This window comes from Hyperolius riggenbachi, chromosome 10 (assembly GCF_040937935.1).
Source record: "Hyperolius riggenbachi isolate aHypRig1 chromosome 10, aHypRig1.pri, whole genome shotgun sequence".
NCBI lineage: Eukaryota > Metazoa > Chordata > Amphibia > Anura > Hyperoliidae > Hyperolius > Hyperolius riggenbachi.
Genome location: NC_090655.1, coordinates 260,005,796 through 260,077,884, shown reverse-complemented (window position 1 = coordinate 260,077,884; position 72,089 = coordinate 260,005,796). Strand labels below are relative to the sequence as shown.

The 72,089-nt window shown below is 45.3% G+C and overlaps 1 protein-coding gene across 3 annotated transcripts; it reads right to left on the bottom strand.

The window, feature by feature from the left end:
• Positions 1-20,743: 20,743 nt before the first annotated feature.
• LOC137535360 (zinc finger protein 850-like) lies at positions 20,744-71,105 on the bottom strand. Of its 3 annotated transcripts, none has more exons than XM_068257189.1 (3): positions 70,049-71,105; positions 60,640-60,644; positions 20,744-22,789 (listed from the first exon to the last, which is right to left on the bottom strand). In XM_068257189.1, the coding sequence occupies exons 1-3, from the start codon at positions 71,019-71,021 to the stop codon at positions 21,191-21,193; spliced, it is 2,577 nt and encodes an 858-aa protein (XP_068113290.1). In that variant the 5' UTR covers positions 71,022-71,105; the 3' UTR covers positions 20,744-21,190. The 3 variants fall into 3 exon arrangements, with proteins under 3 accessions (XP_068113290.1, XP_068113288.1, XP_068113289.1); XM_068257187.1 differs by lacking the exons at positions 60,640-60,644; positions 70,049-71,105 and adding exons at positions 35,675-36,181; positions 42,991-43,015 and having other exon boundaries at positions 20,744-23,235; XM_068257188.1 differs by lacking the exons at positions 60,640-60,644; positions 70,049-71,105 and adding an exon at positions 35,675-35,798 and having other exon boundaries at positions 20,744-23,230.
• Between the last annotated feature and the right edge of the window lie 984 nt (positions 71,106-72,089).

Sequence of the window (72,089 nt, the reverse complement as noted above, 5' to 3'; positions counted from 1 at the left end):
GGCTCGCAGGGTAAATGTAAACACACGGGGAAGATCTGCCGGGGACCGCCGGCACCTGATAGGCTGAAGCCTATCTGAGGCGGCGCAGGACGGAATTCCGTCCTGCGCCGCTCACAGTGGGAGAGAGAGGGAGGGAAGGGGAAGGAGGCCAGGAAGCGCTGCGGACGGGGGCTTTGAAGAGCCCCCCCCCCCCCGCAAGCGCAAGCAGCCGGCGGCGATCAGACCCCCCCAGCAGGACATCCCCCTAGTGGGGAAAAAAGGGGGGAAGTCTGATCGCCCTGGCTGCTAGCTGATCGGTGCTGCGGGCTGGAGAGCCCACGCAGCACCGATCAGCAAAAAAAACCCTGGCACAGAAGTGGTTAAATAGTCGACTATGTCCTGACAATCTTGGGGGTTTATTACACGCACCTTCTGAACACTGTACTATGGTCCAGGGCCGCACAAAATCATGACAGCACGTCCTCGAACAGGCCTGCCGGGTGGCCTGGCTCTGGCTCTGCCTGTTTTGCCCATATTAGGGGGGATGAAGTGAAAGGTGTGCACTGACTTGACTAATACAATGTGCAGTCACACAGGTGAGTGACCAGGTATGCAGTGACTGGTATCAATACAATGTGCAGTGGACACACACACACACACACACACACACACCGCTGGTATTAACAATGCGTGGGTGCACTGAACACAACAGGTAGGTATATGCAGTGATGGGTATTACAAGTGTACACCTGTCACACACACACACAGGTACCCACACACACACAGGTACCGCCGTGAACAGGTACAGTGACTGGTGGTATTAACAATGCGTGCGCTCATGTAGGTAGGTGGGTGCACTGAACATAACAGGTAGGCATATGCAGTGATGGGTATTACAAGTGTGCACCTGTCACACACACACACACACTGGTACCTCTGTGAACAGGTACAGTGACTGGTGGTATTAACAATGCATGCGCTCACGTAGGTAGGTGGGTGCACTGAACAAAACAGGTAGGTATATGCAGGTAGGTATATGCAGTGATGAGTATTACAAGTGTGCACCTTTCACACACACACAGGTACTGCCGTGAACAGGTACAGTGACTGGTGGTATTAACAATGCCTGCGCTCACATAGGTAGGTGGGTGCACTAAACACAACAGGTAGGTATATGCAGGTAGGTATATGCAGTGATGGGTACTACAAGTGTGCACCTCTCACACACACACAGGTACAGCCGTGAACAGGTACAGTGACAGGTGGTATTAACAATGCGTGCTACTGCTCCCACATAGGTAGGTAGGCACACTGAACAGTGAACAGATGCACACACAGGTAGTCACTGAGTGTGCTAGGCCTGGCAGTGGCACAGTAGCAATTGCACCAAAGGCCAACTGCGACTGACTGACAAGGCTGAGTGGGCCACACACACCAAAAAAAAAAAAAAAAGAGATAACAAGAACAAGATTATCTCTCAAAAGAGCTGTTGAGGGGTGCTTCTTTCGCAATAAGAATCAGCAAGGAGCAATCTAACAAGCCTACAAGAGCCTAAGCTTTCCCTATGAGAGTATGCTGCAGCAGCTGTCCCTTCTCTAATTACTGCAGGCACACGAGTGAGTCCAGTGCCTGATGCTGCCTGCCTTTTATAAGGAGGGAGTCGGTCCAGGAGGTAGTGTAGCCTGATTGGCTACAATGTGCCTGCTGACTGTGATGTAAAGGGTCAAAGTTGACTCTAATGATGCACTATGGGAGGCGAATCGAACCGCCATAATGTTGGAGATCGCGGGCGAATGCAAACCACCGAAGTTCGCCGGGAGCTGTTCGCCGGCAGACCGTTCGGGCCATCTCTATTCCCTTGTGGCCAGAGTCACATGGGCGATCAGCTGGATTTACCTACGTGGTGAGTCGCTGGATCCGGAGTGCTGGGGTGCTGAAGTCTGGTGTGCCTGGGGGCTGCACAAGAGCACACTGACAGGGGGGAGCAGGGGGAGACCAAAAGAGGGTAGTTGCATACCTCCCAACTTCTTGAGATAAAAAAGAGTGACACTTATGCTGCACCTCTGCCACACCCCCAACCACACCCCTAGTCACGCATACCATAAAGATTTCATAAGAAAATTTTTCAAAATTCTAAATTCAAACCAAACTGGTCCTTTCTATCCTGGTTCATTTCACTTCACATTAACATTTTAAAATATGAAATAAATCAGTTTAAGGAATGGGAATAAAGTCAATGAAACACATTTTTCAACTGAGTAATACATTTATTCACATAGATCTGTAAATCAGTCCTGAAAGAGGGACAAATTAGGATGAAAGAGGGACAGGGTAGCCAAAAGAGGGACAGTTGGAAGCCACGTAGTTGGGTAGGGTGAATTGGGGGGGAAAGGGGTGGGGACAGTGTCCTCTAACTAACATCAATGGGGTCAACTTGCTCCAGCTTGTGTGAAGCAGTACACTAATTACACTACCTGATTGATGTATATATACACGCAAGGTGTTTTGCAGCACTTTATGCCTCCAATTTAGCAATGCAATGTGATTTGTGCCCTTAAAACCCTGCTGTGCCTCAAATGCGTAATTTTCCCCGGGACTTTTGGTGTGTATCCCACTCCGCCATGCCCCCCTAAAGGTGTTAGGCCCCTTGAAACATCCTTTCCATCACTTTTGTGGCCATAATTAGTGTTTGTATTTTTGAAAGTTGGCCTGCCCATTGAAGTCTATTGCGGTTTGCAATAAAATGGTAGGTTTGAGCCATCTCTACTCTCTTTTTCTCATGCTTTTGTCAGTTTTCAGTTTTTCTACCTTGGTACCATATTGTTTTTTGTTGATTATTTGAACATATTTAAGGTTTGTAATAAGAGACGTAATTGCTAATATAATATGTAAGGAATCATCAAAAATAGATATGTTGTGTGTACATATTGTTTGTATGCGTTGATTTGTATAAGATGTCATCATCCTTTTTCTATTTCTTTGTATTGAACTATATTAAGTTTGAATATTTTGAAGATCATATGAACTATATTAAGTTTGAATATTTTGAAGATCATATTCCTCTTTTTTTTTGGTCACCTTGAATATAATGATATGTATAATTGTTATTATATTTTGCCGGTTGAATGTTGAAAAAATGTCATGGTACAAACAAGCTATTCTGCTATCCTGTATTCCGACATCCAGAAAAAAATCGAGCATCCATACACAATGTAATAATTTCTATAAAGCCGCACAGAAATTGTCCATAAGATGGCAGCACAATACCACAGTGGCCAGTAACCTGCCGATGATCCAAGATTCCGCTTCTGCTATTGCCCATCAGGGCAGCGTGATGGGATGCGTTGTGGGCGCAATGCTTGCTTTACACGCTACAGCCTGCCTGGTGCGACGAAAACGTCGCACCGCTTAACTTTTTTTGAACATTTGCACTTCACATTTTTTTTTTTTTTCACATCTGCGATTTCTCCTCCGACACGCCTCTCCCAAGCCCATTGGCTGTCCCATACTCACATGCCTACCTCTCTGCTAGCCCCCACCTCCTCCTCACTTCATGGCCGCCCGGCCGGCCGGGGAAACTCATCATGCTACACGGCCGGGGATCGCAGAGGCACCAGTACAGAGGCGCCTAGTGCCGCCACCCCACTATACTGATCACTTCTGCTGGGTCATCCTGCTACTGTATCCCCATCACATCTAGGCTTCCTCTCTTGGAAAACATGACCAGCCCTGACTCACCATTTACTGACTCCTATTCAGGGACGGTACCGGGACGAGGCAGACTGGCTGCAGCCTCTCAGCGCTTACCCTAGAGGGCGTATTCCTCTGCACTCTCCCTGACGCACCATTCCTCTGCCCTCTCCCTCCTGCTCTATCATCTTCCCGGTCACCTCAGCCTTCTCCTCCTCTTTAGCAAACAGCGCCCCGCCTGCTCGAAGCTCTTACAGACAAGCTGTGGCACGGCTGTGTGTACAGCGGGTTGCTAGGCAACAGCAGCAACATGACCTCTACTGTGACGAAACACTCTCTCTATGACGTAGCTGGACTCTGTGCCTGGGGAGGGACAGGCCCCCCTGCTGACATTCAATTCAGACAGCAGTCAATGCCCATCTCTGCTCATTCATGACTGGACAGGCAGACCACCCAGCTCTTATCAGCTGCTGGAGGCCTGAGGTGTTATCCGCAGATTGGATGACCTTGACAGAGTCGGCAGATGAGGTAGAGCTGTTTGCGTACAGGAAGAAAAGGATCTTCTGTGTGGCATCTGTGTTGGTGGATCTTATGCTAGGCATCGATTCCGGCGCATTCCCGCTCGTCCGCGCAGATCGATCCCCACTCATCCCCGCCGGCGCTCCTTATCACCCGCTCGATTCCCCGCTATTGTCCGCCGGCAGGGATCGAGCGGGGAATCTATCTGGCAGGTCATCGGACCTGTCGGATATTATCAATGGAGCCATCAGCTGCTTGATTGATATGGACTGGAAATGCAGTGTATGCCCAGCATTACATTGTAGGAGTAGCTGCCGAGTCTAACTAGCTGTGTCCGCTGTCTTGCATCTCCATGACGACGCTTTCACCCTCCTCAGTATGAGCTGGGGGTGGTAGGCTGTCTAATGACAGCTTGTCTCTGCCTCGCTCCACCCTCTCTATCATTAGTTACAGACTACCCAGCAAGCTCATGGTGAACCAGAACTGATTGGAGTGTCTAAGAGGCTACAAAGGACCAAAAAGCCCTTTTACTAAAATGCTATGCAGAAAAATAGATCGCAAATACCTTCTGTTTTAAGAAGGCAAACTTTTGTTTCCCCTCTCTATTATGTTTATCATGACAGTTTGGACCTACCCATTGCCAACACAAGCTCCAGTGAGGTGTCTCCCTCATAGCCGGGTGTGGCAGATCTTTGAGCCTCCTCTGAGGATCTTGTGTGTTGGGCAGACCCTGACAGGGTGATTACACCATGTATGCCTGCAGGTGAGGAGGGCGAGATGCAGACATGAGGTTCCCCATCAGGTCCGCCACAGGCACCGCCCGGTGGGAGTGCTCATTGGTGAGCACTTAGGTAAAGGGATATATAAGGGTGTTATTTGCACTGTGAGGTTGGCTGATGCAGTTTGAGAAATGTCTTTACAGCAATCTGTTACTGCAGCTGCTTCTATTATGCAATAAAAAAGCTTGAAGACAACCTTTTGCTTTAAAGGACTACTGTAGGGGGCTAGGGAGAAAAAGAGTTGAACTTACCTGTGGCTTCTAATGATCCCCCTCAGATGTCCTGTGCCCACGCAGCCACTCACCGATGCTCCAGGACCCGCCTCCGGTTCACTTCTGGAATTACCAACTTTGAAGTCGGAAAACCACTGCGCCTGCGCGGCCATGTGCTCGCTCCCGCTGATATCACCAGGAGTTTACTGCACAGGTGCAGACTATACTGGGCCTGCACAATACACTCTTCGAGATGTCAGCAGGAGCGAGGGCACGGCTGCTCAGGTGCAGTGGTTTTCCGACTTTAAAGTCAATAATTCCAGAAGTGAACCGGATGTGGGGCCCGGAGCATCGGTGAGTGGATAGTATGCGGGCACAGGATGTCTGCGGGGCACCATTAGAAGCCACAGGTAAGTTCAACTCTTTTCCGCTATGGGCCCCTACAGTACTCCTTTAAAGTGGACTCAGTGGACTCTCTGGGACACAGGGGTTGAGGTCGTGGCACACCGCTATACTTCTTATGGTGTTCCTCTGTTCTCTGCCAGTGTTCAGTAACAGAGCTCTGTGTAATGCACTGCTGAGTAATAACAGATTATTACACTTCCATGTATTGTGCATGAGAGACATACAGATGGGCAGCTTGCAGCTTGATGAGGATGACATGAATGCCCCCCCAAACATGTGACACTAACAGCGGAAACATTCCACCAATGCAGCAGCACCTGAGATTGTGGCGGTTGTGTTGGCAGCCAGTGTCTGGGGTAACTGAAGCAGCATGAATTGGCATCTGTCCAGGAACCAGTGGAGGGAGGCTGGTAGCTGTTAGTGACCCACCTTCTCATTAATTTTAAGAAAATTAGAGTGACATTATCTGCAGACAATGGTGATTGATTGCCTGTGACCACACCCCCAGCAGCACTGACGGGTCCACAGACAGATCACTGGATGCCGGGCAAGAAAGAACTTGAAAAGCATGCTGTGTCAATTGTGGGCAGATGTCAGGACCATTCACCCAAAACTGCTTAGGGTCACCGCTGCCCAGACATGCATCATCACCACCACCAACAATGTAGCCTAGATTATGTGCCAATGTTTTATTGTTGGTGGATATGGCCCAGTGATTTAGATCAAGGTAGATTTATCCAGACATCCATAAGATCCCCTGCCTGGTCCATTAGAGGGAGATGTGTGGCCTGGTGCTGGTAGTAGAGAAGGAAGTGGTGGGTGTGGCCTGGTGCTGATAGTAGAGAAGTTGGTGGTGGGTGTGGCCTGGTGCTGGTAGTAGAGGAGGTGGTAGGTGTGGCCTGGTGCTGGTAGAGCTGGTAGTACAGGAGGTGGTGGGAGTGGTCTGGTGCTGGTCAAGTTGGAAGTAGAGGAGGAGTCTGCCTGACATCCCTGTGTAGATTGTGGTGGGGAAACTTTCACACAGACGGTCGGTCACAGAGTATTCTGGTCAGGTGAGGCTGTTTAACACCAAAAGTGCTTTTCTACAATCTTCTGATCACTAGCCTTTTCAAATCTGCTTTGTTAACCCTTTGGAGACCGGATCCCCAGTGTGGCTAGCTGGGCATGGTGTCCCTCTTGTAGCCAGGTGACGCCCTGTAGCCAGCAGCTTTTATTCACCTCAAAGGCTCCAGCGCTCAGCAGATGTGGACATCTCCGCTCTCACCGGCATCCCCGCTCGTACTGCAGCTCAGTACAAAGTCGTGGCTTGATGACATTTAACACAGAACGACCGGGGATGCTGGCGAGAGCAGAGGGGAGCGACGATCGGCGGGGGAACATCAGGAAGGTGAGTGGATCCTCTTCTTCCCCCCCCCCAAACCCCACAGCTCTAACAGTGGTCACTATGATCCGCAGGCAATCATAGTGATCAGGAACCAATCGCGATGGCTCCTGATCACTGAGGGGAGATGTCAGCTGTCATATGAATACTTAATCTCCATTCTCGGGTGAGCATGATCGCATCGGGAGCGGAAATAGCGGGCGCCGCAAATCCTACGCCGCATCAGGCTTAGACAGCCACAAGTGCAGCGTAGGATTTAAATACAGCGGTCCCCAAAGGGTTAATGCAATCATATGGCTATCTCACACTGGAGTGATTCGTTTTTATAATAATTGCAAAAATGATGCATGTTGCTTTTTTGCATCAATTGTGATTCTATAAAAAAAACTATAAAACAGGAATCAAAAGTGCTGTGAAAATAGCTTTTAAAATTGCTTCCTAAGGGCTGGTTCAGACGGACGCTTGCAGAGCGTTTACTGCCAGCGTTCGGGGCTTGGCGTTAAACGCTCCCATTCAAGTGAATGGGAGCGTTTGTACCAAGCCTTCACGCGCGTTTACACGAACGCGGCGTTCAGGTCCCGATTTTCACTGGTGTTCAAGGAGCCCCTGGAAGCTACATGTTGCTTCCAGGGGCGGTTAACCGCGACGGGTAATGTCCCCCTAGGGTAAGAAAAAACGCGAACGCAATGCGAATGCTGCTGAAAGCCCGAACGCATTGCCGCCGCGACGCCAACGAACGCGACGCCTCCAAACGTCCGTCTGAACCAGCCCTAAAAATAGTTATAAAATCACTCCAAAGAAATGCAAAGCAAGCTCTGGTTTTCCTTTGAGCTGTGTTCCATATAAACTGGGATATTTTCCCTGTGTGATCGTAATTGAGAAGACCAGCCAATAGCCTTCCTGCTTTTTGATACTCTGAATAAGGGTCTCTGCACAGCTAGCACTCACTACAGTGATCCCATACCACAAGCCCTGCACTCACTATAGCTAATAACCTCCATACCACAAGCCCTGCACTCTCTATAACTAATAAGCCCCATACCACAAGCCCCGCACTCACTATAGCCGATACACTCCCATACCACAAGCCCTGCACTCACTATAGCCGATACACTCCCATCCCACAAGCCCTGCACTCACTATAGCTGATACACTCCCATACCACAAGCCCTGCACTCACTATAGCTGATACACTCCTATACCACAAGCCCTGCACTCACTATAGCTGATACACTACCATACCACAAGCCCTGCACTCACTATAGCTGATACACTACTATACCACAAGCCCTGCACTCACTATAGCTGATACACTCCCCATACCACAAGCCCTGCACTCACTATAGCTGATACACTCCATACCGCAAGCCCTGCACTCATTATAGCTGATACACTCCCATACACCAAGCCCTGCACTCACTATAGCTGATACACTCCCCATACCGCAAGCCCTGCACTCACTATAGCTGATACACTCCCATGCCACAAGCCCTGCACTCACTATAGCTGATACACTCCCATACCACAAGCCCTGCACTCACTATCGCTGATACACTCCCATACCACATGCCCTGCACTCACTATAGCCGATACACTCCCATACCACAAGCCCTGCACTCACTATCGCTGATACACTCCCATACCACATGCCCTGCACTCACTATAGCTGATACACTCCCCATACCACAAGCCTTACACTCACTATAGCTGATACACCCCATACCACAAGCCCTGCACTCACTATAGCTGATACACTCCCCATACCACAAGCCCTGCACTCACTATCGCTAATAACACCCACACCACAAGCCCTGGACTCACTATAGCTGATACACTCCCATACTACAAGCCCAGCACTCACTATAGCTGATACACCCCATACCACAAGCCCTACACTCACTATAGCTGATACACTCCCATACCACAAGCCCTACACTCACTATAGCTGATACACCCTCATACCACAAGCCCTGCACTCACTATAGCTGATATACTACCACACCACAAGCCCTACACTCACTATAGCTGATATACTCCCATACCACAAGCCCTGCACTCACTATAGCCTATACACTCCCATACCACAAGCCCTGCACTCACTATAGCTGATACACTCCCATACCACAAGCCCTGCACTCACTATAGATGATACACTCCTATACCACAAGCCCTGCACTCACTATAGCTGATACACTCCCATACCACAAGCCCTGCACTCACTATAGCTAATAACCCCCATACCACAAGCCCTGGACTCACTATCGCTGATACACTCCCATACCACAAGCCCTGCACTCACTATAGCTGATACACTCCCCATACCACAATCCCTGCACTCACTATCGCTAATAACACCCACACCACAATTCCTGGACTCGCTATAGCTGATACACTCCCATACTACAAGCCCAGCACTCACTATAGCTGAAACACTCCCATACCACAAGCCCTGCACTCACTATAGCTGATACACTTCCATACCACAAGCCTTGCACTCACTATAGCTGATACACTCCATACCGCAAGCCCTGCACTCATTATAGCTGATACACTCCCATACACCAAGCCCTGCACTCACTATAGCTGATATACTCCCCATACCGCAAGCCCTGCACTCACTATAGCTGATACACTCCCATGGCACAAGCCCTGCACTCACTATAGCTGATACACTCCCATGCCACAAGCCCTGCACTCACTATAGCTGATACACTCCCATACCAAAAGCCCTGCACTCACTATAGCTGATATACTCCCATACCACAAGCCCTGCACTCACTATAGCTGATACACTCCATACCACAAGCCCTGCACTCACTATAGCTGATACACTCCCCATACCACAAGCCCTGCACTCACTATCGCTAATAACACCCACACCACAAGCCCTGGACTCACTATAGCTGATACACTCCCATACTACAAGCCCAGCACTCACTATAGCTGATACACCCCATACCACAAGCCCTACACCCTCACTATAGCTGATACACTCCCATACCACAAGCCCTACACTCACTATAGCTGATACACCCCCATACCACAAGCCCTGCACTCACTATAGCTGATACACTCCCACACCACAAGCCCTACACTCACTATAGCTGATACACTCCCACACCACAAGCCCTACACTCACTATAGCTGATACACTCCCATACCACAAGCCCTGCACTCACTATAGCCTATACACTCCCATACCACAAGCCCTGCACTCACTATAGCTGATACACTCCCATACCACAAGCCCTGCACTCACTATAGATGATACACTCCTATACCACAAGCCCTGCACTCACTATCGCTGATACACTCCCCATACCACAAGCCCTGCACTCACTATCGCTAATAACACCCACACCACAATTCCTGGACTCACTATAGCTGATACACTCCCATACTACAAGCCCAGCACTCACTATAGCTGATACACTCCCATACCACAAGCCCTGCACTCACTATAGCTGATACACTCCCATACCACAAGCCCTGCACTCACTATAGCTGATACACTCCCATACCACAAGCCCTGCACTCACTATAGCTCAGTGATGGCTAACCTTGGCACTCCAGCTGTGGTGGAACTACAAGTCCCATGAGGCATTGCAATGCTCGGACAGCTCTAAGCATACATCGGGGAGTCAGAGGCATGTTGGGATTTGTAGTTTTGTCACAGCTGGAGTGCCCAGGTTAGCCATCACTGCTATAGCTGATACACTCCCATACCACAAGCACTGCACTCACTATAGCTGATACACTCCCATACCACAAGCCCTGCACTCACTATAGCTGATACACCCCATACCACAAGCCCTGCACTCACTATAGCTGATACACTCCCATACCACAAGCCCTGCACTCACTATAGCTGATACACTCCCATACCACAAGCCCTGCACTCACTATAGCTGATACACCCCCATACCACAAGCCCTGCACTCACTATAGCTGATACACTCCCATACCACAAGACCTGCACTCACTATAGATGATACACTCCCATACCACAAGCCCTGCTCTTACTATAGCTGATACACCCCCATACCACAAGCCCCGCACTCACTATAGCTGACACACCCCCATACCACAAGCCCTGCATTCACTATAGCTGATACACCCCCATACCACAAGCCCTGCACTCACTATAGCTGATACACTCCCATACCACAAGCCCTGCACTCACTGTAGCTGATCCACCCCATACCACAAGTCCTGCACTCACTATAGTTGATACATCTCCCATATCACAAGCCCTGCACTCACTTTAGCTGATACACTCCCATACTACAAGCCCTGCACTCACTATGGCTGATACACTCCCCATACCACAAGCCCTGCACTCACTATAGCTGATACACTCCCATACCACAAGCCCTGCACTCACTATAGCTGATACACCCCCATACCACAAGTCCTGCACTCACTATAGCTGATACACCCCCATACCACAAGTCCTGCACTCACTATAGCTGATACACTCCCATACTACAAGCCCTGCACTCACTATAGCTGATACACTCCCATACCACAAGCCCTGCACTCACTATAGCTGATACACTCCCATACTACAAGCCCTGCACTCACTATAGCTGATACACTCCCATACCACAAGCCCTGCACTCACTATGGCTGATACACTCCCTTACCACAAGCCCTGCACTCACTATAGCTGATACACTCCCATACCACAAGCCCTGCACTCACTATAGCTGATACACCCCCATACCACAAGCCCCGCACTCACTATAGCTGATACACTCCCATACCACAAGCCCCGCACTCACTATAGCTGATACACCCCCATACCACAAGCCCCGCACTCACTATAGCTGATACACTCCCATACCACAAGCCCAGCACTCACTATAGCTGATACACTCCCATACCCCAAGCCTTGCACTCACTATAGCTGATACACCCCCATACCACAAGCCCTGCACTCACTATAGCTGATACACTCCCATACCACAAGCCCTGCACTCACTATAGCTGATACACCCCCATATCACAAGCCCTGCACTCACTATAGCTGATACACTCCCATACCACAAGCCCTGCACTCACTATGGCTGATACACTCCCTTACCACAAGCCCTGCACTCACTATAGCTGATACACTCCCATACCACAAACCCTGCACTCACTATAGCTGATACACCCCCATACCACAAGCCCCGCACTCACTATAGCTGATACACTCCCATACCACAAGCCCCGCACTCACTATAGCTGATACACCCCCATACCACAAGCCCCGCACTCACTATAGCTGATACACCTCCATACCACAAGATCCGCACTCACTATAGCTGATACACTCCCATACCACAAGCCCTGCACTCACTATAGCTGATACACTCCCATACCACAAGCCCTGCACTCACTATAGCTCAGTGATGGCTAACCTTGGCACTCCAGCTGTGGTGGAACTACATGTCCCATGAGGCATTGCAATGCTCGGACAGCTCTAAGCATACATCGGGGAGTCAGAGGCATGATGGGATTTGTAGTTTTGTCACAGCTGGAGTGCCCAGGTTAGCCATCACTGCTATAGCTGATACACTCCCATACCACAAGCCCTGCACTCACTATAGCTGATACACTCCCATACCACAAGCCCTGCACTCACTATAGCTGATACACCCCATACCACAAGCCCTGCACTCACTATAGCTGATACACTCCCATACCACAAGCCCTGCACTCACTATAGCTGATACACTCCCATACCACAAGCCCTGCACTCACTATAGCTGATACACCCCCATACCACAAGCCCTGCACTCACTATAGCTGATACACTCCCATACCACAAGACCTGCACTCACTATAGATGATACACTCCCATACCACAAGCCCTGCTCTTACTATAGCTGATACACCCCCATACCACAAGCCCCGCACTCACTATAGCTGACACACCCCCATACCACAAGCCCTGCATTCACTATAGCTGATACACCCCCATACCACAAGCCCTGCACTCACTATAGCTGATACACTCCCATACCACAAGCCCTGCACTCACTGTAGCTAATCCACCCCATACCACAAGTCCTGCACTCACTATAGTTGATACACTCCCATACCACAAGCCCTGCACTCACTATAGCTGATACACTCCCATACTACAAGCCCTGCACTCACTATAGCTGATACACTCCCATACCACAAGCCCTGCACTCACTATAGCTGATACACTCCCATACCACAAGCCCTGCACTCACTATAGCTGATACACCCCCATACCACAAGTCCTGCACTCACTATAGCTGATACACTTCCATACTACAAGCCCTGCACTCACTATAGCTGATACACTCCCATACCACAAGCCCTGCACTCACTATGGCTGATACACTCCCTTACCACAAGCCCTGCACTCACTATAGCTGATACACTCCCATACCACAAGCCCTGCACTCACTATAGCTGATACACCCCCATACCACAAGCCCCGCACTCACTATAGCTGATACACTCCCATACCACAAGCCCCGCACTCACTATAGCTGATACACCCCCATATCACAAGCCCCGCACTCACTATAGCTGATACACTCCCATACCACAAGCCCCGCACTCACTATAGCTGATACACTCCCATGCCCCAAGCCTTGCACTCACTATAGCTGATACACCCCCATACCACAAGCCCTGCACTCACTATAGCTGATACACTCCCATACTACAAGCCCTGCACTCACTATAGCTGATACACTCCCTTACCACAAGCCCTGCACTCACTATAGCTGATACACTCCCATACCACAAACCCCGCACTCACTATAGCTGATACACCCCCATACCACATGCCCCGCACTCACTATAGCTGATACACTCCCATACCACAAGCCCCGCACTCACTATAGCTGATACACCCCCATACCACAAGCCCCGCACTCACTATAGCTGATACACCCCCATACCACAAGCCCTGCACTCACTATAGCTTATACACCCCATACCACAAGCCCTGCACTCACTATAGCTGATACACCCCCATACCACAAGCCCCGCACTCACTATAGCTGATACACTCCCATACCACAAGCCCTGCGCTCATTATAGCTTATACACTCCTATACCACAAGCCCTGCACTCACTATAGCTGATACACTCCCATACCACAAGCCCTGCACTCTCTATAGCTGATACACTCCCTTACCACAAGCCCTGCACTCACTATAGCTGATACACTCCCATACCACAAGCCCCGCACTCACTATAGCTGATACACTCCCATACCACAAGCCCTGCGCTCATTATAGCTTATACACTCCTATACCACAAGCCCTGCACTCACTATAGCTGATACACTCCCATACCACAAGCCCTGCACTCTCTATAGCTGATACACTCCCTTACCACAAGTCCTGCACTAGCTGATAAACTCCCATGCTGGGTCATATCAGAATATACAGGGGATTGTGAGACGTGTGGACAGTAACTACACAGGGCTAGCAACCCAACTGACATTAGTTGTCTGGTCTGAGCATGGCACATGGCACAGTTACAGAGGCATTTACCAGGTAGAGGAGTCACCAGATAAGGGGTCACATTGATGAATGGTTGATTAGCTTACTTGGTTACTGCAGTAAATGTCACTAAGGATCCCTGGCTTTGTTCAGAAGTATTAGACAGAGTTTTCCTGAATGAAGCATTCCCTGGTTGGGATGTACACAATGACTTCATATGGGACATTATGCAGCTTGTGTTGGAGTAGAACTATTTATTATTGAAAGATCCTTTTACCAGCAGGTGAGGGGTACCTCCATGGGGGCGGCATGTGCTCCAGCTTATGCCTGTATACACCAGATAGGGAGGGTCAATTATATGCAAATGATTCAAGTTGATGCAAATTTACACAGTTTGAAAATGGACTAGTTGAACCCCACCTCGTCAGTATTGGACTATTCCATTTTCAAGCTGCATCAATTAGCATTAAAGAGACTCTGAAGTCTAATTTTTTCCATGTTTTTTTTTTTTATTTAATCCTATTCAGCATTATATTCTAAGTGGATTTGCTGTAATCCCACAGCAGGAGTGTCTTAAACCAGAGAAATCCACCTGCAAAGTTCCACGACTTTGCAGGTCACAGATTGTGCTGCCCTGGGGAGGCTGAGCTTTGCACTGCAGCTCTGCCTCCTCTGCAGTCAATCTCCATGAATCTCCGCCTCCTACCCCGCCCCTCTCAGTGAAAGAATACTGAGAAGAGCGGGAGATCTGCGGAGATTGACACAAGTAGAGGCAGAGCTACAGCCCTAAGCTCTGCCTCTACAAGGAAATATGGTCTGCAGAGCCCAGGAACTTTGCTGGGCTTTTTCTCTAGTATAAAAAACGTGTTCTGCCGCGGGATTGCAGCACATCCACTTAGGATATAACGCTGAACAGGATTAAATAAAGGAAAAAAAAAAAACAGGAAAAAAATGAGACTTCAGAATCTCTTTAAAAGTTTGTTGAATTTCACGTCAACTCAGCATTATTTGCAGCTCATTGACCATCACCAGTGACAGACTACAGACCTGCAATGTTACAGAGTGCTCTGGCTACAAACACTGAGCTTACCACGTCCTTATTAATAATGCAATTTATTTATTACAGTAAATCTGAGTGATGCAGGTAATAGTACATGTTATATTACATGCAGAGGAACAGAACACGTCACACTGTGGGAACAATATACAGCTGATATTCAGCACATTATCCAGAGGAATAACTTTATTAGCAGCTCTAATCACAGCAGAGATACTTGGAGATGCATCAGATTTCCATTCTAATAGGATTTATTTTGTTACATAACACAGAATGATTTCCAGCAACAGCTTCCCACATTTGTCTATAGCAGTGACTGTAACACACATAACAATAATCTGTCCCTCTCCACCCCAGAATTCCTGTATCTCACCTCCAGCCCAAACACCTGTATCCAATCATCTAATTTACATCTGGGTGCAGCACTGAGGCATTGGGGTGTCTATAGCAGTGACTGTAACACATATAACAATAACCTGCCCTCCTCTCCACCCCAGAATTCCTGTATCTCACCTCCAGCCCAAACACCTGTATCCAATCATCTAATTTACATCTGGGTGCAGCACTGAGGCATTGGGGTGTCTATAGCAGTGACTAACACATATAACAATAAACTGTCCCCTCTCCACGCCAGAATTCCTGTATCCCACCTCCAGCCCAAACACCTGTATCCAATCATCTGCTTGTAATTTACATTTGGGGTGCAGCACTGAGGCATTGGGGTGTCTATAGCAGAGATTGTAACACATATAACAATAACCTGTCCCCCTCTCCACCCCAGAATTCCTGTATCTCACCTCCAGCCCAAACACCTGTATCCAATCATCTCCTTCTAATTTACATTTGGGGTGCAGCACTGAGGCGTTGGGGTGTATCTGCATTATTTGTGCTAGAGTATAATATGACCTGGGAATACATCTGACTATTAATACCTTATCTATTGCTGTTATCATGTTTATACTGCATAGTTTCCAGTAACCAGCACCGGTGGGGAGCGTATGAGAGATAACGGCGCAGGAGACTTGGGTGCAGGATACAGCCGGTATATGGCTGATCCTGCTGCCACACAAGTCCCGGCCGTATTAAATACTATACCCCCTCCAGGCCGCCATGGATAGTGGGGAATGAAATAATTTGGCTTCCAGCAATTGCTGGAAGCCGAATTATTATGTTTTAAAAGTAACTTCAGCTCCGTCTTCTGATGGCGCTGAAGTTACTCCCTGTGCACTGCTATAGCTGTAATTCCTATTACGGTCTATGGTGACACCGGCTGCGCCAAAATCTCCTGCGCTGGTTTCAGCGTGTTAGCGGTGGGGATCCCCTGACGCTGTATCAATGTGCCCGCCGGTTGCTTAAACAACTGGTCGAAAAAGCACAAACCTCCTCCCTGAATACTTACCGAGGCTCCAGCGATGTCTGGCAGTCTCCCTCTATCTCCCGGCGGGCCCGGAGCGGCTTTCCAGCATCCCCAGTGCACAGAAGCCAGAGTGTCAGCTGACCTCCATGGGGTCATGTGACACAAAGGCTTCCGTACACAGATGCTGGAAGCCACTAGGAGCCTGTGGGGAGATAGAGGGAGACCGTCAGACATCGCTGGAGCCTCTGTAAGTATGTATAAGCCTGCCAGCACCCACAGAAAGTCCCCCAACAGAGGTCCCCGTTATCCCTCAGGCATGCCGGTTAGTTGAGACTTCCAGATGCCTTGATTCCGGATAACAGGGACTGTGCTGTAGTATTATCAGGTGAAATAGTTGCCAGTCTACCTCTTTGAGGGCATAATAACAATATAGATCTATGATATTATGCCATAAAATGATTGACAGAAATCAGGAGATCCTTGGATGATCCCGTCACAGTCACAGCGATCCAATCTCTCTGAATATCTGTCCTGTGTGTGTCCACAATTGGGGTTAGGAAGTGCCCAGGTTCGGATAAAACTGAGTTAAAAGAGCAATAAAATCGAAAAAGGGTGAGGTGGCTTACCTGAATGAGGAAAGTCTTGTTATAGACAAAATAATTTTATTAGCATGTGCTGATAACATTCTCTTGTCTTTTTAACTCAGTTGTATCCAAACCTGGGAACCTCTTTAACCCAAATTGTGCTAAACCCTCCCCCCCTCCCACCACACACAGTGATGTAAGAGGGGTCCACACAGATTACACATGGTACCAAACATAGTGATGGCCCGTTAGAAAGGAGAGCGACCGCTTCCTAGTCCTGGCGTGGACAAGTGGAGTTGGGTTCATTGGCTCCACCTGCTTCCTATGGTCGGGTGCACTCCAGCAATCCACCTTTGTGAGTAACCAATCCACAAATCTGATTTCTACCAAATACACAAGATCGATCCTATCCGAAGTATTAATAAAATATAACTTTTAATAATCTTATATAAAATTCATTGTATTCTAATATTTATTTTGTTTCCATTTATCAGTACTTAACAAGGTAGGATTTTTAAAGAGAATCTGTATTGTTAAAATCACACAAAAGTAAACATACCAGTGCGTTAGGGGACATCTCCTATCACCCTCTGTCACAATTTCACCGCTCCCCGCCGCATTAAAAGTGGTTAAAAACAGTTTTAAAAAGTTTGTTTATAAACAAACAAATGGCCACCAAAACAGGAAGTAGGTTGATGTACAGTATGTCCACACATAGAAAATACATTCATACACAAGCAGGCTGTATACATCCTTCCTTTTGTATCTCAAGAGATCATTATACACAGGCAGTGTGCAGAGAGGGGCCAGGAGGGGGGAGATGCATCAAAGAACCACAACACTGAAGAACTTGGCAGCCTTCCAGACACAGGCTGACAAGTCTGACAAGAGAGAGATAAGTTGATTTATTACAGAGATGGTGATAGTAGAATGTGCTGCAGTAAGCCAGAACACATTAGAATAGCTTTTGGAACTTGTAGGATGATAAAAAAACAGGATGCAATTTTTGTTACGGAGTCTCTTTAATGCTTAAAGGGGAACTGAAGAGAGAGGTATATGGAGGCTGTCATGTGTATTTCCTTTTAATCAATACCAGTTGCCTGGCAGCCCTGCTGGTCTATTTCTCTGCAGTAGTATCTGATTAAAACCAGAAACAAGCTAGCAGCTAGTCTTGTCAGATCAGACTTATAAGTCTGAACCACTGAAACACCTGATCTGCTACATGCTTGTTCAGGGGCTATGGCTAATAGTATTAGAGGCAGAGGATCAGCAGGGCTGCCAGGCAACTGGTATTGTCTAAAAGGAAATAAACATGACAGCCTCCATATACCTCTCTCTTCAGTTCCCCTTTAAGAGAGCACATTCACTTATTTGCATAAGTTTTTGTATTAATGCTCCAAAATCCAAAACCTTGACAAAAAATATATTTGCTTTCCACATATAATTTGTTACCGTGGATTGGTGGGGGTAACAAATTATATGTAGAAAGCAAATATATATTTTTTGTCAAGGTTTTGGATTTTGGAGCATTAATACAAAAACTTATGCAAATAAGTGAATGTGCTCTCTTAAGCATTAAAAATCCTACCTTGTTAAGTACTGATAAATGGAAACAAAATAAATATTAGAACACAATGAATTTTATATAAGATTATTAAAAGTTATATTTTATTAATACTTCGGATAGGATCGATCTTGTGTATTCACCTTTGTGAGTAGCCAATTTACTTTATATTTGTTGCTTCATCAACATACTATGCAATTTGTTTCTATGTTTTCGTCTCCTGTGCCTTTTTCTCCAGGGTGTCAATACACCCCCCCTCCCCTCCTTTTCCGCTGCTGTGTGTATCCAGCGTAACATTGCTGGGAGATAAATCCCTCTCTTCTTATCTTACTGGACTTTGTGCATTCAGCTCAAATCCCTTCATGTTTCCTGAATATAAAACAAAGAAACAGAAAGAACTAAGAAAAGGATATTTCCCTGTCTCCTTCTGTCTGGATGAATGGGAGCTTCTAATATTCATAGCTAAAAGTATATTATTTTTAATATACTTTTCAGGAGATTCTGCAGATCTTGCATCATTTGCATAAAAAGCACCTGGCTAATTAACCCTTGGCCTAAACAATTCTACGGAGAGCCGCCCCTTTAATAAAGATTGGTGCAACTCACATTTGCAAGGAGCCTGTAGCCTAATTTCAATTATAGTCCACGATTAATTAGAAAGGACTACTGTCTCAATGCACGTACAAAATCTTGTTTAATTTAAAGCCTTGGCTACATGAAGTTCGCACAACATGTTAAAAACTCCCACAAACTTAAAAACAAGTGTACCTGGCCAGGATATGCGCGCTTTACTCGAAATGGGACCAGATCAGGTTTTATGCATGGTGTAGTCGCCCAGCCGCAGCCTCATGCAAAAAACACCCTGCTACCTCGATCTATTGGTCCTCAGCCACCACCAGATCACCACACACACTGTGAAATGCTTCTATTTCTGGCTTCCCATAGCTGGTTTGGTTGGTAGCTGTAATATGTGAGGCCTTCCAATTCCACTACACTTTATAGCATGGCAGTCACTCAACACCTTGAGAAAGCCCCGTGGGCGGGGCGAAATGCATCGGTGGGCGTGGCTACCGCAGGAGTGCTCGCGCGGTGTCCCCACGTGTGAACACCAACTCACGCTGATCCGGCTCCTAGCAAAGGAGGTGAAAGGAAGCTGCGCTGAGGCCTCAGTAGAAGAGAATCATACACAGTACAGCAGCGGAGACAGCTGAAAACATCTAGTGCACTGTGGACAACGGAAGGGCCCTGTGAGCTGGAGCTCACCAACTACTGTGCGCAAGTATCATAGGCTGATAGCCAAACGATAACGCCATGTTGTGGAGGCTCATTTGCCAGTTTTGACCCCCTGTCTGCGTATGTCTTTGCCGGGACTGACTGGAATGCTGACTGCCATGCTATAAAGTGTAGTGGAATTGGAAGGCCTCACATATTACAGCTACCAACCAAACCAGCTATGGGAAGCCAGAAATAGAAGCATTTCACAGTGTGTGTGGTGATCTGGTGGTGGCTGAGGACCAATAGATCGAGGTAGCAGGGTGTTTTTTGCATGAGGCTGCGGCTGGGCGACTACACCATGCATAAAACCTGATCTGGTCCCATTTCGAGTAAAGCGCGCATATCCTGGCCAGGTACATTTGTTTTTAAGTTTGTGGGAGTTTTTAACATGTTGTGCGAACTTCATGTAGCCAAGGCTTTAAATTAAACAAGATTTTGTACGTGCATTGAGACAGTAGTCCTTTCTAATTAATCGTTGGCTAATTAACCCTTAGTACTATATGTGCCCATGTTTATCTCATGTCACCTCCGTTTAGGGACTTTAATGCTTAACAAACCAATAAACTGAGTAGCATGAAAAATGTCCTCAGGACTCTTTGCTGAAATGTTTCTATGAGCACTTAGCAAGAAACAAAATAAACTTTGTAAAAGACCACTTATGGCCAAAACATTTCCCACACTCAACACAACACAAATACATAACAAGCAGGGATTTCTAAACAAAACATTTCCCATACACAACACATGCTTAGAACTTGCCACTAGTGGGATCTCTCATGACTAACAAGGCTTTCTTTACACAGAACACATTTCCCACACTCAGCACATGAATAGAGCTTCTCACCAGTGTGAGATCTCTCATGTCTAACAAGATGCGATTTCGGTGAAATACATTACTCACACTCAGCACTTAAACATGAGTTCTCTCGTGTTTAATAAGGCCTGATTTACATATAAAACACTTCCCACACTCAGTACATGAATAGGGTTTCTCACCAGTATGAGTTCTCCCATGTGTGACAAGCTGTGATTTTTGAACAAAACATTTCCCACACTCAGCACACGAGTAGGGCTTCTCACCAGTGTGAATTCTTCCATGTGTTGCAAGCTGTGATTTCTGAACAAAACTTTTCCCACACTCAGTACATGAATAAGGCTTCTCTCCACTGTGTAATCTCTCATGTCTGACAAGCTGCGATTTCCAAGCAAAACTTTTCCCACACTCAGTACATGAATAAGGCTTCTCTCCACTGTGAGATCTCTCATGTGTGACAAGCTGTGATTTACATTTAAAACATTTCCCACACTCAGTACATGAATAGGGCTTCTCACCAGTGTGAGATCTCTCATGTTTGACAAGGTCTGATTTACATCCAAACCATTTCCCACACTCATTACATGCATAAGGCTTCTCACCAGTATGATGCCTCTCATGTTTGACAAGATCTGCTTTATATTCAAAACATTTCCCACACTCAGCACATGAATAGGGGTTCTCATTCTCACCCGTGTGTTGTTTCTCATGTTTAACAAGGTCTGCTTTATATCTAAAACATTTCCCACACTCAGCACATGAATAGGGTTTCTCACCAGTGTGAGATCTCTGATGTCTGGCAAGCTCTGATTTACATCCAAAACGTTTTCCACACTCAGCACATGAACAAGGCTTCTCTCCAGTGTGAGTCTTCACATGTTTCACAAGATGTGATTTACAATTAAAACATTTGCTACACTCAGCACATGAATATGGTTTTTCACCGGTGTGAGATCTCTTGTGTACGACAAGCAGTGACTTCTGACTGAAACATTTCCCACACTCAGCACATGAATATGGCTTTTCACCAGTGTGAGATCTCTGATGTCTGACACGGTCTGATTTACATCTAAAACTTTTCCCACACTCAGTACATGAATAGGGCTTTTCACCAGTGTGAAATCTCTCGTGTTTGACAAGGCCTGATTTAAATCCAAAACATTTCCCACACTCAGCACAGGAAAATGCCTTCTCACCAGTGTGAGATCTTTCATGACTTATGAGACCTGTTTTAGATATGAAACACTTCCCACACTCTGTACATGAATAAGGCTTCTCACCAGTGTGGGATCTCATATGACTGACAAGCTCAGATTTTTGACCACAATATTTCCCACACTCTGTACATGAATAGGGCTTCTCGCCAGTGTGGGATCTCTCATGACTGACAAGCTCTGATTCTTGAATAAAACATTTCCCACACTCGGCACAGGAAAAGGGCTTCTTCCCAGTGTGAGATCTGTTGTGTCTGATAAGCTGTGATTTCCGAGCAAAACATTTCCCACACTCAACACAGGAAAAGGGCTGCTCCCCAGTGTGAAACCTCTCATGTCTGACAAGATGTGCTCTCTGTACAAAACATTTCCCACACTCAGCACATGAATAAGGCTTCTCACCAGTGTGGGATCTCTCATGTATAACAAGATGTGACATATGTGCAAAACATTTCCCACATTCAGCACATGAATAGGGCTTCTCACTGATGTGACATCTCTCATGTCTAACAAGTCTCGATTTCCAATAAAAACATTTCCCACACGTGGAACAGGAATACGACCCTCCAGCAGAGTGAGATATCTCATGTTTGACAAGGTTTCCTTTATCTTCAAAACATTTCCCACACTCAGCACATGAATAGGGCTTCTCACCAGTGTGAGATCTCTCATGTGTGACAAGACTTGATTTGGAAACAAAACATTTCCCACACATGGAACAAGAATGAGACCTTCCAGCAGGGGGAGAGCTGTGCTGGGTATGAGGCCCCTCCTTAGGGTTAGACAGGTGAGGGGAGTCTGGGGGAATATTTGGAGTAACCAGGATATCTGCAGGAGACTCTTGTCCAGTGACATCATCATCCGTTGTACAGTCTGTGGATACAGAGAGACGAGTCTCTGAGAGGTTCCTGATCCAGGGATTCTGCGCTGCAAATAGAGAAACATCATCACTTCCTGTTAGAGAATTCTGAGGGTAGGAACAATTATCATTAGGGATGGCCAGTGAGCTGCTGATAATTCTAAATAGTTGCAAAGTTTATGCAGAATGAAAATGGACCAGATGCAGCAGCTGCATTGCTTTACATATAATTAACATACAGTTTGCACCATCTCAGAGTTATTGGCATGTCATTGACCACCACTAATTATCAGCCTGACAGAGAACTGCAGAAGGTTGTGCTCATTACAGGCAGCCAATCACATGACAATAACTGCCTTGCATGCAAATTTTAATTTGCTTGGAGTTCATCTAATGAAATGCATTTTCTGACAAATGTGATTAGTTGCATCACATTTGCATACAAGTCAGAGTTATTTGCATATCATTGATACCTAAAGCATTGGCCATACATGGAAACGCAGCACGTTGTAGAGCTTGATGAGACAGTGGAAGCAATGTTACTCCTGTGACAACAGACCTAGATGTACTTATAGCAAGAGATCTGTGTTCTGTTTGTAGAGCAGTGTGGTGTCCCTTACACATTCTTATTACCATTGTGTAGTGTTATAATATAATACATTTAGTGCACTACCCACCTCCCAAACATGAAATAAATGGCTGGAATGTCCCAGCCTCACTCATGTATAGAAATAACAGAATAGCTTATCTGGGTGTGCTTCTCACTTACATAAATACAATGATAAGTCCATATAATGAATACAGCGCTCCACACTAACAGCACAAATACCCAACAAAATAATGTCCTGCCAGCTCAGTCCACTGGGACCAGGAGGCTTTATTAAAGGTTACCCGAGGTGACATGTGACATGATGAGATAGACATGTGTATGTACAGTGCCTAGCACACAAAGAGAGTTAAATATCAGGTATGTAAGTGGCAGTTCCTTTCTGGAGTCAGGACTGAGTCAGACTACAGAGTGACCCTCACTGATAAGAAATTCCAACTATAAAACACTTTCCTAGCAGAAAATGGCTTCTGAAAGCAGGAAAGATAAAAAGGGTCAATAGTTCATAGATTTTAGCTTTGGCATACTTCAATGAATGTGTCAATGAGCAAAAACAATAATACAGCTAAAGTACATTTAAACATAAAATAAAACTGTGGATTATCTTAAAAAGTAATTTAAGGAGGAGGAGGATAGATACAATTGTTTATTTCATTAGTTTATTTTCGCCTCGGGTGTCCTTTAATGGATCGCCAAGCTGGAGACAACACAAGGGAACAATGGATCTGCTCCATATAATGGGAAGTAGTCAGGGGCTTCTCCGCTTCTAAATATGGATGTGGAGAAATCCTTCAGCCACCTCCTCTGACCCGTTCTGTTTTAAGGTAACCATACATCTAGAGATAATGGACAGATTCAACCAACAGACAGATCTCTCTCTGATCAAATCTGGAATCTGTCTGCCCATACACAGCAGGCTGATTGTCTATCGATTTTAGTATGATATCTTTGGGGAATAGGTGCCTGTGAATTAAGATACTTTAGCTGTCCGCTATTCACAGAGTGTCCATTGTACTTCTGCACTGGCGCCCCACATGGCTGCCGATGTAATAGCACATGGGGCGCATGTTTGATATTTTACCTGCACCTCACATGCCGGGGCTGTGGAGTCCGTACAAAAATCACCTGACCCGGACACCACAGTTTATGAAACCACAGACTCTGGGTACCCAAAATTGCTCTGACTCCTCAACTCCAACTCTTAAAGAGGAACTCCAGGGAAAATAATGTAGTAAAAAAAAAGTGCTTCATTTTTACAATAATTATGTATAAATGATTTAGTCAGTTTGCCCATTGTAAAATCTTTTAAATCCCTGATTTACATTCTGACATTTATTACATGGTGACATTTTTACTGTTGGCAGGTGATGTAGCTGCTGCATGCTTTTTTGGCAGTTGGAAACCGCTGTAAACAGCTATTTCCCACAATGCAACAAGGTTCACAGACAGGAAACTGCCAGGAGTACCATGGTCCTCAAGAGTTTCTTGTGGGAGGGGTTTCACCACAATATCAGTCATACAGCGCCCCCTGATGGTCTGTTTTGTGAAGAGGAATAGATTTCTCATGTAAAAGGGGGTATCAGCTAATGATTGGGATAAAGTTCAATTCTTGGTCGGAGTTTCTCTGTAAGTCTAATATAGTGCATTTGTTGCCTACTATGTGGTTCTTTTAAATCCTTAGTCTAATACTTACCAGGGCTGTGGAGTCAGTACAAAAATCACCCGACTCCTCAGTTTATGAAACCAAGGACTCCAACTCCAGTTACCCCAAACTGCTCCGACTCCTCAACACTGTCCCCTTCGTTTAATACTTACCAGGGCTGTGGAGTCAGTACAAAAATCACCCGACTCCTCAGTTTATGAAACCAAGGACTCCAACTCCAGTTACCCCAAACTGCTCCGACTCCTCAACACTGTCCCCTTCGTTTAATACTAACCAGGGCTGTGGAGTCAGTACAAAAATCACCCGACTCCTCAGTTTATGAAACCACCTACTCCAGGTACCCAAAAATTGCTCAGACTTCACAGCCCTGCCACGGGTACTCAAGCTGGGCCCGAATGCAGAAGTACAGTGGAAGGCATTACAGGTAACATTACAGGCACCGGGGGGCTCATGTATCATTTCTCTCTACGCGACAATCCCCCACCTAATAGATGTCCGGCCGGTGGAGTTTTATCTCAATGAAACAGTTCCTGAAGTGAGGGAACAGAATGAATTTATGAGGCCACTCCTGGAACTGGTGCTAAACTGGAATTTATTTTGCTTCAATGGCAGATATTACCAACAAGTGAATGGGACATTGATGGGGCGGCGGATGGGGCGGCTTATGCCTGCCTGGTCTGTGGGAGAGACAGGATGTGTATGGACTCTTCCAGCACCGAGTCTCGCCCTCTGGGTAAGGTATATAAACGATGTACTGGTGGTGTGGATGAGGGTGGGATGAGAACAGAGCTGGAGTTTATTGTAGCCTTAAATCAGAATGGGAGAAACAGACTCACACCTTCAGTGATGTGGAGATTCCATTCTTGGACATGATGGTTAGGTTCAAGGATGGAGTATTGATATTGATATATATATATATATATATATATATATATATATATATATACAGGGCTGTGGAGTCGGAGTCGGAGAGTCATGGAGTCGGGCAATTTTGGGTGCCTGGAGTCGGAGTCGGGAAAAAATGCACCGACTCCGACTCCTAATGAATTTGTAACTGTAATTAAAATAGAAAATATGATAAAATGTTCTATTTCTCAGATAATAGTCATTAAAAATAATGTATATATACAGTATATATACAGTAGTAGCTGTGTTTAGTCCACAAAAATGAAATAAACCAATCAAAATTAGTTACTTGTGCTGCTTCAATAAAGCAGTCCCCGTATTTTTAAGGTCAGATATACATATCTGATTGTGACTGTATATATGATGTGTACACAGGAATCTCTTATATATACTAAATAACATCTATGCTGTAAGAATAAAGCCTGATGTGTAGCCGTGTCACTAATAGAGATGGTCAACGAGATGGAAATAATTCTGCATTGATGCTGATTTATGCAAATGTATGCACTCCCTTTGCTGATGAAATCAAATAATGTGATATGTTATTAAAATTTGGTTTGGTGACTACAAATTAAAGGGTAACTGAGACGGATGAAAAGTAAAGTTTTATACATACCTGGGGCTTCCTCCAGCCCCCTTCAGGCTAATCAGTCCCTCGCTGTCCTCCACCACCCGGATCTTCTGCTATGAGTCCTGGTAATTCAGCCAGTCAGCGCTGTCCGGCCCGCATGCCGCTCCCACAGCCAGGAGCATTCTGCACCTGCGCAATAGTGCTGCACAGGTGTAGTATGCTCCTGGCGGCGGAGTGTGTGCATGCGCACTACGCCTGACTGGCTCAAGTACCTGGACTCATAGCAGAAGATCCAGGTGGTGGAGGACAATGAGGGACTGATTATCCTGAAGGCGGCTGGAGGAAGCCCCAGGTATGTATAAAACTTTAATTTCATCTGTCTCAGGTTTACTTTGTTACACAGTAGTACTATACTCTACATATGCACTCCCAACAGAGCTGCAGGAAATCCACTGAGAATGCTGTGCACATTGAACACAGAGGTGTTGTCTGTTTGCAGGGGAATGAGGAGATTGTAGAGCACCTGCACATCATTCTTACATGTACCCACACTTACATTGCCTAGGGCCTGATAGATGTTCTTTGTTCCGGTTTGTACCTTTTACAAGTACTCTTACCAAGGACTAGTTTTAGTCTAAAGAGAATAAATATAGTAGTCTACATATCCTTCTCACTTCAGTTGTCTTGTAAAATTCCTAAGCGTTGGCAGTTAAGAGACGAATTTCATGTTACATACTTTTAATCAACAAAATTGTAATATGCAAATTAGAGGAGTCGGAGTCGTGGAGTCGGTGGAATCCTAAACTGAGGAGTCGGAGGATTTTTGGACCGACTCCACAGCCCTGTATATATATATATATATATATATATATATATATATATATATATATATATATATATACTGTATATATACACAGTGATGATCAGAGCAGTTGTCTGCTCGTTTCTGGTCCGGATTTGAAGGAAAAGGTCCTGAAAAGTGTTATCCTATCCTGTAGCTTAGTATGGGATCCAGGACTGGAGTCTGCCTGCCTGAGTCTGGCAGAGAGGGGGTTAATGAACTAAACTGTGTAATTTGCATGAATTGGTTAAGTAGATGAATCACTCACCATGCAGCGGGCTGTATGTGGAGCAAGAAGGCTCCGGAAAGGCCTGTAGCAGCAGGGAAGCTGCTGATGTGGAAGTGCTGGAGGGAAGTTGGACTCCAGTACTGGTAAACCTGGAGAAGCCCGGAAAAGGTGAGTGGCCCAGGAGTGCAATTAGGCCCGTGGCAGGGGGTCACTCACAAGCCAGAGTGGCAGCAGAAGGCAAGAAGCCAGAGATGGAAATGGTACAGACTCAGAGGTGGTATATTTTGTGCTGTCTACAGTGTGATCACTGAATACCAGGAGTGGTGTATTTTTGTTGCGGTTTCTGAACATTGTTGTGACTGACAATAAAGCTGACTGGTATGTTGTGAGTGACCCTTGATGCTGCTGACCTACTCTAACAATGAGCTAAAAAACCCAGAATATCAATATATACATATATATATATATATATATATATTATCAAGTGCCTGTATCCTGATATACACATAAACCATGGTTGGTATGTAACGATTTGTACAATTCATATTATATATATTTTTTAACAGATGTGTGTGTATACTGTATGCCTCTGAGGAAGCGGTCTTTGTCAGGCAGTCCTTTTTGTGATGTGGAATCCTGAATTTGCTTTTTCGCATACTTGTCCGCAATCTTAAAGAAATTTGAAAAGGAAGAATAAAAGACTTATTGTTCATTTAAAACCACGTATTTTGGTGTTGAATGTATAATATATATATATATATATATATATATAGATATATATATAGATATATATATAGATATATATATATATATATATATATATATATATATATATATATATATATATATATATATATATCTGGGTGATGGCTGGTGGCATGGAGGAGAATTTTCCCAGCTGAGACACACACACACACACACACACACACACACACACACACACAAACACACACACATATGCTGGAAAAATCCCCCTCCATGCCACCAATCACCCAGACCATCTGAAAAAAAAACCCCATATGGGCAGCTCCTTAGTTTAAGGAATAACTGCTCAGGGAAGGGCCACGTTAATGAGGAGGCATTTAAGGAACTATTCGGTGGAGGAACACTTCAATGAGGAGGCATTTAAGAAGGAACTGCTCAGGGGAGGGACACCTCAATGAGGAGGCATTTAAGAAGGAACTGCTCAGGGGAGGGACACCTCAATGAGGAGGCATTTAAGAAGGAACTGCTCAGGGGAGGGACACCTCACTGAGGAGGCATATAAGAAGGAACTGCTCAGGGGAGGGACACCTCAATGAGGAGGCATTTAAGAAGGAACTGCTCAGGGGAGGGACACCTCAATGAGGAGGAATTTAAGAAGGAACTGCTCAGGGGAGGGACACCTCAATGAGGAGGAATTTAAGAAGGAACTGCTCAGGGGAGGGACACCTCAATGAGGAGGCATATAAGAAGGAACTGCTCAGGGGAGGGACACCTCAATGAGGAGGCATTTAAGAAGGAACTGCTCAGGGGAGGGACACCTCAATGAGGAGGCATTTAAGAAGGAACTGCTCAGGGGAGGGACACCTCAATGAGGAGGAATTTAAGAAGGAACTGCTCAGGGGAGGGACACCTCAATGAGGAGGAAAAGGCCGTATATGGGAGATTAAGAAAGAGAGGTAACCCTATAGAATCCATAGGAAAAGACTGCAACACAAAAATGATAGGGGCTACCTTGTACAGCCAAAATGGGGGGGGGGGGGGGGGGGGGGGTAACAGAAAAGGAAGAATTGGGGGGGGGGGGGTAACAGAAAAGGAAGAATTGTAATACAATTCAGCAGCAGGAGTTTTAAAGCTATATTAAGATGGCTGTCCTGCTGATCCTCTGCCTCTAGCAGATTAGATGTCTTAGCAGCTTATTACAGGCCCAAAGTCACCCCGACTGTGACCAATCTGTGTACAGTAATGTACAGTGACCATTATTAGCTTATTACTGGCTAGTAACACTAAGGCACCCACTACTGTGGCCAATCTGTGTACAGTAATGTACAGTGACCATTATCAGCTTATTACAGGCCAGTAACACTAAGTCACCCACTACTGTGGCCAATCTGTGTACAGTAATGTACAGTGACCATTATAAGCTTATTACAGGCCAGTAACACTAAGTTACCCCTACTGTGGCCAATCTGTGTACAGTAATGTACAGTGACCATTATCAGCTTATTACAGGCTGGTAACACTAAGTCACCCACTACTGTGACCAATATGTGTACAGTAATGTACAGTGACCATTATAAGCTTATTACTGGCCAGTAACACTAAGTTACCCCTATTGTGACCAATCTGTGTACAGTAATGTACAGTGACCATTATCACTTTATTACAGGCCGGTAACAATAACCACCCCCTACTGTGTCCAATCTGTGTACAGTAATGTGCAGTGACCATTATCAGCTTATTACAGGCCGTTAACACTAAGTCACCCCCTACTGTGACCAATCTGTGTACAGTAATGTACAGTGACCATTATCAGCTTATTACAGGCCAGTAACACTAAGTCACCCCCTACTGTGACCAATCTGTGTACAGTAATGTACAGTGACCATTATCAGCTTATTACAGGCCAGTAACACTAAGTCACCCCTACTGTGACCAATCTGTGTACAGTAATGTACAGTGACCATTATCAGCTTATTACAGGCCAGTAACACTAAGTCACCCCTACTGTGACCAATCTGTGTACAGTAATGTGCAGTGACCATTATCAGCTTATTACAGGCCGGTAACACTAAGTCACCCACTACTGTGACCAATATGTGTACAGTAATGTACAGTGACCATTATAAGCTTATTACAGGCTAGTAACACTAAGTCACCCCTACTGTGACCAATATGTGTACAGTAATGTACAGTGACCATTATAAGCTTATTACAGGCTAGTAACACTAAGTCACCCCTACTGTGACCATTCTGTGTACAGTAATGTGCAGTGACAATTATCAGCTTATTACAGGCCGGTAACACTAAGTCACCCACTACTGTGACCAATATGTGTACAGTAATGTACAGTGACCATTCTAAGCTTATTACAGGCCAGTAACACTAAGTCACCCCTACTGTGACCATTAGTATTAAAGGCTGATACACACTATGCAATTTTGGCATCAGACCAGTTTGTTTGATAATCTCCAGCATGTTTGATCTGCTTCAGGTCGAGAAAGGGAGACATTCTGAGGTCAGTGCTGCACAAAATTAATCCCTTTGTCAATTGGAAGCAGATTGGACATGCTCAAAACTATCAAACGATCAATCTATCCGATGTGAAAATTGCATCATGTGTATCCAACAGAAGCCACGTCCTACTGTGTCCAGTCTGTGTAACGTGACTGTTATTAGCTTATTAAAGGCCGGTAGCACTATGTGTGTAATGTGAGTGTATGCCAGTGTATAAACACAGGTATCAGTCAGCTCAGCTGCTGCCATTCACTTTAATACAAATTAGCGGCAGCAAGCGACAAAGGGGAGAATAATGTTTTTTTGTGGGTTTCAATCATTTCTGTGGTGGCTTTGAGTCGTGTTTGGGTGCACTTCAGCGACCACCCTGTTTTTATCCTTTTTGGGGGGGGGGCGTTATCAACAATTTTGCCGCGTTATTGCACTGGGAACAGTCAAAGTTAGGAAAGAGAGGTGTGCGGGTGGGGGAAGGGGTGTCAGTTAAGGATATGTGTGTGCGTCCAGGGGGAGGATGGTTAAGATTAGGTGTCAAGGGGGAGGGTCCAGTGTGAAAGTAGGGTTGGGTTTTGCTGTAGTAAAACAACATTTGATGATATTTTACTATTAAAAATCAATACTGAAAACAGTAAAATATTGGTAAACGTACACATTCGTATAAACACACTATGTACACAGGGAATGTGAGAAGTAATAGGGGTGTGATGTGTAATGTGACTGCACAGTATGCCTGTAATGAGGTATAAACACACTATGTACACAGGGAATGTGAGAAGTAATAGGGGTGTGATGTGTAATGTGACTGCACAGTGTGCCTGTAATGAGGTATAAACACACTATGTACACAGGGAATGTGAGAAGTAATAGGGGTGTGATGTGTGTAATGTGACTGCACAGTGTGCCTGTAATGAGGTATAAGCACACTATGTACACAGGGAATGTGAGAAGTAATAGGAGTGTGATGTGTGTAATGTGACTGCACAGTGTGCCCGTAATGAGGTATAAACACACTATGTACACAGGGAATGTGAGAAGTAATAGGGGTGTGATGTGTGTAATGTGACTGCACAGTGTGCCTGTAATGTGGTATAAACGCACTATGTACACAGGGAATGTGAGAAGTAATAGGGGTGTGATGTGTAATGGGACTGCACAGTGTGCCTGTAATGAGGTATAAACACACTATGTACACAGGGAATGTGAGAAGTAATAGGGGTGTGATGTGTAATGTGACTGCACAGTGTGCCTGTAATGAGGTAAAAACACACTATGTACACAGGGAATGTGAGAAGTAATAGGGGTGTGGTGTGCGTAATGTGACTGCACAGTGTGCCTGTAATGAGGTATTAACACACTATGTACACAGGGAATGTGAGAAGTAATAGGGGTGTGATGTGTGTAATGTGACTGCACAGTGTGCCTGTAATGAGGTATAAGCACACTATGTACACAGGGAATGTGAGAAGTAATAGGGGTGTGATGTGTAATGTGACTGCACAGTGTGCCTGTAATGAGGTATAAACACACTATGTACACAGAGAATGTGAGAAGTAATAGGGGTGTGATGTGTGTAATGTGACTGCACAGTGTGCCTGTAATGAGGTATAAGCACACTATGTACACAGGGAATGTGAGAAGTAATAGGGGTGTGATGTGTAATGTGACTGCACAGTGTGCCTGTAATGAGGTATAAACACACTATGTACACAGGGAATGTGAGAAGTAATAGGGTGTGATGTGTGTAATGTGACTGCACAGTGTGCCTGTAATTAGGTATATCCACACTATGTACACACGGAATGTGAGAAGTAATAGGGGTGTGATGTGTAATGTGACTGCACAGTGTGCCTGTAATGAGGTATAAACACACTATGTACACAGGGAATGTGAGAAGTAATAGGGTGTGATGTGTGTAATGTGACTGCACAGTGTGCCTGTAATTAGGTATATCCACACTATGCACACACGGAATGTGAGAAGTAATAGGGGTGTGATGTGTGTAATGTGACTGCACAGTGTGCCTATTATGAGGTATAAACACACTATGTACACAGGGAATGTGAGAGGTAATAGGGGTGTGATGTGTAATGTGACTGCACAGTGTGCCTGTAATGAGGTATAAACACACTATGTACACAGGGAATGTGAGAAGTAATAGGGGTGTGATGTGTGTAATGTGACTGCACAGTGTGCCTGTAATGAGGTATAAACACACTATGTACACAGGGAATGTGAGAAGTAATAGGGGTGTGATGTGTAATGTGACTGCACAGTGTGCCAGTAATGAGGTATAAGCACACTATGTACACAGGGAATGTAAAAGGTAATAGGGGTGTGATGTGACTGCACAGTGTGCCTGTAATGAGGTATAACTACACTATGTACACAGGGAATGTGAGAAGTAATAGGGGGTGTGATGTGTAATGTGACTGCACAGTGTGCCTGTAATGAGGTATAAACACACTATGTACACAGGGAATGTGAGAAGTAATAGGGGTGTGATGTGTAGTGTGACTGTACAGTGTGCCTGTAATGAGGTATAAACACACTATGTACACAGGGAATGTGAGAAGTAATAGGGGTGTGATGTGTAATGTGGCTGCACAGTGTGCCTGTAATGAGGTATAAGAACACTATGTACACAGGGAATGTGAGAAGTAATAGGGGTGTGATGTGTAATGTGACAGCACAGTGTGCCTATAATGAGGTATAAACACACTATGTACACAGGGAATGTGAGAAGTAATAGGGGTGTGATGTGTGTAATGTGACTGCACAGTGTGCCTGTAATGAGATATAAACACACTATGTACACAGGGAATGTGAGAAGTAATAGGGGTGTGATGTGTAATGTGACTGCACAGTGTGCCTGTAATGAGGTATAACACACTATGTACACAGGGAATGTGAGAAGTAATAGGGGTGTGATGTGCATAATGTGACTGCACAGTGTGCCTGTAATGAGGTATAAACACACTATGTACACAGGAAATGTGAGAAGTAATAGGGGTGTGATGTATGTAATGTGACTGCACAGTGTGCCTGTAATGAGGTATAAACACACTATGCACACAGGGAATGTTAGAAGTAATAGGGGTGTGATGTGTGTAATGTGACTGCACAGTGTGCCTGTAATGCAGTATAAACACACTATTTACACAGGGAATGTGAGAAGTAATGGGGGTGTGATGTGTAATGTGACTTGTACAGTGTGCCTGTAATGAGGTATAAACACACTATGTACACAGGGAATGTGAGAAGTAATAGGGGTGTGATGTGTGTAATGTGACTGCACAGTGTGCCTGTAATGAGGTATAAACACACTATGTACACAGGGAATGTGAGAAATAATAGGAGTGTGATGTGTAATGTGACTGCACAGTGTGCCTGTAATGAGGTAAAAACACACTATGTACACAGGGAATGTGAGAAGTAATAGGGGTGTGATGTGTAATGTGACTGCACAGTGTGACTGTAATGAGGTATAAACACACTATGTACACAGGGAATGTGAGAAGGAATAGGGGTGTGATGTGTAATGTGACTGCACAGTGTGCCTGTAATGAGGTGTAAACACACTATGTACACAGGGAATGTGAGAAGTAATAGGGTGTGACGTGTGTAATGTGACTGCACAGTGTGCCTGTAATGAGGTATAAACACACTATGTACACAGGGTATGTGAGAAGTAATAGGGGTGTGATGTGTGTATTGTGACTGCACAGTGTGCCTGTAATGAGCTATAAACACACTATGTACACAGGAAATGTGAGAAGTAATAGGGGTGTGATGTGTGTAATGTGACTGCACAGTGTGCCTGTAATGAGGTATAAACACACTATGTACACAGGGAATGTGAGAGGTAATAGGGGTGTGGTGTGTGTAATGTGACAGCACAGTATGCCGGTAATGAGTATACGCACACTATGCACACAGGGAATGTGAGAAGTAATAGGGGTGTGATGTGTGTAATGTGACTGCACAGTGTGCCTGTAATGGGGTATAAACACATTATATACACAGGGAATGTAAGAAGTAATAGGGGTGTGATGTGTGTAATGTGACTGCACAGTGTGCCTGTAATGAGGTATAAACACACTATGTACACAGGGAATGTGAGAAGTAATAGGGGTGTGGTGTGTGTAATGTGACTGCACAGTGTGCCTGTAATGAGTATACGCACACTATGCACACAGGGAATGTGAGAAGTAATAGGGGTGTGGTGTGTGTAATGTGACAGCACAGTATGCCGGTAATGAGGTATAAACACACTATGTACACAGGGAATGTGAGAAGTAATAGGGGTGTGATCAATCGAAAAATCAGATCATTAATGGCCACCTTAAGAATGATAGGTTTACATAACAAAACCTTTAGCATAAGTACATAGCATAACCCCTAATATGGCCAGTCTGTGAGCAGTGACACAGTCATATTACCTTAAAACATTCAATATTTAATGTTGATTTCTCACCTGTTCTGCTCTCTGTAAGAGGGTCCTCATCTATAGTTGTCCCCATCATGTCACCCTCCTCCATAAACTGCTGATCACTTCTTACATACGTCTCCTCCTCTGCTTCTTCTTCTTCTTCTTCTTCTTTAATCACTCTTATTATTAAACCCTCCATAGACTGCTGATCAATCCTCACATATGTCTCCTCTTCTTCCTCTTTATTTGTCCCCATCACGTCACCCTCCTCCGCCGACTGCTGATCACCACTTACATATGTCTCCTCTTCTTCCTTTTTAATTGTCCTCATCCTGTCACCTTCCTCTGTAGACTGCTGATCACTCCTCACACACATCTCTTCTTCCACTTTAATTGTCTCCATCATGTCACCCATCTCCATAGACTGCTGATCATTCCTCACATACATCTCTTCTTCTTCCACTTTAATTGTCTCCATCATGTCACCCTCCTCCATAGATCACTGATCACTCCTCACATATGTCTCTTGTCCATTGAGCTCAGATCTTAGTTCTGAAAAAGATAAATTATAGCTGTAAGATATTAGCAGTGATAAACAGAGCACAGGAAAGAACATAATTAGCTAGGGGTTGATAATCTCCCATAAGCTGTGGTCTCCTGCACATTCAGTACCACAGTCCTCTCCTCCAGTGTGCCTTGCTCATCATCTGCTGCTTCTCTCCTCCTCTCCATGCACACATTCCTGGGAGGTTACAGCAGTGCCGGCAGCGGTAGATGGATGAGGATGTGAGGAGAGAACAGCTGGAGACAGAGGAGGATAGGAGCAGAGGCCTGCAGCTAATTAGCTATAAATTATCATTACTTATGGCTCTGGCACCCGATGAACTAGGCAGATAACAGCTCCATAACTTGACCATATCCGAGCCCAATGGCCATTACCTACTAACCCCAAACCCTCCAAGAGCCATAGAAAGAAACCATCTAACAGCTGGGACAGTTCCAATACCAGGACTACAGGAGCACGCCCCTTGTTACCTGGCTACACCCCCCAGCTGTGACCCACCAGCCATGACCTTTATGTAGTCTCTAACCTCTCCCACTGCGGGACTACTCAACACCAGTGGCTCCTGACTGCACATTGGCTTCTCTCCATCAGAGATACAATGGATATGGTCATTCAGCAGCACTGTCTGAACTGCTGAAAATGGACACAGAGGACAGATCCTGCTCCTTGGAACCTCACTCCCATGACCTCCACAGATCTTCAACAACTGGATTGTACAATTGTGATGCCTTCGCTATTTTTCATATTGAATGCACCATAACTCATTTAGAATGTCCCAGCCTGACAAAGCGTTAAACCTTTCCAGCTATCACCTACAGCAGCAGAGATAATTCGCTTCTAGCTCTCAGCTCTTATCAGTACCCCTGCTGACTAAAAATCCATCCATCTGGAACTGGCACTGACAGAAACTGTAAACTGGGACTGATCGTAGGAATACTGACTTCAAACCTATGTTGATCAAGACAACTGTTTACACCTGTGTCTGTCATAAAACTCATACCAGGAGCTTCAAAAGAGAGGGACTCATCCCTATATCTGCTGCCCTTCACACAGTTGCTTTAACAGAAAGCGCTCTCACAGTAACCCACTAAATTCATATTTCATGCTTTTCTAGCCACTGGGAATATGAAGGTCAATCTGACAAGCACACACTGATGGATTTTCATACAGCTGCTGAGCAACACAAGCGCTCAGTCGCACTTAACGGTTTAATACTCGTGTTTCATATGTGCACATTTTTAATGCCTTACTGAATGCAAATATGCAGTCCATTCCTTTATATGACTTATGGGTATAGAGAGATTTGGCAGAAAACCCAGTATGTCGATTCTCACTCTCCCTGAATGGCATCTGCATGTAGTATTGCAGCTACAGTGCGGGGGGGGGGGGGAGGCACACAGGAGCGCACCCGACCATACACAGCTGTGTAAACAAGCTTAGTGCTGGGGGGGGGGGGGGGTTGTCATATTTTTGTATTTTGAGCAGAAGGGCAGAAAGAGCAATAGCTGCTAAAATGTTTAGTTTGTTCACAGTTTTTGCTCCTTCTGCCCTTCCACTCAAAATACAAACACAACACCCCCCAGCTCTCAGCTTGTATGCAGGGTGAAAAATGCCCTGTGTGACACACTTACCGAAAACAATGCAAACACTCTCATATGACCTGTTAATATTGTAACAAAACTATTTCTAAGATAAACAGATTGTTGTGGTGATGAACAAATAGCAGGAAGAAGAAAGCTATGCAAACAAAATCAAATATAAAAGATCAGGGCCGGCTCTACAATAAAAGCAAAGAGGGCAGTTTCCCTCCATAGGTCCATAGGGGGCCTCAGGTGCCCCCTTTGCGTCTTTAAAAAAAAAAAAATGTCTTGCTGGGTGCTGCTGCCCTTCCTTTTGCCCAGTTCAGACCTCCAAATCAGCGCGGCGACTGACAGACCTTCAGATCAGCGCAGGACCCAAAAGCAGAGAGAGCAGTGCACTTCACTCGTCACTTCGTGCATTTGAAGTAATGCAGGCGGTTGCTGTGGCCTTCTGCCTTGGGTCCTGTGCTGATCTGCAGGTCTGTCAGTTGCCGCGCTGCTCTGGGGTATGTCAGCCGCTGCACTGATCTGCAGGTCTGTCAGTGGAGACATTAAGGGAGGCAACACACTACCAATGACAAGAGACTACTGGAAATTTGAAACTTTGCTGTAGGGGGGACAAGGCCGGGGGAGGGAGGGGGGGTGACTTGCCTTTGCCTTAGGGTAGGGTAAGCTTACCTTTGCCCAAGTTCAGCTAACATTTGCCCCAGGGCCTCTATGCTCCTTAACCTCCTTGCGACTGCCTAACGCCAATTGGCGGTCGTAAGGTGGCTCCCCAGGAATGCTTAAAGCCGATTGGTGTAAAGTCCTGGGGGGGGGGGGGGGGGGGTTGCAGAAGATCCCCGCTTGAATGACAGACCTCCACGACTGTTTCGACGTCTATTTACATTGCACAGCGCTGCGATCTATGGCAGAGCTGTACTGGGGACAGCCGTGTCACTCGGTTGTCCTCTGGAGAGGCTCAGAGAGCGATCGGCTATCATAGGCTGATGCTGTGATTGGCCGTCGGGGTGAGGGATAAACAAACAACAAAAATGTGCATTTTTTATATTAAAAAAAAAAAGGGAGAAATGAATTAAAGCGGAACTGTACATTCGATTAAAACAAACTGTTCACTTACCTGGGGCTTCCCCAAGCCACCTGCAGCCATCCTGTTCCACGCCAGTCCTGCACGATCCTCTATTCTCCCGCCGTGGCTAAGTTTCATTACTGTCGACTTGTAAGTCAACGGCAACTGAGCCCCAGGATACGCAAAGCTTTCTTTTGAAGCTTTCGAAGAAAGCTTTACATAGCCTGGGGTGCGCAGGCTCAGTTGCCGTCGACTTACAAGTTGGTGATAACTAAAATTATCCACGGCGGGAGAACAGAGGATCGTGCAGGACCGGTGCGGGACAGGATGGCTGTTGGGGGTAGCCCCAGGTAAGTGCAACAGTTTGTTTAAAGCGAATTTACAGTTCTGCTTTAATAATAAAAAAAACCTGCAGCACCGATCAGAGCCCACCAAAAGAAATCTCTGTTGGTGGGCAGAAAAGGGGGGGGGGGGGAATAAAATGTGTGCTAAGTTGTATGGCTCTGCAGTGAGCTTTTAAAGCTGCAGAGCACTGAATTGCAAAAAATAGCCTGGTCACCGGGGCGGGGGGGGGGGGGGGGGGGGTGTTAAACCAGCCCTGTAAAAGATAACATAAATTACACCAACAGAAAAGAACTGGGTGCATCATCTGGCTAGCAGTGCCTTACTGGAAGCAGTAGCCCTAAGAAGCAATCCTTGATGTAGCAAGTTGTTCCTTTATATCCAGCAGAGATCATGACCATCACTACCCAAGACCTCATAGGGTGCTGCAATACCAGGGGATGATATTGCCAGGGCTGTGGAGTCGGTACAAAAATCCACCGACTCCTCAGTTTAGGATTCCACCGACTCCGACTCCTCTAATTTGCATATTACAATCTTGTTGATTGAAAGTATGTAACATGAAATTTGTCTCTTAACTGCCAACACTTAGGAGTTTTATAAGACAACTGAAGTGAGAAGGATATGGAGACTGCCATATTTATTCCCTTTAGTCATAGACTAAAACTAGTCCTTGGTAAGAGTACTTGTAAAAGGTACAGGCCGGAACAAAGAACATCTATCAGGCCCTAGGCAATGTAACTGTGGGTACATGTAAGAGTGATGTGCAGGTACTCTGCTGGAGAATAAGGAGATTCTTCCTCTATTACACATTCTTCATGCACAATCTGAACATGGATCAGGCCCCAGGCAATGTAACTGTGGGTACATGTAAAAGTGATGTGCAGGTACTCTGAAGTGGAATAAGGAGATTCTTCCTCTATTACACATTCTTCATGCACAATCTGAACCAGGTTTATTGGTGATAGACAACACATCTGTGTTCAATGTGCACAACATTCTCAGTGGATTCCCTGCAGCTCTGTGGAGAGTGCATATGTAGAGTATAGTAATACTGTGTAACAAAGTACACCTGAGACACCTGAGACAGATGAAATTAAAGTTTTATACATACCTGGGGCTTCCTCCAGCCCCCTTCAGGCTAATCAGTCCCTCGCTGTCCTCCTCCACCACCTGGATCTTCTGCTAGGAGTCCAGGTACTTGAGCCACTCAGGCGTAGTGCACTCCGCCACCAGGAGCATACTACACCTGTGCAGCACTATTGCGCAGGTGCAGAACGCTCCTGGCTGTGGAAGCGGCATGCGGCCGGACTGCGCTGACTGGCCTAATTACCAGGAATCATAGCATAAGATCCAGGTGGTGGAGGTGGACAGTGAGGGACTGATTAGCCTGAAGGGGGCTGGAAGAAGCCCCAGGTATGTATAAAACTTTCCTTTTCATCCTTCTCAGGTACCATTTAATTCGTAGTCATCAAACTAAATTTTACCAACATATCAAATTATTTGATTTCATGAGCAAAGAGAGTGCGTACATTTGCATAAATCAGAATCAACGCAGAATTATTTCCATCTCATTGACCATCTCTATTAGTGACACGGCTACACATCAGGCTTTATACTTACAGCATAGATGTTATTTAGTATATATAAGAGATTCCTGTGTACACATCATATATACAGTCACAATCAGATATGTATATCTGACTTTAAAAATACGGGGACTGCTTTATTGAAGCAGCACAAGTAACTAATTTTGATTGGTTTATTTCATTTTTGTGGACTGAGCACAGCTATTACCATATGTATAAATTATTTATGATAACTATTATCTGAGAAATAGAAAATGTTATCATATTTTCTATTTTAATTACAGTTTAAATTCATTAGGAGTCGGAGTCGGTGCATTTTTCCCCGACTCCGACTCCAGGCACCCAAAATTGCCCCGACTCCACAGCCCTGGATATTGCAGAGGCCATATGGCTGCACTGCGGGGCAATATGGCCATGCTAGAGGCAGAAGAGGTTATACAGGAGAAATGCCAGCACTGGAGGGACATGGCTATATTCCATATACATCTTCTCTTGTCTCTGTGATGTGACTGAATTATTACTAGGAAGGTGAGATGCCGGCACTGGAGGGACATGGCTATATTCCATATACATCTTCTCTTGTCTCTGTGATGTGACTGAATTATTACTAGGAAGGTGAGATGCTGGCACTGGAGGGACATGGCTATATTCCATATACATCTTCTCTTGTCTCTGTGATGTGAATTATTACTAGGAAGGTGAGATGCTGGCACTGGAGGGACATGGCTATATTCCATATACATCTTCTCTTGTCTCTGTGATGTGACTGAATTATTACTAGGAAGGTGAGATGCCGGCACTGGAGGGACATGGCTATATTCCATATACATCTTATCTTGTCTCTGTGATGTGACTGAATTATTACTAGGAAGGTGAGATGCCAGCACTGGAGGGACATGGCTATATTCCATATACATCTTCTCTTGTCTCTGTGATGTGACTGAATTATTACTAGGAAGGTGAGATGCCGGCACTGGAGGGACATGGCTATATTCCATATACATCTTCTCTTGTCTCTGTGATGTGACTGAATTATTACTAGGAAGGTGAGATGCTGGCACTGGAGGGACATGGCTATATTCCATATACATCTTCTCTTGTCTCTGTGATGTGAATTATTACTAGGAAGGTGAGATGCTGGCACTGGAGGGACATGGCTATATTCCATATACATCTTCTCTTGTCTCTGTGATGTGACTGAATTATTACTAGGAAGGTGAGATGCCGGCACTGGAGGGACATGGCTATATTCCATATACATCTTATCTTGTCTCTGTGATGTGACTGAATTATTACTAGGAAGGTGAGATGCCAGCACTGGAGGGACATGGCTATATTCCATATACATCTTCTCTTGTCTCTGTGGTGTGACTGAATTATTACTAGGAAGGTGAGATGCCAGCACTGGGAGGACATGGCTATATTCCATATACATCTCCTCTTGTCTCTGTGATGTGACTGAATTATTACTAGGAAGGTGAGATGCCGGTGTGGTGAAATTTTTTGCAACTTTATCAGATTTTGCAACCGGTTGCATTTATTTATACGTATCAGAAAGTGCAACCTAACCATTGACTTTAACCTAATTGTATCAGAAAATGCAACCCAACCAAACCCTACTCTCACACAGAACCCTCCCCTCTTGCTTAACTAATAACCCCCCCTGGAGGGAACAATCCCCCCTCTTCCTCAACTAATACCCCCCCCCCCCCCCCCCCCTCTTGCTCAACTAATAACCCCCCCTGGAGGGAACAATCCCTCTTCTAGCCCAATGGGATCTGTGGTTGCAAAAAATTACAGGCGTGTTAACAGAGAGAAGCCACGCCTACACAGTCATACACTGTCCTCTATGGCAAGTTGCAAAATATGATGGGTAGCAAAATTTTTCACTACACCGGCACTGGGGGGGACATGGCTATATTCCATATACATCTTCTCTTGTCTGTGTGATGTGACTGAATTATTACTAGGAAGGTGAGATGCCAGACATAATCTATGGCACATGTAGGAGGCCACTGGAAAACTGGCAAACAAGTCACAGCAGTTATATAAAAGTCTCTTGTATGGTAATTACTTCAAGGGGGATGATCAGGATAGTGACAGGTGTACTATGACCTCCTCTGTGACAAAGTATGTCCACCCCGACCTCTGCTCTGCTCTGCTCTGCTCTGCTCTGCTCTGCTCTGCTCAATTTATAACGAGAATCACACAATTACCTCTTCCAACAACGACTCTTCTCCACCTTCTGCAACCTCTTCCTGCTGTTACATCACTTCCTGTCTGTGTGATCGCCATCTTGTGCTGAATAAACTAACTGCAGCCTCTGTTTGTGAAATTACCTGCATTCAGCTATATAATACTACAATATTAGTATAATTGTACTGTGTTAGCCATTAGTAAAAGCAATACATTTTGCATTAGGATACCATTTATTGGCTAACTTAAAAGAATAATAGTAAGCTATTCTGTCTTTTCCAGATTCAAATCATGTATGCTGACAAGTTGTCTTTTAATTTTTAATAAAATGTACTATTTTATTTAAATGTATCCCTCCCCCCGAGATCCAATCATGCTGATCATCTCTCATAGGCATCAGCCTATGAGATGGATCAGCTTGCGAGCCTCTCGTGCCGACAGCTCAGTGACAGAGATGTCCCCCGTACAGCGATGCACTAGATCGCAGCGCTGTACATGTAAATAAAGGCTTTTTTTCCTTTTAAACAGGCTGCTAGCCGCAACCGTGGGCTGATCGCTGCAGCCGCCTCTCTCCCTCTGCAGGGAACGGGCGCTGAGCGTGCGCTCGTTCCCTGCAAATCTTGCGCATCGCGAGATGACGCAAACCTGGGTTAGGCGATGCAACGAAAAGAGTATCTGTACAATACGAGCAAAGCAATAGTTAAAAGATATCTTCTTTATTCCATCCCAAGCAATAGTAAAACTCCATATAAAGCAATAGTAACACTCCAAGACTCCATTTAAAAATATACAGCAGTTCAGCTCACTCATACAACCCCAGCACAGTTCTGAATCTAAACACAGCCACCTGGCTCTTATGCTGGGAATACACGATTAGATTTTTCAGCAGATTTACGGTCCAATCTTTTTTCCAATTGTTTTTTCTGATTGATTTCCATTCACTTCTATGAAAAATCGATCAGAAAAACGGCCGAAAATCAGATTGGACCTGTCTGAAATTATCTATTGAACCATCTCTCTGCTAGAAAATCTCATGGTGTATTTACACAGAAGCTTCCAGCAAAACCTAGATCACAATAGGTCTTATCTGAGGCTACAGGAGTTTCCAGCAAAGCCACTGTTTCAGTAAGTAAACAAGTCCATAGAAAACTCAGCAGGTATCACCTTCAGCTATTTAAAGGCGCATACACACGCTGGATTCCTGTAAACGACGGGGGTTGCCGTTCTGCCGACAGTTTGCCAGTGTGTACAGTCTGTCGGCAGGCTGATAAGGCTGGTTTTGACAGATCCGCTGAGCTGACGACCCGTCATTTGCAGGAATCCGGCAAGTGTATGCTCCTTAAGGAAGCAACAATAAAAGCTCTTAATTGGATTACCTCAAAACATTTGCAGGAGAGCCACTCTGCAGCCACAATTCTGGGTGAAGTGGTCACAGAGTGGTTAAACAAAACAAGACTACTCTTGCCTGCCGCCTGCCTTGACCTTAGCCTGGATACTTATTACTCTCTGCCTGCCGCCTGCCTTGACCTTAGCCTGGATATGGATTCCTCTTGTTGTTCTCAGCCTCTACACCAGACTCTGATACTACTACCTTTTTCCCTGTTGTACTGGACTTCCACACCGAGTTGTCTTGTACCCTCTGAACTCACCTAGGACTCCAAACCCCGCAACTTGGTGTGGCCTGTTCTCTAACCCACTGTTAGGGTGTCTCCTTGAGTGTAACCTGGTGAACAATAGGCCACTGAAAGTGCATCGTCGCTTATGGGGCAGTGTGTTGAACACCCGTGGGCACTTAGATTCTACACTCTTGGAGGACTCTCACCTCAGTGGGAAGGTCATCAGGTTTTCTACCATAACAATAACTAAGACTCTGCCTGGCACTGAGGCATAAAAAATTCTGAGTTCAAGAGGTAACTACAAGCAGAATGGATACAGTTTGTCTAGGCTGAAAAAGCCTTATACCAGCTTAAAGGGGAACTGAAGAAAGAGGTATATGGAGGCTGCCATGTTTATTTCCTTTTAAGCAATACCAGTTGCCTGGCAGCCCTGCTGATCCTCTGCCTCTAATACTATTAGCCATAGCCCCTGAACAAGCATGCAGCAGATCAGGTGTTTCAGACTTTAAAGTCAGATCTGACAAGACTAGCTGCATGCTTGCTTCTGGTGTTATTCAGATACTACTGCAGAGAAATAGACCAGCAGGGCTGCCAGGCAACTGGTATTGCTTAAAAGGAAATAAATATGGCAGCCTCCGTATACCTCTTACTTCAGTTCCCCTTTAAGAAATTGGTATCCTTGGTGCATATTTTATCTACAGATTTGAACCAATGCATAATTTTTCTGCTATTAGTCTCTCTCTCTCTCTGTGATGTAAAGCCACCCTCCAGGGCAGAAACCCGAAGATCATTTAACCCCTTCCCGACCGCCTAACGCCAATAGGCGTAGGGAAGGTGGCAGCCTCAGGACCGGCATCAAGTCCAGGGGTGGGGTTTTGCAGGGGATTGCCGATAGCAGACTGTCTATTTACAATGTACAGCACTGTGATCTCTGGCAGCACTTTACTGGGGACAGTCCTGTCACTCGGCTTTCCCCTGGAGCGGCACGGATCGCGATCCCTTCTCATAGGCTATTGCCTATGAGAGAGGATTAATGCGATTGGCCGGCGGGGAGAGGGAGGGAGGAGAAGAACAAAAAAAATTTATTTAAACAATAAACAAATAAATAATAAACATGCCAGCAGCGATCAGAGCCCACCAACAGAAAGCTCTGTTGGTGTGGGCAGAAAAGGGGGGAGGGTTCACTTGTGTGCTAACTAATATGGCTCTGCAGCGAGCTTTTAAAGCTGCAGAGCACTAAATTGCAAAAAATAGTCTGGTCACTAGCGGGGTGTAAGCCTATGGTCCTCAAACAGTTAAGCTGTGTCCATGGGAATAAAGTGCATAGGGACCCCACCTTCTCCTCCAGCACAGGTAGCCAGGCGGCCGCCCCCCCACCACACCTTCTCCTCCAGCACATGTAGCCAGGTAGCCGCCCCCACCTTCTCCTCCAGCACAGGAAGCAAGGTGGCCGCCCCCCCCCACCTTCTCCTCCAGCGCAGGAAGCCAGGTCACCCCCTCCCACCTTCTCCTCCAGCACAGGTAGCCAGGCGGCCACCCCCCACCTTCTCCTCCAGCACAGGTAGCCAGGTGGCCACCCCCCACCCTCTCCTCCAGCACAGGTAGCCAGGCGGCCGTCCACCCACACCTTTTCCTCCAGCACAAGTAGCCAGGCGGCCGCCCCCCCCCCCCCACACCTTCTCCTCCAGCACAGGTAGCCAGGCGGCTGCTGCCCCACCTTCTCCTCCAGCACACGTAGCAAGGCGGCCGCCCCCCCCCCCTCACCTTCTCCTCCAGCACAGGTAGCCAGGCGGCTGCTGCCCCACCTTCTCCTCCAGCACACGTAGCAAGGCACCCGCCCCCCCCACACCTTCTCCTCCAACACAGGTAGCCAGACGGCCGCCCCCCACCTTTTCTTCCAGCACAGGTTGCCAAGTGGCTGCCCCCCCCCCCCCACCTTCTCCTCCTCCAGCACAGGTAGCCAGGCGGCCGCCCCTCCACACCTTCTCCTCCAGCACAGGTAGCCAGGTGGCTGCCCCCCACCTTCTCCTCCTCCAGCACAGGTAGCCAGGTGGCTGCCCCCCCCCATGCCTTCTCCTCCAGCACAGGTAGCCTGGCGGCCGCCCCCCCTCACCTTCTCCTCCAGCACAGGTAGCCAGGTGGCCGCCCCCCACCTTCTCCCCCAGCACAGGTAGCCAGGTGGCCGCCCCCACCTTCTCCTCCAGCACAGGTGGCCAGGTGGCCGCCCTCACCTTCTCCTCCAGCGTAGGAAGCCAGGTGGCTGCCCTCACCTTCTCTTCCAGCGCAGGAAGCCAGGTCACCCCCTCCCACCTTCTCCTCCAGCACAGGTAGCCAGGCGGCCACCCCCTACCTTCTCCTCCAGCACAGGTAGCCAGGTGGCCACCCCCCACCCTCTCCTCCAGCACAGGTAGCCAGGTGGCCGTCCACCCACACCTTTTCCTCCAGCACAGGTAGCCAGGCGGCCGCCCCCCCCCCCCACACCTTCTCCTCCAGCACAGGTAGCCAGGCGGCTGCTGCCCCACCTTCTCCTCCAGCACACGTAGCAAGGTGGCCGCCCACCTCCTCCTCTAGCACAGGTAGCCAGGCGGCTGCCGCCCCACCTTCTCCTCCAGCACACGTAGCAAGGCACCCGCCCCCTCCACACCTTCTCCTCCAACACAGGTAGCCAGACGGCCGCCCCCACCTTCTCTTCCAGCACAGGTAGCCAGGTGGCTGCCCCCCCACCTTCTCCTCCTCCAGCACAGGTAGCCAGGCGGCCGCCCCTTCACACCTTCTCCTCCAGCACAGGTAGCCAGGCGGCCGCCCCCCACACCTTCTCCTCCAGCACAGGTAGCCAGGTGGCTGCCCCCCACCTTCTCCTCCTCCAGCACAGGTTGCCAGGTGGCTGCCCCCCCCACGCCTTCTCCTCCAGCACAGGTAGCCTGGCGGCCGCCCCCTCCCCTTCTCCTCCAGGACAGGTAGCCAGGTGGCCGCCCCCCACCTTCTCCTCCAGCACAGGGAGCCAGGTGGCCGCCCCCACCTTCTCCCCCAGCACAGGTAGTCAGGCGGCCACCCCCCCCCCACACACACACTTTCTCCTCCAACACAGGTAGCCAGGCGGCCGCCCCCCCCCCCCCACACCTTCTCCTCCAGCACAGGTAGCCAGGCGGCCGCCGCCCCCACCTTCTCCTACAGCACAGGTAGCCAGGAGGCCGCCGCCCCACCTTCTCCTTCAACACAGGTAGGCAGGCGGCCGCCCCCCCACACCTTCTCCTCCGGCACAGGTAGCCAGGTGGCCGCCCCCCACCTTCTCCTCCAGCACAGGTAGCCAGGCGGCCGCCCCCCACCTTCTCCTCCTCCAGCACAGGTAGCCAGGCAGCCGCCCCCTCCACATCTTCTCCTTAAACACAGGTAGCCAGGCGGCCGCCCCCCCCCCCCACCTTCTCCTCCAGCACAGGTAGCCAGGTGGCTGCCCCCCCCACCTTCTCCTCTAGCACAGGAAGCAAGGTAGCCGCCCCCCACACCTTCTCCTCCAGCACAGGTAGCCAGGTGGCTGCCTCCCCACCTTCTCCTCCAGCACAGGAAGCAAGGTAGCCGCCCCCCACACCTTCTCCTCCAGCACAGGTAGCCTGGTAGCCGCCCCCCCCACCTTCTCCTCCAGCACAGCAAGCCAGGTAACCGCCCCCCACCTTCTCCTCCAGCACAGGTAGTCAGGTGGCCTCCCCCACCTCCTCCTCCAGCACAGGTAGCCAGGTGGCGGCCCCCCCCACCTCCTCCTCCAGCACAGGTAGACAGGTGGCCACCCCCCACCTTCTCCTCCAGCACAGGTAGCCAGGTAGCCACCCCCCACCTTCTCCTCCGGCACACGTAGCCAGGTGGCCTCCCCCCACCTTCTCCTCCAGCACAGGTAGTCAGGTGACTGTTAACCTCATGTGAGTATTTTAAGCTTGAATAAACTTATTATCAGTTAACCTCTTGGCTACCTGTAGCTAGACGGCTGTTATCACCCTTCACCCACATGGCCCTGTTATCGGGCCTAAGAGGTGGCTTGAGGCCATGCCATTTACTCTCTTAGCTTTAGACAGTAACGTGTTGTGTTATTTCTGTTCAAACAATACCAGTTGTGTCCAATATTGTAGAAAGCGCTCCACTTTACTTGATATAAAAATACTGGGGTGTCCCTATAGGGACTGCACTCACCCGTCCAATTTGACCACTGCGAGACTGGTCAAAATAAGCAGTAATGCCTTTCCCGTTCAGGCTCCTCCGCTGCTTGGCGCACACCACTGTAGGTAGAAGATCCGTCCTGGGTAGTTCCTCTTCGGGCTAATTGCCTTTCATTTACCTCATAGAGAATAAAGGCATCCCATAGCGTAACTCCGTAAAAACTGATAATAAGTTTATTCAAGCTTAAAATACTCACAAGAGTAGGTGAGGTTAACAGCCTTTAGAGTGTATAACGGGCTCTCCTCCGTGCCTCCCGGGTAAGGCCGACTTGGTGGCACCGCTATTCCGCTATCTGGCTGGCCGCTCATGTGATATTGCACACCTTCTAGTTGTCCTGGTTTGTCCTACAGCTCCACCCTACGCGTTTCGTCACTCCGAGTGACTCATCAGGGGCGTGGCTAGCCGTGGACACCAGGTGATTTTATGCTAAACGTCGGGCAAAAGGATTACGTACTTCCGCCCATCGGGGGGCTGGGCTACGCAAATACCAAAGAGGAAGGAGTGGTTCCTCCGTGATGAAAGATATATCGCTACCGCGCTGGGAAGGGGTATCCGTCGCGCCGTTAAGACGCCAGTGCGTCATGATGGTATGACGCTAATGCGTCAGGTGCGTTATGCAAATGCCTTTGGGCTAGTAGCACCTTAGGGCCGTCGAGGAGAAAATGACGTACATAGCAATGGAGGAGATCATGCGTTCCAGCCTGGTCTCCTTCCTCGGTTGAGAGCCCGTTTTCCATAATCAGCATGTCATACAGTAAATATTCAATTCATTTAAAAAAATAAAAATGTAAAAACATTCACAGATGAATTTCACCTAATTGTCAATGTCAAAATTACAATGTTAGGTAAAAAAATGTTAGTTAAAAAAATAATAAAAGAATATAATACAAAGATACAAAATCCTATAGCATGCTTCCCTACATCCTATGCCATCTTGTGGCCAAATTAAATATTGCACATTTCCATTCACTTGCACTGAAGATATTCAGTCTAGTACAAGCATGGGGATTCTAAGATGCATAGCAGTTACATACACTGGATATTAGTGATTCCATAGTTCTCTTAACATGAAATAAGTTCATTTTGAATAGCTAACTGTTCGCAATAAAGCAATTAAGATCTAGTTCAATATTATGCCCCCTTGGTCTCAAGGTTCCCATATCATAAATCCATTTGGTTTCACGTTTAGATATATCCCTAGTCTTGTTACATCCCCTCCATGAATAATTAGCTTTTTCCAGCCCACAGAATTTAAGAGAGCTGGGGTCCGAGTTATGATGTGTCCTATAGTGGTCCGAGACGCTGTGACCTGTGAATCCTCTCCTGATATTTCCTATATGTTCCCCTACCCTGGCTTTGAGTTGTCTTGTGGTCCGTCCAATGTATTGGGTGTTGCATGGGCACCATACCATGTAGACCACCCCTTTAGAGTTACAGGTTATATTCTGTTTAATTTTAAACGTCAATCCTCTGGATGTTGAGGTCACCTCTTTACTTTTTATTGGCTTTGCTTCTCTGCATCCTACACAATCCTTACACGGGAAGAACCCTTCTTTTTGCCAGAACGGGATAACTGTCTTTGGTGGGTTTACACAGCTTGGGGCCATATAGCTTTTTAGATTTTTTGCCCTCCTATAAATGAATCGTGGAGCCTCTGGTAGGATTCTCTTAAGTGTTGGATCCTCCTTCAGTATTGGCCAGTGCTTCCTGATCGTATGCTCGACCTGTCTGTATTGAGTAGAGTAGTCTGTGATGAACGGTAGGTTTTCCATTGGCTGGGGTACTGTTGTGTTTCTTCGGCCTTGTCTAAGGAGTGCCGATCTTTCTATTCTCCCTACTTCCATGATCTCTTTTTGTATTTCTACATTATCATACCCTTTCTCCACAAACCTTTCAGCTAGTAGTTGGGATTGTTTCACATAATCTTCCAACTTACTGCAGTTCCTCCGCATCCTCATGAATTGGCCTCTAGGGATGGCCTTTTTCCACCTAGGGTGATGACAGCTCTGGGTTGAAAGGTACCCATTTCTATCTGTTGGCTTGAAGTAGGTGGTGGTAATTAACAGAGTTCCTCTTTTTTCAATGTTGAGATCCAGGTAATGGATGGACCGCTCACTCGTTTCCACCGTTAACTCAATATTCAGATTATTCCTATTCAAATTTTCAAAGTAGATTGATAAATCTTCGCTCCCCCCCCGCCCCCCCATACCAGAAATAGGTCATCTATAAATCTCCGCCAAACTTTGACCCTATTGTCCCTTCCCTCACCTAGGACTTGTTCCTCCCATTTCCCCATAAAAAGATTCGCTAGGGAGGGGGCAAACCCCGCCCCCATTGTGCATCCCTTCACCTGCAGAAAGAACTCTCCCTGATGCCAGAAGTAATTCCTTGTTAGGGCAAAATTAAGTAATTTCATTAGAAAGTCTCTCTGTTGTATTTTCATATCGGGATCCTTTTCCAAGTAGTACTGTACTGCCTCCATTCCCTGTTGGTGTGGGATGTTCGAGTACAGTGCGGTAACGTCAGCTGTCACCAATAGGTCGCCTTGCTCTACCTCCAAGTCCTCCAGTATCTGCAGCATATGCTTTGTATCTCTGACTGTTTGTGGAAGGTTTTTTACCAGCGGTTGCAAGAAGTGGTCTAAGTACTGGCCTTGTCGGTGTGTTAAAGACCCTATTCCACTCAGTATTGGTCTTCCTGGTGGATGTTCTATATTTTTGTGGACTTTGGGTACCTGATAAATTACTGGTGTTCTTGGTGCTGTTGGCATCAGAAATTCGAATTCTCTATCTTCAAGGATACCCTCATCCAAGCCCTCCCTTAGTAGCTTTCTCAATTCCCCGGTGTAGGCAGTGAGGGGGTTCCCTCTCAGTTTTATATAGGTGCTTGTATCATGGACAATCTTATCTAATTCTGTATTGTATTGGTCTTGCCTCATCACGACTACTCCCCCTCCCTTATCTACCGGCCTAATGACCAGCTGTTTATCTTCCAATAGGCCCCGGGTGAGTTTCATTATCCCTTTGGTTTTTCTTGTTTCCATCTTTTCAAGATCACTCTCCACCATTCTTCTAAAGACATCTACTGAATTTCCATTGCCACTGCACTGTGGGTTAAACAGGGACCGGTTTTTCATTCCCGTGTGTTGGTATTGACTGACCGGGTTTGCTCTATTTGTTGGGCCTTCTCTGTTCAAAAAATATTTTTTGATATTTAAAGTCCTGGTGAACTTCTGCAGATCTATGTACGTATTAAACTTATTAAGTGGTTGGTTCGGTGCGTGTTTTAAACCCTGATCTAGCAATCTTAATTCCTCCTGACTGAGTGCTTTTCCTGATATATTGAATATTCCTTTCCCTACTTCTCTCTTCTTCGTTTGTATGCGCCTCCGTCCTCGTACCCCCCTTCTGGTCTTCGTTTGTGTCCCCCGGGGGTTGGTTGCTGCATAGGTTCGTAATCCGGCCATGGGTGGTGATTCCACGGTGGCCTCTGGGGTCCCTGGTTGTACCCTAAAAAATGTTGATATTCATGTTCATGTCGCAGGGGGTCATAACGATTATAGGTTGGTATTTGGGGATTTTCATATTTCCCTCTTTGCTGCAGTGGGTATCTACCACCATTTCTTGCTTCATTTAGTTCCCTAGGGTTCCGCCTATTGGCGTTAAACCTACCTCCCCCTTGTATTTCTAGTAGGTCCTGTTGTTTTCTTAAGTTTTGATATGTTTGTCTTTTCGGTATTGTCCCACTATTCCTAATGGGTGTAGGGTTTATTGGTCTTCTCGGGGTTGTTTGCCCGATTGGGGCGGGTACTAGTTCCCTGGGCTTAGGGGCTGGGGGGATGGTCCCTTTGGTTTTTATCTGCCACTTATAGGCTCTTTTAAGTTTAAATGCATTCCAGTCCATTTGAAATTTTCTTTTTTTCTTTATAATGATGTCCCTTTCCTGTTTGATTAGAACCTCACAGGTTCGTTCTGATATGGTTTTATATAAGGCCTCTTCCTTATAAACCTCAAGGTTTGATTTGATTTGTGTTATTTCCCTCCCCAGTCTCTCAAGTCGGGCTGTTTTCCTTTTGACCAGTAGTTCCATCAATCCTATGCCACAGCCGTCAAAATATTCTCCCCACTCCTTGTCATTTTCCTCTCCTTCCTCACCATCATCTGGGGTAAGGTCCCATCTTAGTTTTTGCGGTATTATACCTTTATTAATATATTTAGTTAGAGTGGTGACATCCCACCAAGTGGTCTGCTCTTTTAGTAGGGTATGTTCTAAATACCTAAATTTTTCTTCCAGTTCCTTCTTAATATCATCATGATTATCATCTTCAACATTAAATATGACCTCTAAATCAATATTATGTTTAGCTCGATAGTCAAAGACATCTAAATTGCCTGCTGCCATTTTAATGCTAGAGGATTAAAAGTCTGTATGTATAAACGGCGCTACAGAAACAAAATGAATAAAAGTTCACTAAAGTCCACTTTCCCTTTAACAATTGGTGTTCTTGCGTGTCTGCGCTTCTTGCTGAGTGTAGCTGCACCCTTCTAGAAATGTCCAATATTGTAGAAAGCGCTCCACTTTACTTGATATAAAAATACTGGGGTGTCCCTATAGGGACTGCACTCACCCGTCCAGTTTGACCACTGCGAGACTGGTCAAAATAAGCAGTAATGCCTTTCCCGTTCAGGCTCCTCCGCTGCTTGGCGCACACCACTGTAGGTAGAAGATCCGTCCTGGGTAGTTCCTCTTCGGGCTAATTGCCTTTCATTTACCTCATAGAGAATAAAGGCATCCCATAGCGTAACTCCGTAAAAACTGATAATAAGTTTATTCAAGCTTAAAATACTCACAAGAGTAGGTGAGGTTAACAGCCTTTAGAGTGTATAACGGGCTCTCCTCCGTGCCTCCCGGGTAAGGCCGACTTGGTGGCACCGCTATTCCGCTATCTGGCTGGCCGCTCATGTGATATTGCACACTTTCTAGTTGTCCTGGTTTGTCCTACGGCTCCACCCTACGCGTTTCGTCACTCCGAGTGACTCATCAGGGGCGTGGCTAGCCGTGGACACCAGGTGATTTTATGCTAAACGTCGGGCAAAAGGATTACGTACTTCCGCCCATCGGGGGGCTGGGCTACGCAAATACCAAAGAGGAAGGAGTGGTTCCTCCGTGATGAAAGATATATCGCTACCGCGCTGGGAAGGGGTATCCGTCACGCCGTTAAGACGCCAGTGCGTCATGATGGTATGACGCTAATGCGTCAGGTGCGTTATGCAAATGCCTTTGGGCTAGTAGCACCTTAGGGCCGTCGAGGAGAAAATGACGTACATAGCAATGGAGGAGATCATGCGTTCCAGCCTGGTCTCCTTCCTCGGTTGAGAGCCCGTTTTCCATAATCAGCATGTCATACAGTAAATATTCAATTCATTTAAAAAAATAAAAATGTAAAAACATTCACAGATGAATTTCACCTAATTGTCAATGTCAAAACTACAATGTTAGGTAAAAAAATGTTAGGTAAAAAAATAATAAAAGAATATAATACAAAGATACAAAATCCTATAGCATGCTTCCCTACATCCTATGCCATCTTGTGGCCAAATTAAATATTGCACATTTCCATTCACTTGCACTGAAGATATTCAGTCTAGTACAAGCATGGGGATTCTAAGATGCATAGCAGTTACATACACTGGATATTAGTGATTCCATAGTTCTCTTAACATGAAATAAGTTCATTTTGAATAGCTAACTGTTCGCAATAAAGCAATTAAGATCTAGTTCAATATTATGCCCCCTTGGTCTCAAGGTTCCCATATCATAAATCCATTTGGTTTCACGTTTTTAATCCTCTAGCATTAACCACTTAAGGACCAGGGGATTTTGCACTGATCGGTGCTGCGTGGGCTCTACAGCCCGCAGCACAGATCAGGAATGTGGCAGGGCGATCAGACTTCCCCCCTTTTTTCCCCACTAGGGGGATGTCCTGCAGGGGGGGTCTGATCGCCGCCGGCTACTACTGATTTGCGGGGGGGGGCTCCTCAAAGCCCCCCTCCACAGCGTTTTCTGGGCTCTCCGGCTTTCCCTCCCTCTACCTTTTTTCCTGAGCGGCGCAGGACGGAATTCCGATAGGATAGGCTTCTGCCTATCAGATGACGGCGATCCCCGGCCAATCAGAGGCCGGGGATCGCCGATCTACGTCACGGCGCTGCTGCGCAGCAGCGCCGTGTGATGTAAACAGCGGGGATTTCTTCCCCGGATGTTTACATTATGCGTGCGAGCCGCGATCGGCGGCTCGCACACTGTTCACGGAGGCAGTCTCCGTGAACTAGCATGGAAAGGCCGCTCGATCGAGCGGCCGTTCCCATGCTATACCACTAACGACCCGCCGACGCCTATCGGCGTTAGGCGGTCGTTAAGTGGTTAAAATGGCAGCAGGCAATTTAGATGTCTTTGACTATCGAGCTAAACATAATATTGATTTAGAGGTCATATTTAATGTTGAAGATGATAATCATGATGATATTAAGAAGGAACTGGAAGAAAAATTTAGGTATTTAGAACATACCCTACTAAAAGAGCAGACCACTTGGTGGGATGTCACCACTCTAACTAAATATATTAATAAAGGTATAATACCGCAAAAACTAAGATGGGACCTTACCCCAGATGATGGTGAGGAAGGAGAGGAAAATGACAAGGAGTGGGGAGAATATTTTGACGGCTGTGGCATAGGATTGATGGAACTACTGGTCAAAAGGAAAACAGCCCGACTTGAGAGACTGGGGAGGGAAATAACACAAATCAAATCGAACCTTGAGGTTTATAAGGAAGAGGCCTTATATAAAACCATATCAGAACGAACCTGTGAGGTTCTAATCAAACAGGAAAGGGACATCATTATAAAGAAAAAAAGAAAATTTCAAATGGACTGGAATGCATTTAAACTTAAAAGAGCCTATAAGTGGCAGATAAAAACCAAAGGGACCATCCCCCCAGCCCCTAAGCCCAGGGAACTAGTACCCGCCCCAATCGGGCAAACAACCCCGAGAAGACCAATAAACCCTACACCCATTAGGAATAGTGGGACAATACCGAAAAGACAAACATATCAAAACTTAAGAAAACAACAGGACCTACTAGAAATACAAGGGGGAGGTAGGTTTAACGCCAATAGGCGGAACCCTAGGGAACTAAATGAAGCAAGAAATGGTGGTAGATACCCACTGCAGCAAAGAGGGAAATATGAAAATCCCCAAATACCAACCTATAATCGTTATGACCCCCTGCGACATGAACATGAATATCAACATTTTTTAGGGTACAACCAGGGACCCCAGAGGCCACCATGGAATCACCACCCACGGCCGGATTACGAACCTATGCAGCAACCAACCCCCGGGAGACACAAACGAAGACCAGAAGGGGGGTACGAGGACGGAGGCGCATACAAACGAAGAAGAGAGAAGTAGGGAAAGGAATATTCAATATATCAGGAAAAGCACTCAGTCAGGAGGAATTAAGATTGCTAGATCAGGGTTTAAAACACGCACCGAACCAACCACTTAATAAGTTTAATACGTACATAGATCTGCAGAAGTTCACCAGGACTTTAAATATCAAAAAATATTTTTTGAACAGAGAAGGCCCAACAAATAGAGCAAACCCGGTCAGTCAATACCAACACACGGGAATGAAAAACCGGTCCCTGTTTAACCCACAGTGCAGTGGCAATGGAAATTCAGTAGATGTCTTTAGAAGAATGGTGGAGAGTGATCTTGAAAAGATGGAAACAAGAAAAACCAAAGGGATAATGAAACTCACCCGGGGCCTATTGGAAGATAAACAGCTGGTCATTAGGCCGGCAGATAAGGGAGGGGGAGTAGTCGTGATGAGGCAAGACCAATACAATACAGAATTAGATAAGATTGTCCATGATACAAGCACCTATATAAAACTGAGAGGGAACCCCCTCACTGCCTACACCGGGGAATTGAGAAAGCTACTAAGGGAGGGCTTGGATGAGGGTATCCTTGAAGATAGAGAATTCGAATTTCTGATGCCAACAGCACCAAGAACACCAGTAATTTATCAGGTACCCAAAGTCCACAAAAATATAGAACATCCACCAGGAAGACCAATACTGAGTGGAATAGGGTCTTTAACACACCGACTAGGCCAGTACTTAGACCACTTCTTGCAACCGCTGGTAAAAAACCTTCCACAAACAGTCAGAGATACAAAGCATATGCTGCAGATACTGGAGGACTTGGAGGTAGAGCAAGGCGACCTATTGGTGACAGCTGACGTTACCGCACTGTACTCGAACATCCCACACCAACAGGGAATGGAGGCAGTACAGTACTACTTGGAAAAGGATCCCGATATGAAAATACAACAGAGAGACTTTCTAATGAAATTACTTAATTTTGCCCTAACAAGGAATTACTTCTGGCATCAGGGAGAGTTCTTTCTGCAGGTGAAGGGATGCGCAATGGGGGCGGGGTTTGCCCCCTCCCTAGCGAATCTTTTTATGGGGAAATGGGAGGAACAAGTCCTAGGTGAGGGAAGGGACAATAGGGTCAAAGTTTGGCGGAGATTTATAGATGACCTATTTCTGGTATGGGGGGGGGGGGGGGAGCGAAGATTTATCAATCTACTTTGAAAATTTGAATAGGAATAATCTGAATATTGAGTTAACGGTGGAAACGAGTGAGCGGTCCATCCATTACCTGGATCTCAACATTGAAAAAAGAGGAACTCTGTTAATTACCACCACCTACTTCAAGCCAACAGATAGAAATGGGTACCTTTCAACCCAGAGCTGTCATCACCCTAGGTGGAAAAAGGCCATCCCTAGAGGCCAATTCATGAGGATGCGGAGGAACTGCAGTAAGTTGGAAGATTATGTGAAACAATCCCAACTACTAGCTGAAAGGTTTGTGGAGAAAGGGTATGATAATGTAGAAATACAAAAAGAGATCATGGAAGTAGGGAGAATAGAAAGATCGGCACTCCTTAGACAAGGCCGAAGAAACACAACAGTACCCCAGCCAATGGAAAACCTACCGTTCATCACAGACTACTCTACTCAATACAGACAGGTTGAGCATACGATCAGGAAGCACTGGCCAATACTGAAGGAGGATCCAACACTTAAGAGAATCCTACCAGAGGCTCCACGATTCATTTATAGGAGGGCAAAAAATCTAAAAAGCTATATGGCCCCAAGCTGTGTAAACCCACCAAAGATAGTTATCCCGTTCTGGCAAAAAGAAGGGTTCTTCCCGTGTAAGGATTGTGTAGGATGCAGAGAAGCAAAGCCAATAAAAAGTAAAGAGGTGACCTCAACATCCAGAGGATTGACGTTTAAAATTAAACAGAATATAACCTGTAACTCTAAAGGGGTGGTCTACATGGTATGGTGCCCATGCAACACCCAATACATTGGACGGACCACAAGACAACTCAAAGCCAGGGTAGGGGAACATATAGGAAATATCAGGAGAGGATTCACAGGTCACAGCGTCTCGGACCACTATAGGACACATCATAACTCGGACCCCAGCTCTCTTAAATTCTGTGGGCTGGAAAAAGCTAATTATTCATGGAGGGGATGTAACAAGACTAGGGATATATCTAAACGTGAAACCAAATGGATTTATGATATGGGAACCTTGAGACCAAGGGGGCATAATATTGAACTAGATCTTAATTGCTTTATTGCGAACAGTTAGCTATTCAAAATGAACTTATTTCATGTTAAGAGAACTATGGAATCACTAATATCCAGTGTATGTAACTGCTATGCATCTTAGAATCCCCATGCTTGTACTATTATTATTATTATTATTTATTGTATTTATAAAGCGCCAACATATTACGCAGCGCTGCACAATAGATAAATGGGTTAACATACAGGTAGAACATACGGAAACTCACAACAAAACAAGATCATGCAAATGATTTGATAACAATACAGTGTCATAGGTCAAGATAGAGACTGTTCGAGTCTACAAGAAGGGTGGTTGTGAGTAAGATTGCATAATCAAGATGGATACATTAGGGAGGATGGCCCTGCCAGAGGCTTACAATCTAAAGGGTGGGGTGGAGACAATAGGTGCGTCTTTTGAGAGGGGGTCTAACAGAACATATTATGATACTGGTGTAGGGGGGTATGCGAGCGTGAAGAGGTGAGTCTTAAGAGCTTGTTTGAAGGTATTAAAGGTGGGGGCGAGTCTGACGGCTGGTGGGAGAGAGTTCCAGAGAGTAGGGGCAGCCCTGGTGAAGTCCTGCAATCGTGCGTGTGACTGAGTTATGCGTGGTGCGACTAGGCGCAGGTCATTGGAGGATCGGAGGGGGCGGGCTGGTATGTGCCTGTGGACCAGATCAGAGATGTAGGTCGGGCAGGTCTTGTGCACTGATTTGTAGGCCAAGCACAGGATTTTGAAATTGATCCTAAAGCTGATGGGGAGCCAGTGTAGTGCTTTACAGAGCGGAGTTGTAGAGGCACTGCGGTGAGAAGAATGTATCAGTCTGGCTGCCGCATTCATTACCAATTTAAGTGGGTCAGTACGGTTAGAGGGGAGGCCAGATAGAAGAGAATTGCAGTAGTCTAGGCGGGAGATGACAAGGGCATGGATAAGTAGTTTAGTGGTGTCAAGTGACAGGTAGGAGCGGATCTTGGAGATGTTGCGGAGGTGGAAGTTGCAGGATCTGACAATACCTTGGATGTGGGCTGTAAAGGAAAGTTCAGAGTCCAGAGTAACGCCTAGACAGCGGGCTTGGGAGGTAGGGTGGATAGTAGTATTTTCAATAGTGACGTGCAGATCTGGGAGGGGTGCAGCTGTGCGGGGTGGGAATATTAGAAGCTCAGTCTTGTCCAAATTAAGCTTCAGGTACCTGGCAGCCATCCAGGAGGAAATGGATGTGAGGCAGGCAGAGACTTTGTCCATGGTAGAGGAGGAGATATCTGGGGTGTGGAGATATATCTGGGTGTCGTCGGCATACAGGTGATAATTGAAACCCATGGAGGAGATGATTTTACCAATTGAGGCAGTATAGAGAGACTGAATATCTTCAGTGCAAGTGAATGGAAATGTGCAATATTTAATTTGGCCACAAGATGGCATAGGATGTAGGGAAGCATGCTATAGGATTTTGTATCTTTGTATTATATTCTTTTATTATTTTTTTACCTAACATTTTTTTACCTAACATTGTAATTTTGACATTGACAATTAGGTGAAATTCATCTGTGAATGTTTTTACATTTTTATTTTTTTTAAATGAATTGAATATTTACTGTATGACATGCTGATTATGGAAAACGGGCTCTCAACCGAGGAAGGAGACCAGGCTGGAACGCATGATCTCCTCCATTGCTATGTACGTCATTTTCTCCTCGACGGCCCTAAGGTGCTACTAGCCCAAAGGCATTTGCATAACGCACCTGACGCATTAGCGTCATACCATCATGACGCACTGGCGTCTTAACGGCGCGACGGATACCCCTTCCCAGCGCGGTAGCGATATATCTTTCATCACGGAGGAACCACTCCTTCCTCTTTGGTATTTGCGTAGCCCAGCCCCCCGATGGGCGGAAGTATGTAATCCTTTTGCCCGACGTTTAGCATAAAATCACCTGGTGTCCACGGCTAGCCACGCCCCTGATGAGTCACTCGGAGTGACGAAACGCGTAGGGTGGAGCCGTAGGACAAACCAGGACAACTAGAAAGTGTGCAATATCACATGAGCGGCCAGCCAGATAGCGGAATAGCGGTGCCACCAAGTCGGCCTTACCCGGGAGGCACGGAGGAGAGCCCGTTATACACTCTAAAGGCTGTTAACCTCACCTACTCTTGTGAGTATTTTAAGCTTGAATAAACTTATTATCAGTTTTTACGGAGTTACGCTATGGGATGCCTTTATTCTCTATGAGGTAAATGAAAGGCAATTAGCCCGAAGAGGAACTACCCAGGACGGATCTTCTACCTACAGTGGTGTGCGCCAAGCAGCGGAGGAGCCTGAACGGGAAAGGCATTACTGCTTATTTTGACCAGTCTCGCAGTGGTCAAATTGGACGGGTGAGTGCAGTCCCTATAGGGACACCCCAGTATTTTTATATCAAGTAAAGTGGAGCGCTTTCTACAATATTGGACATTTCTAGAAGGGTGCAGCTACACTCAGCAAGAAGCGCAGACACGCAAGAACACCAATTGTTAAAGGGAAAGTGGACTTTAGTGAACTTTTATTCATTTTGTTTCTGTAGCGCCGTTTATACATACAGACTTTTAAACAATACCAGTTGCCTGGCGGCCCTGCTGGTATATTTAGCTGCAGTAGAGTCAATCACAACAAAAAAACATACAGCTAATCTTTTCAAATCTGACAATAATGTAAAAAAAACACCTGATCTGCTGCAAGGCATGCATGCTCTGGGTCTATGGCTAAAAGCATTATAAGCAGAGACAGCCAGGCAACTGGTCTAGAAAAAGAAATAAATATGGCAGCCATAATATACCTCTTGCTTCAGGTTCCCTTTAACAAACATACTGGGGTTGACACACTTATCCAAATCACTCCAAAAGTTGAGGAAACTCAGTGGAAGTATTCACAACTAATTTTTAGCCAATTCCGTGGGTCGGGTAGTGCAAGGGGCCTCCAGGGTGTTGCGTTGTGTTGCATTACTCAGCAAAAACTTTACTATATAAGAAGCAGACTCAGCGCCGGTTCCTCAGAGAGGCACTGTACCTGGCTACACAACTTCTGAGGTAGGATCCTCTACTATATGTAACATATTGCAGATATTGATATTGTTTTATTTAAGAGCATAAACATCTTACTGGGCAGAAAAAAGATAAGATCTGTTGTTATGGTTGCTATCAGGTGGTTGCTATTAGGTGATTTGTGGATTGAATTGAAGCATTTTATTGTTTATATAGGCTATCTTTCATAAGATGACCCCAATAAGATATAACTACTCTAATGTTTTTTTTCATGCACACTTGCATGTGTGGGTGCATACTTGTAATTATGTATGTGTACAATTACCATTATCGCACATGGAGATGCGGTTATGAAATTATATTGTAACATATTGTATGTGCGCATATATATTGATGTGGCATTGAACTTGGGAGAATATATACAGAGTACTACAAATCTTTTCTATAGGTACACTGACTACACATACTTTACCAAGGAAGGAGGACATACAGATGTTATGCCTGATAATGTATTAATTTCACTTTATGTCATATAGGGCACAGTATATAAATTGATTACGAGTTTCGGAGTTCATAATCTGCGTTTGATATTTTTTAGCGTTTTTGGAACATAATAAATCTGCTAGTGTAGGCAGATGTTATTTTATTATATGTTGTTTTTTATATTGCAGTTACTCCTACCTGTATTATTGCCTGAGGAAGCGGGCTAGAGACCCGCGAAACGCGTTGCATTTGTTCTGGAGTACGAATTAAATCTTGTTTAAACCATACATAGTGGTTGTGTTTGGTTTTGGGGAGGTAAGTCCACCCTTGCCCTCCAACTTTTATTTGTTTTTACCCATGATACATTTTTACTCTGCTGGCGCCTCTGTTTCCATTGCAATTATTGCTATCCACCTGGTGGATGGGTGAACACCCCTTCTTTCCTTTCTACAGAGAGCGACTTTTTAGCCTGAGTGGGGACAGGCCTAATATCCCCATAAGTGCTTTAAGTGGTTGCCTGAACCCGGCAACCCATACTTGTGAGTATATTTCTAGTTGCTGCTGCCTTGGCATTCCTTTATCATCAATAATACACTATCGGGGGCTCTCAATTGTGTTTTTCCTTTCTTTTACATGCAACATTCTGGAATGGCCATCTCAGTCCCCAGAATATAATTGGTGTCAGTCCCCCTGAATTGGTGTCAGTCCCCCTGAATATAATTGAAAATCTGTGGTGTGAGTTAAAGAGAGCTGTCCATGCTCGGAAGCCATCAAACCTGAATGAACTAGAGATGTGTTGTAATGGGGAATGGTCCAAAATACCTTCAAGCAGAATCCAGACTCTCATTGGAACCCACAGGAAGCATTTAGAGGCTGTCATTTCTGCAAAAAGAGAATCTACTAAATATTGATTTCATTTCCTTTTTGTGGTGCCCAAATTTCTGCCTAATTTTGTTTAAACAATTATTGCACACTTTCTGTAAATGCAATAAACTTAATTTCACTTCTCAAATATCACGGTGTGTGTCTCCTTTATGATATATTTAACTGACATTCTTTTATCGTAACAACCAACGATTTATACAGGAAAATCATGACGATTAACAAGGTTGCCCAAACTTTCGCATCCCACTGTATTTTGGACATGCCCAAAAGTCTCCAGATTGTGGTCCAAAATAAACACCCTTCTTACAAGGGTCTTTCAAGGGGCGATCACTAAAAATCCCAGGGTCTTGCTCCTTGGATACAGGCCTGAAGGGGTAAAACATTCTGAGCCTAGACTGACCCAACACATCGCTAATGCCACCAAATCCCATATTGCTGCTAACTAAGCATATTAATGCACGGGCTGCTGAAGAAAATTGATGTTTTTACTAAAACATGGGATCCATGGATTACCTTCAGGTGGCCTGCAGTTTCTGGTCTGAGAACCCAGGCTTTGTTACTTCATTATTTTATCGTTGTACTATCTTGATGCTTATGGTCTCTTTAACAATTTAATATTTGTCATGTTTGCCTTTCTCTTTTCTGTTCTTGCAAAGACCTTTTGAATGCCTACCTGAGAATGTCTGTTGACCTTTGCCCTTGACAGTATATGCAATAAGTTCTGTAATTATAGCCTTTTTGTCTATTTTCCAACCCATGTTGGGTTTGAAATGTGTGCAACCTTTCTCTTTATCATAATGTTTGTGACTTTTAGGTCATTCTGTCTTATTTGATTGTGCACGATGGATGTATGGATGGATGGATAGATAGATAGATAGCTGTATTTAAACTTGTATGTTTATTCATATATCGTTCTAGATTATCTAACTTTATCCAAATTTTGAATTTTGTGCTTAGAAGTTTTAACCACTAGATTATAGCTGTTGGATGTTGTTTTTAGGTTCAAAAAAAAGTTTTTATTGACAAAAAGGCAAGTTAACATCATACAAAAGGCACTGAAATGTCCCTTTGGGACCCATATTTTTAAGTAAAATACAGGGTATAGAAATCAGACATAGAAGAAAACCAGGCATGAACACTATACATTTTTATATCTTACAAGTTCTGCACAATTTAGCTTTGGTTTGAGCAGAATGGGCAATGTTAAACAGGGATTGGTGGTCTTAGTACGGCATCCCCTCCACTGTGAAGACTTTAGGAATGGATAAGGATGACAAGGGGTCAGGTAGCAAGAACAGTTGCCCGAAGGCCATTTTCTCCAAAAGTGGAAAGTCAAGACTGCCAGGTTTTAGTGCACACATCAAAGGAATCATTTACAATGGCTATCAACCTCTCAGAGATAAGGATATCTAATTATCGATTTGGTGAGGTCTAGAGATAGTGTGGGCTGCATCCATCATCCATTGTCTTGCAATGTGCAGCCTTGGCAATATTTTGTGCCGGTCTGTGCTGGGGGAACGTCCAGACGATTGGTTTGTCACCCAACAGCAACATCAAGGGTTCAGGGGAGATGGAATTAGCCAATACTTGATTAATAGGAGCCAAGATCTTGGCCCCAAAATTTTAACAATTGGACAGAGCCAAAATACATGTGCTTTTGTACCCTGGAGGCCACAGTTTCTAAAACAGAACGCTGATTTTGTAGGGTCAATAGCATGGAGCATGTTTGGGATTAGGTAGGCCCTATGTAAAGCCCTCAAGCTTAGTCTCAATATGAGAATAGTAGCTGCTACCCTTGGTCAGAGTCAAGCAGCATTTGGACCATCTATTCTCTGTCATGGTTAGACCAAGATCCTCCCAGCGTAACATGGCGCCAAACTTGATCATTTCAAGTGGCTTAAGAGAACACAGAGTATAAGTAGGAAATTAACCTGTCAAGTGCTCCATGCTTCAAAGTACGTCTTATGGGAGGCTTGTGGTGTAGAGGTTTTAAAGGTCTTGAGGTAATGGAATATTTGGAGAGCTGGGAAGTATTCAAAAGGCGGGAAAGAAGCCTTGCATTTAAATTAATCCCAAGTGGGAATATCATCATGAACTAAAAGTTGTTTCAGTGTGAGGAAGCCATTAGATTTCCACCATCTAAACGCACCCCTGTCTAGTTTAGGAGGGAAGTAGGGATTGCCGAAAATTGTGGATAGTTGAGGGATCAAAGACTGTCCTTTCTTCCTTATATGGAGTGAAAAGACAGGTGGGATAGTTAGTATTTAGAGAGGGCATGGCTAGGCCACAAATAAGTGCTCTCAGGGTCACTGCAGTCAGAAGGTCATCTTCGATTTGAGTCCATAGGGGTGGGCTATGGGGGGCGTGTACAGAAGCCAGCTGTGCAACCTGTGCTGCCCGGTAATAGCTAAAAAGGTCGGGATCCCCCAGACCCCCACGGGATTAGCACACTATCCAGATCTATCCATTCTAATAGGATTTATTTTGTTACATTATGCAGATGTCATGATCTTACCTTCTGGGCACGCCCGCGATGTCCAGCATACTTCTAGGTATGGGGCGCAGTCTCCTGGCAGCGACATTCCTGCTGGTCTCTGGCGTGCGTGTGACGGCAGTCTAGGTGGGCGGGCGCATCTCTCTGCCGGTCCAGTGTACGCTCTCAGGCACTGCTCAGGCACCGGCATAGTGTCAGCTGGCATATGTGTGTGTATATATATATATATATATATATATATATATATATATATATATATGTGTATGTATGTATGTATGTATGTATGTATGCATGCATGCATACATACATACAGTGTGTATATATATATATATCTATATATATATCTATATATATATATATATATATATATCTATATATATATATATATATAGATATATATATATATATATCTATATATATATCTATATATATATCTATATATATATATATATATATATATATGTGTATGTATGTATGTATGTATGTATGTATGTATGCATGCATGCATGCATACATACATACAGTGTGTGTATATATATATATATATATATATATATATATATATATATCTATATATATATATATATATCTATATATATATATATATATTAATTTGTCATTATTGAAGTAAGCCACCTCCCTCTTTTTCTCTTCCATTTGTTTCTAACTCAGTTTTATACACTCCTGGGCTGTTTCCCTCCCTGTGAGGGCGGAGTCTGGTCACCACATGGCTGATGCCACATGGCAGGACCTTGCTGCTGTATTTCAGGAGAGCTCATTTCACCTAATTTTCATCTTTATATACTATGTGACATTCTGCAACATTTGGGCTCCCATTCTCTCTGTTTTCTTCTCAGGGTGCATTGCTCACCCTTCCACACAATACTGGTGAAATTTGATTGGATCATTTTTAAGCTGCAAACATTTGCATATAAAATTTGCATAAAGCTGCAGCAATACAGAATTATTTGCATCCCATTGACTATGCCTACTAGTGATGCAGCTACTAGTTGGATTTTATTCTTACAGCAGAGATGTTATTATATGTAAAAGATTACTGTGTACACATCACACATACAGTCAGCTACATATATGTATCTGATTTTAAAAATACAGTGACTGCTTTACTGCAGCAGCACAAGTAACTTGTTTTTTCATTGGTTTATAATTTCATTTTTGCAGACAAAAGCACTGATAATACTGTATTAACATGTTATTTATGATGACTATTACCTGAGAAATAGAATATTTCATATTCAATAATTTTTATTCATTTTACAACAAAAAGTAAAAACTGTAGAACAGTAGAACATAAGGCGCAAATTCGTAACAACATAGGAAATCATAGAATTAGAATATTTCAGTGATGGCTAACTGTGGCACTCCAGCTGTGGCAAAACTACAAATCCCATCATGCCTCTACCTCCCTGAGGTATGCTTAGAGCTGTCAGAGTATTGCAAAGCCTCATGGGACTTGTATTTCCACTACAGCTGGAGTGCCAAGGTTACCCATCACTGGATGTTATCATATTGTTTTCTTTTAATTAACCTCTTGAGGACCACAGGTTTATACCCTCCTAGTGACCAGGTCATTTTTTACAGTTCAGCATTTCACAGCTTTAACAGTTTATTGCTCAGCCATACAACTTACCACACAAATGAATTTTAACTCCTTTTCTTGCTCCACCCGGCTAGTTTTGGTGAGCACCCGGCTGCCATCGGCTCACCTCCTCCTATTCTGTAAGCAGAGTTGCACACAGAAGCACTGGCCCTTCATTCTTTTATCTCGCCCCACCCAGCTATTTTTTCATGCCACCCAGCTGGAAAAAAATTCTGGGGAGAACACTGTCAGCCTATGATAGTGATTACATAGGGAGCCATTGGAATGGACAGTAAAATGCCAGGGATGTTTTCTTTACAGCGTTGCCCTAGATCACAGCGCTGAACATGCATATTTTTGCTTTGTTTTTTCCTAATCTCAGCCTGCCAGCTCCGATCGCAGCTGGCTGGCTGATCGCGACGGCCCCCTCTGCGTAGTGCAGGGAATCCACAGGTGTGCAAGTGCTCATTCTCGGCGCCTCTCGCGGGATGATGCCTACTGACATCCAGCGGTCCCAGGAGAACCATAGTATCATCATGTAAAATAGTTGTCGAACTTCCTCTGTAAGGGTGTAACAAAATAGATCTATAACACTATCCCTAAAATTATTAAAGAGACTCCGTAACAAAAATTGCATCCTGTTTTTTATCATCCTACAAGTTCCAAAAGCTATTCTAATGTGTTCTGGCTTACTGCAGCACGTTCTACTATCACCATCTTTGTAATAAATCAACTTATCTCTCTCTTGTCAGACTTGTCAGCCTGTGTCTGGAAGGCTGCCAAGTTCTTCAGTGTTGTGGTTCTGTGATGCATCTCCCCCTCCAGGCCCCTCTCTGCACACTGCCTGTGTATTATTTAAATTAGTGCAGCTTCTCTCTTATCTTTTACAAGCTGGATAAATCCTCCTCTGAGCTGGCTGGGCTTTCACATACTGAGGAATTACATACAGGCAGAGCTGTCTGCACTCTGCAGGAAGAAACAGCCTGACACTTCAGTGGAAGATAGCTGCAGGGGGAAAGAAACACACAAATGTTCTCTTGAGATTCAAAAGGAAGGGTGTATACAGCCTGCTTGTGTATGAATGTATTTTCTATGTGTGGACATACTGTACATCAACCTACTTCCTGTTTTGGTGGCCATTTTGTTTGTTTATAAACAAACTTTTTAAAACTGTTTTTAACCACTTTTAATGCGGCGAGGAGCGGCGAAATTGTGACAGAGGGTAATAGGAGATGTCCCCTAACGCACTGGTATGTTTACTTTTGTGCGATTTTAACAATACAGATTCTCTTTAAGAGAAATCAGGAGATCCCTGGAAGATCCCATCACAGTCACAGTGATCCAATTTCTCAGAATATCAGTCCTGGATGTGTCCAGCGCAACATTGCTAGAAGATAAATTCCTCTCTTCTCATCTTACTGGACTTTGTGCATTCAGCTCACATCTCTTCATGTTTTATGAATATAAAATTATTTGCCTGATGAAAGGAGGGCTTGGTCTCCTGAAACGCATTGCAACATACTTAAAGGGGCACTATGGCGAAAAATTGTAAAATTAAAAATATGTGCAAACATAAACAAATAAGAAGTACATTTTTTCCAGAGTAATATGAGCCATAAATTACTTTTCTCCTATGTTGCTGTCACTTACAGTAGGTAGTAGAAATCTGACAGAAGTGACAGGTTTTGGACAAGTTCATTTCATCGTAGGGGATTCTCAGGGATTTATTTATTCTCAAAAGCACTTAGTGAATGGCAGTTGCTCTGTCCAACTGCCAAAAAACTGTGTAGTGAGCAGGAAAACTGGCCAGCGTCGTTGTTTAAATCCTTTTTAGAGAAAATATTTATAAAGAATAAAAGCCTTGCTGAGAGTCCCCTATGAAGAGATGGGCTAGCCCAAAACCTGTCACTTCTGTCAGATTTCTATTACCTACTGTAAGTGACAGGAACACAGGAGAAACGTAATTTATGGCTCATTTTGCACATATTTTAAATTTTACAATTTTTCGCCATAGTGCCCCTTTAAATAAACTTCAATCAACACTATACGGCAGCCGCCATGACTTCCTTCCTACACGCATCGCTGCATTATAATTAGACCACCACTCCAACTGCCCATGAACTGCCTGTGCAAGACTCATGGAGCAGCGTGGAGCTTTGCTTTTAGATTCCTTAATCCTGAAGTTGATGCTTTGAAATCCACCACAGTCTGCTTGTTTGGCTGCATTCAGCAGTACTCACATACAGAAAGGGTGTACAACCTCAGAGCCGCTCGCTGTCTGCCAACAACCCTCCGAGTTAAGGAGGAATCCAGCTGCCTTTGTGCCTGATCCCTGGCTAGAGGGATAAAAGCCGACACGCCAGCTACTTCTGTACAGGCTCGCCAGCAACTTCTAGAGGTGAGATTATTCTGAACTCACCCAATCTACTGCTGTACTGTTCCCCTGAGTGCCCTCTGCCTCTTCTTGTCTCAAACACAGATACTTTTGCCACTGAGGTGGATACCAAGAGCAGCACCTTTATCCTCCCCCTCTTCCACCCTGCCCCGCTGATCGCTCCTTCTGTTTGCCGGAAGTAAACCTCCTGCCTCTTTTCCAAATATAAAACAAAGACACAGAGAGAATGAAATATCCTTTCCTCAAGTCAGTCTGGATGACTGAGAGTTTCTAATATTCCCAGATAATAGCCTTTTTTGTTTTATGTACTTTTCAGGAGAGCTGTGACTGCAGATCATGCAACATTTGCATAAAAAGCACCTGCTTAATTAAGTCTTGCAAGTAAAAATAACATGAACTCAGGCAAGTTCTATTTCAGCTTAGTACTACAGTATATGTGCCCATGTTTATCTCATCATGTCACCTCCATTCAGGAACTTTAATACTTTATCAAACCAATTAACTGAGCAGCATGAAACTGTCCTCATGACTCTGAGCTGAAATGTTTCTATGAGCACTTTGCAAGCAGACCACTTATGGCCAAAACATTTCCCACACTTAACACAAATGTATGACGAGCAGTGATTTCCAAACAATACATTTCCCATACACAACACATGCTTAGGGCTTGTCACCAGTGTGAGATCTCTCATGTATGACAAGGTCTGATTTACGCCCAAAACATTTTTCACACTTGGTACATGAATAGAACTTAACACCAGTGTGAGATCTCTCATGTCTTACAAGGTTTGATTTACATCGAAAATATTTCCCACATTCAGCACATGAATAGGGCTTCTCACCAGTATGAGATCTCTCATGTTTTACAAGAGCTGAATTATGCCCAAAACATTTCCCACACTCAGCACATGAATAGGGCTTTACACCAGTGTGAGATCTCTCATGACTGACAAGGTTTGATTTACATTGAAAATATTTCCCACATTCAGCACATGAATAGGGCTTCGCACCAGTATGAGATCTCTCATGTCTTACAAGGGCTGAATTATGCCCAAAACATTTCCCACACTCAGCACATGAATAGGGCTTTACACCAGTGTGAGATCTCTCATGACTGACAAGGTTTGATTTACATCGAAAATATTTCCCACATTCAGCACATGAATAGGGCTTCTCACCAGTATGACATCTCTCATGTCTTACAAGGGCTGAAGTATGCCCAAAACATTTCCCACACTCAGCACATGAATAGGGCTTCTCTCCAGTGTGAGACCTCTCATGTCTGACAAGATGTGATATCTGTCTGAAACATTTCCCACACTCAGCACATGAATAAGGCTTTTCACCAGTGTGAGATATTTCATGTCTGACAAGATGTGATTTCCGAACAAAACATTTCCCACACTCAGCACATGAAAAGGGCTTCTCTCCAGTGTGAGACCTCTCATGTCTGACAAGACTTGACATATGTAGAAAACATTTCCCACACTCAGCACATGAATAGAGCTTCTCACCAGTGTGAGAGCTCTCATGTCTGACAAGGTCTGACTTTTGTATAAAACATTTCCCACACTCAGCACATGAATACAGCTTCTCGCCAGTGTGGGACCTCTCATGTCTGACAGGTCTGATTTCTGTATAAAACATTTCCCACACTCAGCACATGAATAGGACTTCTCACCAGTGTGAGATCTCTCATGTCTGACAAGACTTGATTTCCATACAAAACATTTCTCACACATGGAACATGAATAAGACCCTCCAGCAGGGGGAGAGCTGTGCTGGGTATGAGGCCCCTCTGGGTTAGACAGGTGAGGGGAGTCTGGGGGAATATTTGGGGTAACCAGGATATCTGCAGGAGACTCTTGTCCAGTGACATCATCATCCGTTGTACAGTCTGTGGATACAGAGAGACGAGTCTCTGAGAGGTTCCTGATGCCGGGACTCCACGCTGCAAATAGAGAAACATCATCACTTCCTGTTAGAGAATTCTGAGGAGATGAACAATTATCATTAGGGGTGGTCAGTGAGCTGCTGATAATTCCAAGTTGATGCAAAGTGTATGCAGTCTGGAAATTGACCAGATAACATATCATGTTTTTTGCATTTTTATTCAAGGAATGGAAAATGGTAGGTAGGGGGTTCAATCCATACAATACAGAAGACCAAATACAGAGACCACAAGGAGAGCAGTTAAGGGAATATGTTAAAAATAGATCAGACACACCAGCATGACCAAGGCATGATCATATCATACAAGTATACATGGATGAGGAACATTATGCAAGCAGCAGACAATTGTCAGGTAACACTGTATAGTCAATAGAGTAATAATACTATGAGTAATGTCAGGAATGGGAGAAGCCAATTCAGAACATTTTAACCAGGGTCCCAAATTGTAAGAAATTTCAAATGGGAGCCCTGTAGTTACCAAGTAAGCTTAGAAAGGCAAAAACAGCATTAATCAGATTGGTCCAGGTAGTAAGCGGGGGTTCTGAATTTTTCTTCCATTCCAGTGCAATTGTTTTCCTGGCATAGAAGAACAACAAATGCAATAACAGTTTTTTGTGAGAACATATGGAAGATTTTAAACTAGGCCCAGAAGACTTATCTTAGACTTATAGTAAGAAAGAAGTTGAAGGTTCCATTTCTCCTCTAGGAAGGAGGGTATCTTAGACCAGAAAGTTTGCATCAGGGGACACTCCCATTACATCT

Excerpts from the sequence above, each read along its gene's own strand:
- LOC137535360 (XM_068257189.1), bottom strand. The coding sequence starts at position 71,021 with ATGTTTTATACAGAAATCAGACCTGTCAGACATGAGAGGTCCCACACT.